This window comes from Antrostomus carolinensis, unplaced genomic scaffold (genome assembly GCF_000700745.2).
Source record: "Antrostomus carolinensis isolate BGI_N321 unplaced genomic scaffold, ASM70074v2 scaffold21293, whole genome shotgun sequence".
NCBI lineage: Eukaryota > Metazoa > Chordata > Aves > Caprimulgiformes > Caprimulgidae > Antrostomus > Antrostomus carolinensis.
In genome coordinates, this window is record NW_010304741.1 from 1 (window position 1) to 54,062 (window position 54,062).

Here is a 54,062-nt window from a genome sequence, read left to right on the forward strand (position 1 = left end):
GCTTTCCTCTCCCCTCTGCTTCTCCCGGGGTGGGTGCTCAGCACATGGCAGCACCGCTCCGCGCTCTGCCTGCGGGGCCGCCACCACCTCCCTTCTCCCTGATTCCCTAAAGAAGTGTCTGTCGGAGATGCTTCTGTGCCGTATTCATTGATGGTGCGGTAAGGTGCTCAGGGGAAGCCAAACCGCTTCTATCCAGCTATACAGAGAGCCTGTATACAGCCAAAGACAAAAATGTGCCAAGGGTGGAACAGCAACAACAAAAAGATGTGTAGCTGCAGAGATGTTCATTGCTTAAAGCCAAGGCAAATGCTTCTGTAGGTCTGGTCTTCAACAGCTAAAGTAGATGAAAGTTAAAATTTCATGTTGTGTGAACGACCCACCGCGCCTCTCCTGCCAGCCTGGCAGGAGAGCAGGGCTGGCCTTCACTGTCAGGCTGGTGTCCTGCTGCCATTCAGCTCGCTCAAAGGTGGATCATGTGGAAGAAGGTGCATGAAGGGCTGATGTGAACATAGGAGTAACTTTCCCCAGAACTTTAGTCTTAACCTCTTTGTGGAGGAGTGGGTCTTTGCCTTGAAGTGGTGTCATTAAAGAAAACGTTCAGTGTCTGACAAGAAGATATTCAGCATCCCGTGTACTGAGACAATTATTTCTTCTCTCTTATCTCTGCCATTTTTAGCTATAAATACGGCCCTAGCTTTTCAAGTTTGATGCTGTCCTGATTTTCGTTTGGTCCAGCCTCATTTTGAAGAGGAATATCTATTTTAATATCTGGTTCAGGTCCTAAGTACTATCTGTACGTTATAGAAGCTATACAGTGAAAATATTCACAGGAGTGTTGGGCCAAATAATGCAATCCTTAAACTGTCAAGACTTGTGTAAGACTGCATGCTTGGCCCCAGATAATCTCTTGAAGAACTTAACAGCATGGCATGTAAAACTTGCTGTGAATAGGCTTTTGAATATTTCAAACGAACAAGTCTCTATTCTGATCTCAAGTATGTGGATGTGCTTTGCCAAGTACCTTAAATTCATCTTCTGCATTTACAATAGGATGTGACAGTGCTTTTTTGTTCTTTTGACACACTAAGCAGCATGTACTCAGATATTTGAAATGAGGACAGCAATTAAAGTCTACATTTATACTGATGAGAAAGATGCCAGACTTACTAGCTTAGCTGTGTTACTCACTTAACATAAGATTTAACTTCAGTTAAAATTGCTTGGTAATCTGGATCAGGTAATGTGATAGCTGGGTAAAAGCTTTACAGAAGAAGTCTTTAGTAAGAAATCTGGAAGTATTTCATGTCCAGATATAATGGGAATGTTTAAAATGTTTCAATGGATTGATTGTATCTGAGATACTATATATACCACATAAACAGCATGCTACCACTTTTTATTACTTAAAAATAATTCCATAATTACTAAATATTTCCTTCCAGTATTTTTTATTTGTGCATATGTAGAGAATAATTTAAGATGCCCAGGCCTTAAAACAGGGTTATCAAAACAATAAGACTCTGGTGTTTGTAGTACTGAATAATATATAAGGTAATGATCAATAGTCCCTTACAGGGAATACATTTCATCTTTACATTAGCTTGGCTGTAAATTTTCCCTATTGGCTTCGACTTGTGCTGTGTTAGATTGATGTGATTCATGCCTGTTATTGATTAGTGCTCAGCTATTTTGCGGGAGATGCCAAATTAATTGTTCAAAAAATCCATGAAAGTGCTTTTTTATTGGCCACGTGAGGCTCAACACATACTATACTGTTACTTTATTATTTCATGTAAATGTAAGTTTCCAATAATATTTAAAAATAGTTATGTGGAGTGCTTAGACATGAAAATTCACAAAATATATTGAAAATGCTACTCTGTGCTTTATTTTGTGGCTCAGAAAGTAGCGTAATACAGCAGTGTGCTCCTGAATGTTGCTGGATGACTCCTGTGAGATCATTACCATCTTACACGAGCGCTCCCAAATAGGAAGCAATTTCAGTTTTTTTCCACAAGGCTTGTAGGTTTATGCAAGGTTTGACTGGTAGCATCCTCATTGAAGGAGGTAAGCAATTTGCAGGGAAGGCTGCCAAGAAACCCCCAAACCCTCAGAACCAGATGAGCTGATATTTGATGCAGACACTTGCTGTACCACACGCGTTGATGCTGAACCTAGGAGCTTTGCAGAAGCACTGCTTCTCTGCAAAATGTTCTCATCTCTAGTGCACAAGTGTCTGTGTGAGGTTGCTGTTACATGCACGGGAAGATTTAATAATTTATACACTATTACTTAGGGTCAGAATATTTCAATTTTTAAATTTGAGATGAGTAAAAAATAACACACGAGAGAGATGGTTAATACCTAGACAGAAACATGTGACACTCTGCACTATACTAAGGATTTTAATTTCTCAAGCCTCTGGAAGATCATACTGTGAGTAAATCTTTCCACATGTTCCTGTTTCATTGATGCCTGGAAGTAGATCTTTTGGCTCCATGTGTAACATTGTTTTCAACTCATGATTCTGATTCAAATGTATTTCTTTCAGAATTTATTTTGCGAGACAAATTTCATAGGTTCTTTAATACTGCTAATTTTCGCAATCTAAAAACTTGGTGTTTTTTTCTTTGTATTATTTGTTGTGCAAATCAGAATATGACTGAAATTTGTGTTTAGAACGATTTGTGTTTAGAAATTATGACAAAGTTTGAGAGTAATCTTTTAATCTGGTCTGCACTGCATCATTCTGGCAGAGACTCAAAGGACTTCACTGTTCAAGTGTCGTACTTTAAGATATATTCATTTGTTCCTCATTTTCCTCCAAACAACTCTGAAAATGGGAAAACACCTTTGAAAATAACTGCTTGTTGCTTGGGGATAAGTCACATCTGGAAAAAAATGTTCAATGGAAACAACGTGTACATTGTTTGTTTTTTTCCTGCATTTTACAGGTATACTGGAATTTATCAGTATAGCAGTGGGCTTGGTCAGCATCCGAGGAGTCGACAGTGGACTCTACCTTGGAATGAATGAGAAAGGGGAACTGTACGGCTCGGTAAGTTCCCAGTTGTCTTGGCCAGTCACGATCCTTACATTCTGTGGGAACAATACTTGATAGGTCCTACAAGCCCCCGTTGCACTAGGTGCTGTACAAGCACTGATTCTGCTTTAAGTATCCTGCAGTCTAATTAGAAACAAGACCCTGTGGGTGGTATAATGAATATAGGAGAGAGAAAGGTGACAAAATCAGGAATGAGTAATAATGCAGATGGATGACAATTGAGATACAAGCAGTGGAGACCGATGGCCAGGGCTGGTGTCTCAAGACTAAAGGATGTACTTGTAAGATTTGTAAACCTGTCCTTTCTGTAGAGATCTAAAATGAGACAAAGTCAATGCCTTTTGTGCGTGGGCAGAGAGCTTTCTAGGAACTGACAAAAGAAAGTGTGGGGGGTTAAAGAGTGGCATATGTGGATGAGAAAATGAGAAATAGGAATGGATAAAAGTTATAAAAGGTATAGGAATGGGGGCAAGAGGCTTGGTGGTCTTGTCCTGAAACTTCAGCTGGTGCTCCTTGGGGGATGGCAGTAGGAGTGAGTAATGGGTGTGAGGGAAGCATAAAACTTACTATTTCAGATGTGGGTTAGACTGGCAAACCAGTTTACCTGCATGTATGTGTGTGTGCACGCAGTGTGACCCTTACCTGGGAATACTTGAGACATCTGATGTACACACCTGCATAGATTGTGGGGAGGGGGAATCTGAAATCAAGCTAGTAACTCCCCAAATACTAGAAGGCAACCTCTTTTAGCAGTAAAGTGTCAACCTCCAAAGTTGACAAGGACTAGAGAAGCAGTTGTATTTGAGGAAGAAGATGGCAGATTTGAAGGATAAGCAAATGTCCCCAGCGAAGGGAGGTTGTATATTCACTGGGATTCATTAGAAGCACGGAGGAGAAGGTGACAGTGGTCGACGGATGGTGTAAATGTTGCAAAGAGAGACAATCAAAAAGGAGTTAAAGTGATAGAGGCTGGCTTTGTGTGTAGCTGAAGATACCTGCGTCAGAGGGGAATAACGGTAACTGGGAAAAGGGTGGAGAAGGAACTGAGTGGGACAGCAGTGAGAGTGGGAGGAAACATGAGAAGACAGTGATGAGTGGACAAGTGAAAACAGGAGGAATAAGAGGGAAGTCCAGCTTCCATATACATGATCCTTGGAGGAGTGTGAGGAAGTGAGACCAGGAAGGTCCAGCAGAAGTGTTTTTTATAGGGGTGTCCAGATTTACTGATCCCTTTCTAGTAACATTTTGTGTGAGAGAGGGAAGGTAGAGAGGGGAATGGGACTGTCTTCTGAGCAAAGAGCAGGCTAGGGGAGGAAGCCAGAAGGTACAGAACATGACATTGTATGTGGGAGGAAGAAAAAAACCTGGTAGAATGAGGGGCAAGGCTGTGATGGAGACTGTGTGGACATGGGGGAAGGGGAGATGCTGAGATGTTGAAGACCAGTAAGTGGGAAAGACCAGTAATTGGGAAAGACCAAAGAAAAGGGATTTAGCGTAAATGGCAATATAGAAGAGGAAAAGGTTGGAAGGATGGAGAGGAAGAGAGAAAGGGAATGGATGCAATAACAGATGTAAACAAGTTGCCTGTGAGGAGTAAGTTGTCGTAGGTCACAATCCTTGTGCAGCTGATGAATGGGATAAAGAACTGGCAGAGTCATGAGTATTTTTATGGTTCGGTTAGGCTGCAAAAAGGCAGAACAGCAACAGTAATATGAATCAGTAATGTTGATAATCATCAGTAAGAGTAATCGTTTAAACAGATAAACATAGTGAATCAGTTACTCTACACTTCAGATATTCAGAAAAAGAAACTGGTTATTGATAGAGCTTAAGTGCATAGACTTGGGAAAGCAAATATTACGTCACTTTTCTGTGCAGTTTGTATTTTGTGTTTGCAATATGTTTGACTGTCAGAGTGAATTACTCTAAACATTCTTTGCTGAAGAAATATGCACAAGAAATTCTTTGTAAATTACTAAGCTCACTATGTTAATAAAATAGTTGTTCCTTGAAATGCAGTTCTAAAGAAGACTGCTTTCCTAGGGGTTTGTGTCTCACAGTCCAAGACATGGGTCTCCCTGACCTTCTGTCCCTGCAGTAACACAATTTCCCCAGCCTTTTGTGTTTCTTGCAGGGAGAAAGAGACAGAGTTCGCTGTCCACGCTCACCGGCTTGTCAGTTTGCAGGGATTACGTAGCTCAGTGCTCCCAACTGGGACGGGCAAATGATTTCTCTTCTTTGCCTCTGATTAGTCGCAAAACTGATGGGAACTTAATTTTCTTGAAGGCCTTTGTCTCCTGACTGAAACTGGTTGAAAAGCTAAGGAAGGACAGAGAGGCAGGCAGATGGATGTGCAGTGTAATTGGATAGCCTCTTTTTTCCTAAGAAATGACGCTAAAAATATGAAGCCATTCATAATGGAGAACTGGCAATCTGTAGGGCCAGAATGCAAAGTTCAGGTTAAAATCTGATGGATGATATGGCTTATTGTCAGCCTCCAGAGATGGGACATACTAAAGAGTGATGGCAATTGAATTACATTACTTCCAATGAAATATAACCTTTAATGGCTACTCAGTGTGATGATGCTTTAAAGCCTTGTCAACACTAGCAATCCTAGTGCCTATATTTCAGCAACTGTCAGCTCTCGTAGAAACACTGAGATAAGCAGGCCTCAGAGCAGATTATTGTGTAGAATTGTCTGGACATTTTTAAGTGACAGTGTTTTGGTTTTGGTTTTGGTTAAAAATGCAATTAATTTAAAATGAAGTTCTCTGATGGGAATAAATGTTGCAGTTTGAACCAGACACAAGGCCTCGAGCATGGTATTATCGTTCTGGTGAGCAAGAAGATCAGTTTAACTGAAATTAGTTTTGAGGCTGATATGTGATAGACTGAGGTTCAAGTTTTTCACCTGAATTAAGCAGAGCAGTCATTTGAGTTGAACTGTTCTGTAGCTCCAGCAAGTTGTCCTTGTGCTGCCTGTACAGGGAGGTGGGTTCCTCTGTCTTGGTTTCTTCACTAAGGGCTGTGAATAGCACCAGCTTTGTCATGGAGCAGGCACATTTACAAGGCTGTGAACGTGTTTTCTAAGATGGGAAAACTGTTTCCCATGCACAGGTGAACAGCAATCTAAGAAATACCTGCTCCCGCTCTACATGAGCATTGTGGATCTAAGCAGGTGTGTTGCTGCAGCATTCAGTACTGCAGCACCTGACACTGCTGGAATAGGTGCCCTGTGTCTGTGACACTGTCATATTTATATTCAGATTACTGCATGAAAAATATATTAAGTGTGAATTAAATCAGTGACCTAAAAGACTTCTATCCTTCTATATTTGTGTTTGAAACATTTGGCACAGGAAGATTCTTCCCAGCATATTTGTGGTGCCACTGGAGATGGGACATATGGCGAAGCAGAGCAGCCAGGATGGGTGATTGTTGCCAATTTTCATGAAAGGCAACAGTAAAGGCAGTTTCAGCATATCTTGATCCAGGCATGTTCCTCTTGATCTTCTCAAAGTGCCTCTTTCCTCCAAGATTAGCTGCCTGACAAACTCTTTCCAATTTGCCACCATTACAGGGGGCAGCTCCTACTGTATCTTCTGGTTAAAAGAGCACAGTGACCCTCATGCTGTACTCAGGCAGCAGTGTATAACATCATAGCGTGGCTGTTCTCAAGTTCCTCCTCATCCCATGGATTTAGCCAGGGAAAGCTGTAGATGTGGTACTGCAGAGAAGCCAGTGGTAGCTGCGTAGCGATGACTGGGAGGCTGGTTAGTGACAGCAGCTTTCCATCCGGTCTCGCTCTGCTCCTGCTCTCCCTTTACCTTGCCTTCCCCTTGCAGCCTGCAGCTATGACTCATCATGTTTCACAACAGCTACTGTGCTTGTCACTGGAGAGGAGGAAAAATCACAACTACAGATAGGATCCAAAGGGTGTTAAGATGAGACACAAAGACCTTCTTCCTTCCTGAGTGCCAAACGGCTCTTGCCAACACCTCTGGCAAGAGTGTGAGCAGATGTGTCTTAGCTGTGCTCCACGGTGCCATTCTGTGGAGTGAGGGAGGTCTTTCTGATCAATCTCATGACCTTCATGACTTCATGGGCTGTCCCCACCCTCACACTGCCCTTGGGAATATCAACAGTTGGCACCCACATCATGGGGTTCCCATTGCTCGCACTGCAGGTTGCCCTCTGAGGCTGTCCTGTGCTACCTTGAGCACAGCAGGACCACAGGACACCCTTGCCTCACCCCTGCCCTTGGTGTCCCAGGCTCTCCTACGGTAGAGAGCTGTGCTACATCCCACTGCTGGCATCCCTGCCTTGCTGATACCCGTGGACATGGACCTGCCCCACTCCTCAGACTAGATATAAGGAAGAACTTTTTTATAATGAGGGTGGTGAAACACTGGAATATGTTGCTTAGAGAGGTTGTAGGTGCCCCATCCCTGGAAACATTCAAGCTCAGGCTGGACGGGGCTCTGAGCAACCTGATCTAGTTGAAGTTGTCTCTGCAGTAAGCAGGGACATTGGACTAGGAGACCTTTAAAGGTCCCTTCCAACCCAAACTATTCTATGATTAGATGAAATGCTGGTGTCTCCACTGCTCCTTGTGTCCTTGGCAGGTGGCAAAGTGCATCTCAGGCTGGATGCTCAGGCGGAAAATTGGAAGCTGGAAGATCTGGAGCAGCTACAAGGGGAGCTGTGCAGAGGGGAGGAGGAAGGCAGGAGGGGAGATTGATAGAGTTGTGGGGAAGGGGAAGAGGGCTAAGGAATGCTTGGAAGGAGAGGGGAGGGTAGAGAGAGGCAGACTTCATGTGCCCACAGAGCTGCTGCGATAGAGTCATAGAGCCCAGATCTGGAGCCAGGGAGGGAGTCTCCTCATCTGTGAGTTTCAGACTTCCAGGATGTGTGCAGCAAAGTGAAATTTAGGACAGCTTACAACAGGGTAATAAATTGCTGTCCTTCAAAAAAATTAAATGAAAACTTGTTTGTCACAGTGTTTTTGTGACACTAAACCTGCCTTTTGCTCCTAAAAGTGCTGGGGAGAGGGTGGTGGAGGAGGAGGTAGAGAGAATTCTGTCCTTGAAGAAACATGTTTTCCCAGTAAGTGTGTGGGGAGGTGACGATATGCCTCTGTATTGTCCCAGCAGGGCTGCACCTGCAGTGTTTTGTGCTTTTGTTTGAGTCCCCACAGTCCTGAAAGAACTATGCAGCTACAAAGATGGGTGAACAGAATTTTTTTTGACAAAACCACGACAATTTTTCATAGTTTACTGAAAATTGCTTGGTGTAGGTAAGGATTTGTTTTGCTTCATTCTAAAAATATCTTTTTATGTTCCTGTGCAAATAAGGGAAGGGAATTGTTCAGCCCTTCAAATGGTAGGTCAAGGTGCACGGAAACAACATGAAGAGAAAAAACAGGTTGAAGGTGCATGTTGAGAACAGTGTTTGGACCAAGCATACGGTCACTACAGATACCTAAGAATAGGATAGATAAATAAATTACCCTGCAGTATCATTCACACTTTCTTGTTAGTGCTAAACACCTCCAATCTAAAACGATGCCACATGCTTCAGATTGCTTGATTTTTTTTAAAAAATAATCTGGTTTATCTCTCCATCAGGGTACACACAGGTGTGAAGTGATCCTGGAAACAGGACAGTTGCAGCGCACAACAATCTTTGGAGGGAGAATTAAATGCAGTTTCTCTGAGTGAAGGCACAGACTTCTAGGCTGAGAGTGGTCAAATCCCAGGAGAGACAATGGCTATGGTAGCAGGTTTAAAACCCTTCTGCTTGTGTGTAAAATAATAAAGTGACTTTTGGTAAATGGTACAAATGGTGGAGAGGCAGAGGACAGTTCCTGGGGCAGCTGAGTTGCGAGGAGTGGTCAGGCTTTCTGCACGAGCAGCATTGCTCAGGAAAACCTGTCACTCCTGTGGTCATAATCCCAATGGTGTCTTTTAGCAGTAACAGCAACTCGTGTCTTCCCGAGTAAATCCGCTCTGAGCAGAAGAGTCACAAGAAGCAGGCCTGTAGCTAATTCGAAAGGGCAAACTTTGAGATCTGAAGAGGACCAGTTCAAAAAGGTGCTTATGGCTCTGAATGTGAAGGAAACTTGAAACTTCATCAGAGATGCAGAAATCCTGTGGAAGTGGTATCTCAGCAAGGGTGAAAAAGCCGGGAAGGATTTGGAGACTAATAGACTGTAGGTGCTCGGAGAAGGGCAGGCTGCAGAAAAACACGTGTCTTAGAGGTGTAGAAGCACAGGGATAAAATGGAAATTGCTGCAATAAAGCTGTCTGGAGCCTTGAAATGTATACTAAAGTGTAAGGCAAAAACTTTTTAAGCTATATAAATGAAAAGGAAACAGGAGTCTTTACAAACAGGATGTATTCAGGCAGGAGTGTAAATGCAGTAGACTCCTTGGGGCGATAACATGGGGCTGGGGGATTCCCTCTTGCATGATGAACAAAGGGAGTGGGGGCAGCTGACATCTCTGCTAAAAGAAGCGGCTATTTTCCCTCCAACCATCCATCCCCTCCCTTTTGCTGGCACAAGCATTTCTGTTGCTGCCCGGTGAACTGAAGCGGGGAACTGGAAAACAATCTGGCCAAGCAGAAGGGCTGTCTTCAGCCACAGTGGTTCCCTCCCAGGTCACTGCAAGATGTGGTGCCAAGGTGGGAGCAAGCCCGGGTGAGGGAGGGTTTGCTTTTCTCTGAGGCAATGCAGGTGTTTGTCAGCCTCAAGTGTTTGTGGACCTCTGTCCACCTGGTTTGTGTTTGGCCAGGGGTACAACCTAGGACGCTGGAGGGCAATCAGTCTGGCTCAGGTTGGGCTTGGAGTGTAGGAACACGCTTTTATAAATGAAAGAGTAGAGGAGGACCTGGACGTACGTGCAAGATGAGTTTACTGAAGCTGGATAAATAGTTTCAGGCAAGCCCAGTATTTTGTTTTTGTTAGGAATTTCTTTGTCTAGAAATAGGAAATACAGTTGTGCTAATCTGCAGGGCTATGTTAGGTATGACCTGCAGGAGAGAGCATTTACTACAGTGAGTAAAATGGGTGTTAGTAGAAGACTTGTATGATAGACAGTGAAAAAACAAGAGAAGATGGCAATGGGGAGTGTTGAAAAGTATTAGACCAGAGTGAAGCTATTAATGGTGTTTTTATGGATTGGTCCTTGGGCTGGTTTTATTCCCTGTTTTTATTAGGGACATTAAACATTGTGTCATAAAAAAGGAATAGTGTGCTATTGAAATTGTTGCAAAGTTGGAAAGTATTTTCAGCACAGAAGGCAGCCTCACAGAAGGGACTTGGTGACCTACAGTACTCAAAATGTTTACATGTGGGGCTCAGGAAGAGCTCTATTGATGACACTACATACAGCACTGGTAGGATCCAGTCTAAATGCAAAGTGCAGTTGGTCACTTGTGTTAAAGAAGATGAATTGAAACCAAAACAGGTGCAGGAAGGTCTTACTGGGATGATCAGAGACATGAAAAGACTATCAAATGATAAAGTCTAAAGATCTTGGCTGATTTAGCCTGCAGAATGAAATCTGAGAGGGTGCACTCTTGGTCTCTGTAAATACAATGAGGTTTAACACCAAGGCGAGAGAAAAAAAGTCCTTGAAATAGAGGACAAGAATGAATTGGTTTGAATGGGTCACAAGAAAGCTTAGACTGGGTAATGAGGAAGTTTCAGGTCATGAGGAAGTAAGATTTTGAGCTGTTTGAGGAATTCTTGCAGGGAGGTGGGAGATGAAGCATAAATGTTCTCTCTCAGCACTGTATGGTAGGAAACAGCTTTGTAATTGTGGACATTTTCTTTGTGGAAGGCGTAGGTCTGAGAAAAGCCCTGAAACTTTAATTACTTGAGAAGATTTGTATACAACTTCACTTACTTCACCTTTGCAGATAGCCACTCTCTGAATGTGGATGGGCAGCCTTGCTGAAAGCTGGGTACTGTTAAATGGTGTTCTTCACAGGTACCAGTGTTGGGGATGAGGGCAGAAACTGCAGCCCACTCAGCAAGGTATGAAGAACTCTGTAGAAAAGAAAGGTCTTTAGAGATACGAGAAAGAAGAAACTGCAGCTGTTGTGGTTCTTTTAAAACCTAATCTTCAGTCTGTTTTTTAAATCAGAATTTCCCAGATTATAACACCTGTCACCAGAGAGGGACACCTGCTGATAGTGTTCTGTGGGATAGATACTCCACTTTTCCTCAGGTCTTTGACTTTCCTCAGAGGACTTCATTCCAGATGCTTACTAGGTCTAAGGATAATTTTATACAAGAGAAAACCATCAGTGATCTCCTAACCGTGGTCTGCAGTTCTGTGCTGAACTTGGATTCTCACTACATGCATAGGACAGGAAAGTATTAGAATATCTCCTACATAAATGAGATACATGTATATATTTTTATATATATATATGTGTGTATAGAGCTAAGCTTTAGTAAAGCTACTCAAACCCTAATTTATTGATTTGCTTTTCCCTAATAAAGATGTCTGGAATTTTGTGTTCTTACAAAAACAGGAGAATAGAGGTGCTGCTTGAGGAGGCAGCCAAGGTGATCTAACACCTTGCAGAAACCCCCTTTCAGAAAGGTTCCTTGCCTCCACTGCGTGCTTCTGCTTCCTTCCTTTCTGCGACACCAACCCAGCGAGCAAGCGCAGGGCATGTTCAGTCTGAATGTCTTCAGACTCACTTCTTTGCAGTTGTGTAGCTCTCCAGTCGCTGCAGCCCTGAATGTTTCTGGAGCTAGCCATGTTAACAATACGGAGGTGTGAAAAGGTTCAGTGTCTCCAGTTGATCTGAGAATACTGTGTTGAAGTGACATGCTAAAAGAGCATCATCAGCAGTGACATACTGAGATCTGCTTGGGGATTATTCGCTGCATCAGTTAAAGATCTGATGTGCTCTGTTTCTGACTCAGGAGCCAGTGGGATATGAATGTGGCACTCTTTCTTCCCACTTTAGCATTCATCATTTTCAAAGACAGAATAGAAAAAGTCGGCCCTGCGGGGACTTCATTAGGGATTTTGTCTAGGTTGAGATTTGCTTTGCAAGTTGAATGTGCTCAGGCTGATTTGATGATGTGCGGTAATGCAGTTCACTTGTGTCGCATTCAAAAAGCTTAAGAAATAAAGCTTGTTACAGAGCAAATCCACCCCCCCCCCCCCCTCCCCACCCCACCTTATAAAGCCCTTTGGTTTCTTTAATTTCTTTTATAAAGGCAGAACTCTGCCGTTACTTTTCATTCGATGATCATATTTTCTATTCGTGTTCCGTGACTGCTACTGAGGGAAAACTTGGCTTGGTGTGGATGCTGCATGCTTTTGGGGTCTGGCCCAAGGCTGTGCATCTTTAATCTGCTCAGCTTTACTCTTCAACTTTAACACAATTATGGAGGCAACTGTGACTTGGGAGAAATTTTGTCTTGATTCTACTACAGTTGAAATGCCATTGGCTTCAATGGAATCAGGATTGGACCTGCTCCTGTAAAACCACCAATTAATTTTATGGTTGTGGCAGCAGACGCTAATCAAGATAAGGGCTCTACTTATTTATCATTTTAAAAACCTAAAAACGTAGACAGAGTTACTGCCCATGAGAGTCTGCAATCTAAAGACAGTCTTTTGTCATGTAAATGTTTATTGCTTTTGCATAGCAAGGAGGATTTTGGCCTGCTGATGCCTTTAGGCTGTTAGGACAGCATCTAGTGTATAATCTGGACTCAGAACAGGAAACTTACTGGGGAAGACTTCAGGGAAATCTTTTGAGTCAGTTTGGAATATCCAGATGTTTTAAATTTTAAACAAAATCATCAAGTTTGGGTTTTTTTTTTTCCTTTATATTTAAAAAATCTGAATTCTTCGGAAGGTCCATGTGCTGCTGGTAGACCAACTGCCTGGTCTTTGAGCTCTTCAGTCACCAGTTCTGTTGAAGTTGTTATTACATATAGAGAGAGAGATTTTTTTTTTTTTTTAAGACAGATTGACAACTTCTTTCATCAAAGCTGAAATTAACTGCATGGCTAAAGTTTGACCCATTGAAAGACAGGTCCACTGGTGTGCGAGTTTGTGTGAGGAGTAGGGGGCTTGCAGAGGAGCAGACCCACCTGACTTCCTCCAGTGTTTCCTGAAGGCTGGGTCAGCTGTAGCACTGAGAGCCTAAGTCTGGGCATAGCAACACCATAGATCCATGACTTTATGGTGGGATTGCCTCTTGGAAAAGGAATGGGGGAAGCATCCAAAGAGGCCGCTTATGAAAAATGTTTGCCAATGAAGGAGCACTGCTGTCTTAAAGGGCAAATGTGACATCTTTTCTTCAGCAGCAACTCTTTGAAATGCTAGCATTCCTTTGTGGCCAAAAAGGGTAGGAAATTAAAAGGCCTCATTTTTAAACAATTTGAATATGCAATCGAGTCCTGCTGCGTAAAGATCTTAGAGTACCGACCCTTTGCTGTACTGCCCACCAAAGCACTGTAGATTTTAAAATCTCTATGGCAAGTTTATTGGTTTCCAAGACTCCAGTGGATGTTTGGCATTTCAGCGAGGGGGACTGGATCTTTCCAAAATCACAGAATCACAGAATGTTGGGGATTGGAAGGGACCTCGAAAGATCATCTAGTCCAATCCCCCTGCTGGAGCAGGAAACTAAACGAAATTACACAGGAAGGCATCCAGGCGGGTCTTGAATGTCTCCAGAGAAGGAGACTCCACAACCTCCCTGGGTAGCCTGTTCCAGGGCTCTGTCGCCCTCACTGTAAAGTAGTTTTTTCTCAAGTTTAAGCGGAACCTCCTGTGTTCCAGCTGACACCCATTGCTCCTTGTCCTATCGTTGGGCATCACTGAGAAGAGCCTGGCTCCATTCGCATGACACTCACCCTTTACACATTTATAAACATTAATGAGGTCTCCCCTCAGCCTCCTCTTCTCCAAGCTAAAGAGACCCATGCAATAGCCTATGATGCTTTGTTTGTTTGATGACTCCCTTTTAGAATGACAGTGTGGTCAGCAATGTCCCTGTCCTCTGAGCTAGTACCTAGCAGGCAGCTTTACATAAAATCAATAACAAAATATAGAGACAGGCTTTTGTTCATCAGTCCTTGACCAAGTAATCTTACTGAAAGAATAAAACATTAAGTACTTTTACAGCATACATTTTTTATTACTATATTTATATGCATTATAATTATTTCATCCCCATGGCAAAGTGTTTTGTGGAGGGCCATGAGCATTCTACTCTTTTTATGATGGCACCTTGTAGCTGAGGGATAAGGTGCTTCTCCGATGATGGGTAAATCCATTTGAGGGGGGAATACTCATAAAGTGTAGGGACTCATGCAGATTAACTAATTTTTATCACCCACTTATCACACTTACAGTGTCTCTCAATGTGTGAATTTAGATGCTCCTGCAAAAGGCAGCACTTTCTGCTGAAGGAGTGCTGTCTTTTCTTTAACTGGGCATTCTGTGCTTAAAGAACCACAAAACAAAGTAAAAAATACTGAAAAAAACACTTTGATGCTATGCTCCATTTTAGTTTTATTTAAGGAAAACATGTTTTATTAAAAAATCTCTATTTGGTTAAAAGCTTAACTAGTATTTCAGGCTAAAATGTGTGTGTGTAACTGTAGGATAACAGCCCTGGTTTGACATACATAGTGTCTTTTGATAGAAGAGAATTTGTGGAGTGAGGAGCTGGGGTAGGTCAAGTTACAGCTTTCAGTAAATCTGAGCGTGCCTGAAATGGTTCTTTTAGAGTCTTAAAATATTTGTTGCCTTTTTATCATTGCAAGCCTGATCCAAGTTCCATTTAAGCTGATGGGAACTTTTCTCCTGTCTTCTTTGAAAGCTGGCTCTGGCCCCCATATCAGATTGCGTACCACCTTGCTTTCTGATTCTTGGAAGGGTTCAGCCAAGCGTTATGAATTAGATGCTTAGATAACATTGATGACTGCAGTTCTTGATTGTGCCAGGGAAACCAAAAATAAAATAGAGGTCAGAAGTGTGACTAGTAAATGGCACAGTGTGGGCCCGGTCCTGCTGGCATGGAAGGGAGGGGAACACACCTGCTTGTTGGTTTGTTTTTTGAGAGTTGACTTCCTCCTGGTCTTGCTCTGTTGTGACACAGAGAAGGAAGCTCTTCAGCTTCCAGAGAAATAGTGCTGTGACAGCTTACATGGCCTGAGGGCTGTCCCTGGAGCTTTGTCATGACTTCCACCAGCAGCACAAGCAGACCCTGGATGTTGTGGTGGAAATGAGTTTTCATCTAATGCACTTGGCTGGGCAGATCTAAACCAAACCTTGATGGACATCAGCATGGCTGCTGGTAGGCAGCCTGTGCTGGCAGATGCGAGCTCAGGCACAGTGGGGTTGCTCTTCCCATAATGATTTCATGTTCAGGGAGTGCATGCTTAAAGCTTGACAGGTGCTGCAAACTTGTAATCCCAAAGGCGTGGATATCAGTAAAATCAAGAGCTGTGGATTTGGCAGTGGCAAAAATGGATGGAGGCCTGATTGGCATCTCATCCTCCTGCAGCTCTTGTCAGAAGAGCTCTGTAAACAACCCTGGGATAGTGTAGTGCTGGATCCCAGTCTGGTCCCTCGAGAGGAGATTCATGATGGTGTGGTGAGCAAGGGAGCAGAAAAAGAGGGGCAGTGGGGCAAAGGGGAGAAGCAATGAAATGCCTGCTGCATTGACAGTCTGTTGGGATTTTATTGTTGATGCTGGTGTCTGCTTGCTTTGTTCAGGAAGCTCTGCTGCTCTGTTACCTTTGTCAGGACGTGGAAGCACCACAGTGTCTGTATCTGTGTAGCTATTGTGGCTTTTGATGAGAACACTCCCAAGCGGACCAGGTTCTGCCGAGTCTTGGGAACTTCACAAGCTTTTTCTATGAAAGATAATAATCTTTAAGCATTCTCCTAACTACTCCAAGGCAGCAGTACAGAACTGCACTGCATTTTTTTTTTTTTTTGTAAGTGGGGATTTATGTATAATAAAAACTTAATACAAATTAACTAGAAGTTTAGGAGGAGAAACTAAGATGAATACTCTCTATCTCTGTGAAAGTACAAGGTGACCTCAGGTAGGGAGAATGCAATTGCCCAACTGTGGTTTTGCCAGGACACCTTGCCTAGTTTCCCTCATCTTATAAAAAGTGCCACAGAATATGAAATGCATGTGATAGGCAGCGTGGGTGCCTGGTTATTTGCTTGGTCTCTCTTCTGGCCCTTCAAGGTTTCCTGCTGTCTTTATGAAGTCCTCGTGGAGAAGTACTGACACAAACACAAAAAAACGATCAGCTAGTCCTTTTGGCAGACTTTTTTTCCCCTCTTTTTTTTCCATGTTCTGTCAAATTATTAAACAAAGCATTCTGAAAAAGTACTGCTTGGAGAAACTCTTCAAAGAAAACTCTGTGACGTTCACCAAGTCAGACACTCAATGTGCAGGGCTTGCCTCACCCTGCTGTATAGCTTGGACAGTGGTGCTGCTCGGACACCAGAATTTGGCTTCTCAATGTGGCTGAATGTTGTCCACCCAGCCAGAGACTAACAGGCTTAGAATGGCAGATCAGACAACACCACAGCAAATGCTAAACTACACCTTTATTTATGACAACTCTAGATGAGTGTTAATTATTAGCTGAACATAATATGTTCTAGAGGCTGTTTGTATTACAGCATGGGAAGGGCAAACTGCATGTAAAATGTGTGTGTTTGTAGGCAGAACAGCAAAGAAAACCACTTTTGAATAAAATAGGGTTTTTTTGGTTTTTCTCTTCATTACATACACATTTTTTATTAACATCATCCCCCCAGAGTGAGGGATTTGTATTAACTTATTTATCAGACTATGTATTTAAACGTGATTTTATTAAGGTGGATTAACACAGTAATAGTGTGCAGCAGGTATGTAGGAAGTGCTGACTACATCAGATATACTTCTTGTTAATAGGTGTTTGGACTTCTGGGTTAGGTGTTTTCTCGTGAAATGTCTCTATTGAATTAGTGTAGCAGTTTGCAAAAAGGAGAACTATACACAGCATAGAACAAAATAGTTTGCTAGACATGAAGTATATTTGTTGTGATTTTAGGAATGATGGTCTGAGAGGTTTCCTTCTGTCAGGTTACAAAATAAGTTTGAGTTTTAACTCTGTAAGGTTATTTAAAAGAAAAAAAAGAATATTGATGTGTTTTATACAGGACCCTGTATTGTGCTTTGAGCTACTAAGCAGCACAGATGTCTTATCGTTCTTTAGAGTCATGAAACCATTCTCTGAGTAGTGTACATGTGTTTTTGCCTATTTCCACTTATTTCCAATTAGCTGCTTCACAGGGACATATATTTTTAAACAAGCTGGTAAATCTTTTGTTGTGATGGCTGTAACTACCTACTTTATTAATTTACAATCTCACTTTTAATTGATCTACCTGGAAATATGGATAACGTATTTTTTTCTCCCTGCTTAGACGATGGAGGAGAATGTAGGAAGGGAAAGGGATTCTGGGCTTGCTAACACTGAACTGGCATTAGCAGACATCTGAACTAAATCTGCGTTGGGTTTCCACCCTGGTGATATGTACTTCTTTGTACAGTTTTTGGACATTCTATGTTCAATATTTGAACATTATTGTTCAATATTTGTTCAATATTGTTCAATTTGTTCAATTTGTTCAATATTGTTCAATTGTTCAATATTTGAACATTATTGAACATTATATATTCTATGTTCAATATTTGAACAATTATTTGAACATTCTATGTTCAATAACAGGTTAAAAAAAATAAAAGTAAATCATGGGAATGTAGTAAAATGAGAATCAGTCACTTTGTAGTGGAATACTCTATGAACAGTCCTTATAGAAAACATGTGATATGTGGAGCAACATTTGATTTATATAATTTTGAGGTCACCTCCTTATTTGGCCCCTGAATTAAATGATTTGATCAAGGCAGGCAGCCTCCCCTTTCACAGGAATGCAGGTTACTTTCCATAGCTGTTCTACTTGGGTATGTTTGGAATTTGTGTCAGCCTTCGACAGAGTTGTCTAATGACATTAAGTATGGTGCAAGGAAATACTGGCACTGGAAAAATGATAGAGGAGTCAGTTGTGAGAATAAAAGTATACAAAATTTGCTGTATTCTAGGGCTAAATCTTGGTTTTTTTACTGTGCATACTTTTTTCTAAAAGTCATAGCTGGGAGGGAATATACAAACCACCTGTGATCAGGAAACACCATCTCCTTCCCACACTGCAGAGTTGGCTTTCAGCAAGACTTTCCCATCCTAAGCTGGTGAGGCAAGAAGGTGCTTGTTGGCAGGGTGGACGAGCCTCACCCCTATATTACACTCATTTCTGGCTTGAATAAAGGCATGTGCGCTCAAAACATGGGTGTAAGCTAGTGTTGTGGTAGTACATAGCTTAGTGGTGGACTTGGCAGTGTTAGATTATCGGTTGGACTCAATGATCCTAAAGGTCTTTTCCAACCTAAATGGTTCTATGAGTCTACATAGATGAGTATCCCAGTGGATATTGGTTTCTCTCTGTTGTGGTGCAAGATGAGCCATTATTGTAAGGAGCTCCCAAGGTATGGAAAGAAGGATATGCTGGGATTTTGGTCCCCATATTCTTTACAGGGCCTGATCCAAAGTCACTGATAATGCTTTACTCCAGTGGTCTCTGACTACAACCAGAATTTCTAGGTGTCCTAGAAGGAAACAATCTGATGAATTTATAAAGAAATTATTTCACTATTCTGAAAGTGTGATTGTTAGTGTCCCTACATATCTGAACCTGCATCCCGATTGCTCTGTCAGTTCACATTGAAGTATTTGCCTACTGTCTATACATGAATTTCTGAGAATTTTTATGAAGGACAAAAGAGATGTAGCTGTATTGTAAGAAGCTGAAAAGTAAAAACAGGATAAGCTTGTAAAATAAAGATTGAATTTGTCAGCTTGAAATCCATTGAACTCATCCAGAGTGCAGTACAATGCAAACCTCCTTATTCAAGGTCTGCTAGTTAAGTGTACCACAGCACTGTCATGATCCATCAAACCTGCCAGATAAAGAGAGGCTATTTTAAAATTTCTCCTTCAGGGCATGGGGAAGTACTGTTCTTGCAAAGATAGAAATTTATGATGATACTAAAAAAAAAAAAAAAAAAAGGCACATGAAGTGAATAATTAATGAATTCAAGACAGGACTGAAATATCTTCCTAAAATGTTGCTATTTTTAGCAGGGAGTGCTTCTGCAGTGCTTGTCATGTGATCCAATTGCCTTTTGAGAGCAGGAAAACAATTTGAATTAGTTTCTCTTTCCCCGTGGACCTATAGTCCTAACATATAACACCCCTTAGCATCTGCTTCTGCCTTAAAGCCAACAAAATGATTTTAAACCTCATGCAAAATAAAACTCTCATGAAAACTGTACTTAAAGACAATCTTTATAGCAGCTGAACAGTGTTTATACTAATTTGTATACTGAGGCTGTACAGGGGGGCTACTGCAACATGTAACGTTCAACTCCTGCTGAGGTCCAGTAATATTCATTGCTGCTGCAATTTAGAGCTGTCAAAGGACAGAGGCACGTACCAATAGGAGGTTGCACGATCTGGCCCAGAGATAAGGATTTAATATAAACAGATTTGTGCTTCTTTTCCCTATAACCACCATGGAGTCTTGCTGTGTTTGAGCTGCTTCACACACTAAATGTTACAGTCAGAAATGCCTCTGAAATAAATTGTTCTGTACAGCTGGCCGGCACACATGCTCATGCTTCCGCACACGCTGCTCAGCTGGACCCGCAGGGAGGGAAGTCTCCTGGTCAAACTGCGGAAGAGGGTGTGAGGGATGGGACTGCTGCCTTCTTCTCCACCACAGGCTGCTCCTCATCCTGTGCCACTGGCCACAGCTACCTGGGTCCACATGGGAACATGGCCGCTGCCATGTTGAATACTCAAGTGTTTAACATCCGAAAACTGGTCCTGTTGGGGATTTCTCCTTCCTGAGGGGTGATGAGGTTCCCAATGCCCATCAAAGGGGAAGTCAGGGACTGCTTAATTGCTTCCTTTCTTGCCTGCCGGAGTTGCCACAGGTCGAATTTAGAGGAAACCTCCAAATCCCAAACCTTTAGGTACTGAGGAGGACCCTGGCTTTGCAGCCCAGTACCCAGTTTGTAGGTAGTTTGTAGAGGGCTGCTGGCTTGCTCTCCCCACATGGGATGGTTCCTGGGTGACTCCTGTAAGGTGCATAGGGCTCCTTGGACCTGGCTGAGACCCCAGGCCCCAACCCTAGTGGGCTGTAGAGCTCTATCCTGGGAGCAACCAAGCAAAACAGTAGCAAAACGTCTGAGTTGAAGCATGTTGCTTTGGGAAAGGGTTGTGAGCTGAGTCTTGAGCAGCAGAGGTGGCCCCAAAGGTCCCTGCAGCCCCAGGGCAAGCTGCAAGCTTTGGTGATTGTGGGTTTTGGGAAGCTCCTGGGTTAAGCCATGGATGGTGGCTTCTTGGGGGCACTGGAGCTTGCGCTGTGGCTCCTTAGTTGTGTTCAGGCACACATTTACAGCTTAGGTGCCATAAATGCTTTGCTGCATCTGGGCCTTGGTCTCCAATTTCCCTTCTCTGTGTATCTATCTAAAAGAACAATTTTAAGATTTAAAGTCTGTAGAACACATGCACAGAAATCTGTGTTGTGTGGAGCTTTGTAATAAATAGAAATTGATCCTCAGCTGGAAGCTGAGTTTGGTCAATGTGAGTGCTATTCAAGTGAGAACTTTTGTTATGAAAAAATGTATTAAATTATCATTATTATATTTTTTGTGCCAGCTGCAAGGACTATTTCCAGGCTTATATTTCCCAGCTTTCCATCAGCTCTCCCATGCTAGATCTCTCTGCCTTTTTACCAGTCTTCTTGCTCACTTGTGTGAGTCCTTCCTAAAATGAATCTGGTTATCAGGTGACTGCTTTTTAGGCAAACCCCATCTATTTAGACCAAAAGGATGTAGAGGGGTATACACAGACTGAATAAGTGGGCGAACTGGAAGGACTGGGAATCTGTGGCAGAGGGTCTGATGAATGGTTGATGTCTTCAGTGGGTCCTGTCAGTAGGACAGGACATGAGGACAACCCTAGTAAAGCAAGCCTGGAGGAGTTTCCTCACCTAACTTCATCTCAGCATGTGGGGTTTGTGCTGCTGTTTGAAGCTCTGTTGGGTTGTGGTTCTGTGGTACAAATAATAAACCAAACGAAGGGTAGCAAAAGGTAGTAACAGGAAATAGTATCTTTTAAAATTAATAAAATGCATATTGTTCTCCATGCAGTGAAAGGACATAGAGATTTTTAAGGCCCTAAATTCTATTAACAGCCTTGCAAACCAGTTCTAGTTTTCTTTACATCTGTTTGTTCAAATGCTTGCACTCACAATTGAAGTGATTAGTTATACAAGTCCAGTAAAGTCTTGTGAGCTGCTTGGGAATGATCAGAAATTAAAATATCTTGTTTTAGTTTTGTTATTGCTGTTTTGATTTGGGCAATGAGGCTTTTGGAGAACCATTTTTGCTTTATCTACCCTTTTGACTACTTAATGGAATACTCAGCGATACAGCTTTCTTACTTAGCTAAAATTGGGAATATTGAAATGGTTCATTTTGCAAATTGAGCAAGGTGGTACTGATTTCAAGCTGTGAAAATAGTAATTCTTTTAAAAATAGCTTATTTTTGTGGCTATCTCCTTACTACTTTTTCTTTTCTTTCTGTAGGAAAAATTAACCCAGGAGTGTGTATTCAGAGAGCAGTTTGAAGAAAACTGGTATAACACATATTCATCAAATCTATATAAACACGTGGACACTGGAAGACGATACTACGTTGCGTTAAATAAAGATGGGACTCCGAGAGAAGGGACTAGGACTAAACGGCATCAAAAATTTACACATTTTTTACCTAGACCAGTGGACCCTGAGAAAGTACCAGAACTATATAAGGATATTTTAAGCCAAAGTTGACAAAGACAATTCCTTCACTTGAGCCCTTAAAAAGTAACCACTATAAAGGTTTCATGCGGTGGGTTCTTATTGATTAGCTGTGTCATCACATCAGCTCCACTGTTGCCAAACTTTGTCGCATGCATAATGTATGATGGAGGCTTGGATGGAACATGCTGATTTTGTTCTGCACTTAAAGGTTTGTCCTCCTGGAGGAGAGCCTATGCCCACTCGCTTGATTTAGTACGAGAGGGAGCGCGAGAGAGTGAGTGCGAGAGAGAGAAAGAGAGAAAGCGAGAGGATGAATGGGAGTGAGAGCGCGAGAGAGAGGAGCCAAGGGGAGGAGGAGGAGGAGGAGGAGGAAGGCCTGATGCATGCTGGGGAATAGACACGCTTTTAAATTTTTGATCAGTTGTACTTCGTCATATATCAGCATCCCTGCCATACTTTGATTCATCAGGATTTTTGGCTGGTGGCCTGCTCAAGTGTACGCTGCATTTACAAAGGCATGGAGGGTGCAGTCTTAAACAAGAGACTTTTCAGTTAATCGCTCTCTGGGTCTCACCCCACTGAGTTTAAAGCAAAGACCTCTTAGTAAAAAAATAAAAAGTTAAATTTATTTATAGAAATTCCAAAGGCAACATTTTATTTATTTTATATATTTATTTATTATATAGAGTTTATTTTTAATGAAATATGTACAGGCCAGATAGGCATTTTGGAAGCTTTAGGCTCTGTAAGCATTAAAATGGCAAAGGCCACTATGAACCTGTGGTAAATTCATGCAAGTAAATATAAAGGTGCATGGATAAAAAAAATAAAAACCAACAAACAATAAAAAGGTAATAATAATAATAAATTCTAGTGACCCTCATGTACTAAAGGCGACAATCTCTTTTGTGCCCGTATTATTGTACAAGTATGCACACCACTCATGACACTGAGTCCTCACTCTTCTGACTGCTTGTTTCATAGCTTACCCCCAGAGGATTAAAGAGAAAAATGGGTCTTCAACTTTTTTAATGTGTCTGTAGTATTTCCTCTCGGATAAAGTGACTTCTTACATCACTGTAAACTTCACAGCTGTGGAAAATGTAGGGGTTGGAATATATTCTACTTGTTAAAACCTATTGCAGATTATACCAAAGCTAAATGATAACTATGGTGTTTTTTTTTTTTTTTCCCTAAAGCAGAATGCCAGAAGCAAGTAATATCAACAATTGTACTAATTTTAAGATTCCACAAATAGCACATAATGGTTTCAGAGGGCAAGAACCAGGTTAACAGGATCACTCTTGTAAACATGTTTATTTGTGCACTTGACTATCTAGTATGAAATTATACAAGTTCCATAGGGGTCATTGTAACATCTTTTATGGAAAATTGCTTTCAGTGTGAACTGTCATAATACCTGATATTAGCACCCTTCCTAAAGTAAAACTTGCAAAATGAAACTAATAAATCTCTATCAATAATGACAATGAGGGGGACAGTATTAGACTTTTTTTTTTTCCCAAAGTATGTTCAAATAGTCATGAACTGTAAGTGAGCTGACAGTATGTAAAATTTAAGGGATTGCAGCATCTTAAGTTAAGCACATAAAACATGTTGATTAGCATTTACCATTTGGGAATTAACCCTTAGGAAGAAGCATTTTTTCCCTAGTACCCTGAAGGGAAAAAAAAAAAAAAAGAGAGAAAAATCATGAAAGGTCCATATGGCAGATGAATTTTGTAGTTGTATCCGTTAGGATTTGAATCCGGTGCCATGAAGTTGAGTGTAACCTTTGCCATTGGATCTGCTGGGAGCGTGGCTGGTCCTGACACCCCTGGCTGTCCGCAGAGGCACGACGGAGGCTGAGCGCAGATGTACTTTGAGGAGCTATACATAAGTTTGTAGCTTAACCATAATTAAGTCATTTTTGCTCTAAGGCGCTCTTGTCCATGTGATACATATTATTTGAAATGTAATTCTGTCTGGAATAACCTCTGGCTTGGTGTCCTGAATGAATGTGACCTTTCTGTACTCGAGTAGGTAGCAGAGGCCACATCTCAACTGGTAGTATCAGTAATCTTAAATAAAATGTGGCATTATAATTGTTTATGAACGATAAAAATACGTAAATTATGTTAGTTGATTTGTAGAATACAGTTAGAACATACTTGTCTAGGGACTGTTATTGCCTGGGAACTTGCAGCCTTTGACTGCAGCCCACGAGTTTGTTTTTAACCCTTTGGAGCTGCTGAGACCTGCAGGCAGTTTGGCTGCTGCGGGTCAACCAGGTGCTGAATCGTTTGTCCGGGTGGTGCAAAGCCATGCTGGACCATAGGAGAATAAAGTGAGCTTCTGGGGAGGACTAGGGTTCATCACTCAGTGTTAAACAGATCAATCTTACCGCAAAGAAGGGAGGTTACTACTCTCTGCTTCTTCAGTAAATCTGACATACACCAGGAAATTAATCGCAAAGGTTAAAAATACTGTTTGGGTTGAGGCCATGATACTAGGCCATCATGGTTTGAGTCTTAATGTTAAATTGACTTGGATTTTTAGTTATAGGCAAATCATTACTACTAGTTAACATGTTTTATTTAATTTATTTTTTTTGTATTTTTCTAAAGAAAGAATTAAACCCAACAAAAATGTTATGAGTTTATGGCAGTCCATATAAATAAACTGTAACCAATTTACTCGAATAACCCATAATGGTGTGTAAATATTGACTTTATGTAAATATAGAAACATGTAATTTAACATAGGCATTATTGCGAGACTGGATGGTCCAGGAGCTGGCAATTTGCCACTCCCTGCAGGTTCACTGGGTCAAATTTGGCCTGTTTCGGGTAACGAACAACTGATTCTGTTCAGTCACTTGTGTAAAATGAGTTATTTCTGTTTGTTTTCTGGTGAGGGATGGGCAAAACCATCGTCACCTGGGTGCTGCTTGGCTCCTTTGCCAAAGCGTGAAGGGATACAGATGCCTTCCCGCTCCTTACATGATCCTGCTAAAACAGGGCTGGAGAGAGCTGACATGGCAGAGCGGGGAGGCTTGCAGTGCCGCTCCTCTGCGCTGTGGACAAACAGGAATCTTCATTTTCTAGTGCTGTCCACCTGGCACCTTTCTTGAGCAGTAAAATTCACTTGAAAATCTGAGGGAAAAACAACAGTGGTGTTATTTACTTGATATTCTGTAATGGTGTGTAAATACATACAGAATTCTGTAATTTGTATAAATACATTGCTATAGAATTTTGAAAATTGGTATTATTTGCTTGATGTCCCTTCAGAGCATTTTCTTATAACCATGCACATATGTAATAATGGGATTGCAAAAAGATGTCCTTTCTTATTCCTAGAAAGGGTGTGAGAAAATTCCAGGAAGACCAAAATGATCAATATTATTTGCTATGTCTTTTTGCTAAATTGGAAAAAACCAAGGGGATATCTTTTTGGCAAAAAATGCATTAGTATTTCATCTGAAACAGATCTGTCTGGGCAAGCAGCATGGGCAAAAAGGTGATGGAGATCCATAGCCATGTTATTGTATGGGCTGGTTTTGAGCTGTATCTAGTAATGTGTCAGGCAGCACTCCCAAACTTAAGTGAGGTGGGTGAAACCTAGTAGAGCTGGGCAGTGCAGAGAGTGGAAAGAGAAAAATCAGAGGAAAATTGTCTTAAATTGTTACCAGTCATTGCAGAACATAAACTGTCTGGCAACTGGAAGGAAAAAAAGACACCTTTCTTAAATGACTGGGTGTAACGTGGCGTCTGGACATGGGACTCTGGATAAAAAGTCAAGCGTTGCTATTGTCCTCTCGGAAAAAGATAAATGTGTGTTTAATAAACATACAAATAGGAGGGAGGTGAAGAGATTGTTTCCAAGGCAGTCTCTTAAGTTTCTTCAGAGACAGAATATGGCAGGAGGTAAAAGAAGATGCATCTGCAGCATGTCTTTCAGAGTCCCTTGCATCATCTTCTTAGCTCATGCTAAGCTCTCTATACATTTGTATCAAGTAAAGAAGTGACTGTAAGATCCAGCTCTGTTACCCATGATTATAAGAGTAGAAAATGATGGGCTGTGAGCCATGCTGAATACCTTTTTGTGTGAACTTCCGTCCCAGCTAGTGAATTCTCACAAGGTCCCTGTGAAATATATTAGCAAACATGGAGGCGGGGATATGGCCAGGCTCCTTACAACTGCATTATGTTTTGCAGAAATGTGAGAAATTCCAAAAATGTGGAATTTTGGATGAAATTTTGGAAATCCCTCAGCCCCTGCTCATGTAGCTGTGTATGTGTAGGCAGCCGTTTTTGTAGGCAGAGAATCTGAGGCAAGAAGTAACCAACAACATTGTCCTCATTTTTTTTTTTCCGCATGGCATGTCATTTACTGATCTGAGAATAGAAACCAGAAGACTTCTGTTTTCCAGACTTTTATCTCTGTTCTTAAACTGTTAGAGCTCTCTATGGGTTGCTTACAGATCAGTTCTACCCTTCCTTGGTGTTATCTTTCACCTTACCATAACACTACAAGGTGGTTTTGCCATCTGGCCCCCACATAAGTACCAATAGCAGAACCTCATCTGCTCTTGACAAGAAGCTGGAACAGCCTGTCCTAGAGTTTGTTGCTGAAGAGTTTGTTGTTGTGAAGTAAGCAGGGCATAGCTAATTAGCATCTAAAATTTAGGATTTATAAAATTTATCCATCAAGAAAGACAATTAGTGATTATAAACAAAGAAATGATATTGGGCGAGGTGTCTTGTCAGCTAAGTTTTGTGAAGTTTGAAAGTAAAAAATGTTTCTTGATGTTCAGGAAATTTAAAATGACAATAATAACCAAGTTCTATCTGCAAAGGAGTTTGTAAAATCCAGTCTTGTTGCCTTTTCCCCCGATGGTTATATATCTTTAATAGCTTGCGTGCATTTTCTTCTGCCTGATGATGCTGGAAAAGACTCTCTAATTTTTTCATTCATTATTTCTGAGTTTTCAGAGTTATTCTGATCTGGACCCTGAGGGACAAAAGTTGCCATATGATCCTGGGTTAGGACAGAGGATCACATATGTTACAGAGATGCTGCCATTGTGCTTAGAGTAGCTGGTATAGTCCATAGGATGACCTTGTTGTATTGTAGCTATCACACGGCAGGCTACATTATTTGTGCATTAATAATTGTACTTCGTTGTTATCGTAGGAGAGAGCTTTTCAAATGATCCTCAAGTCATACTGGCTTTATTAAACCCACATCTGTCTCTTGAACACATGTTCACAAATATCCTGTCATGGAGAGCAGTATATAAAGTAAATTTTAGCTCCATGTCGCTTGGTGATGCAGAGGGGTTTCATCTCACAGAAAAAAAAAAAAAAAGTTTTTCTGTAGGTCGAGGGAAGTTATTTTTATGTGCAGTGCTCACAAGGAGCAACTACAACATAGTCAAAAGAATTCTGGAATTAGACTGAACTGTCAACATGTTTCTCACATTTCTGTTTTCTTGAGAAATCACAGACCGTCAAATTAGGGTGATATGTAAAATATGCCCTGTAGATTTTTTTTTTTTTCCATGTCCAGAGGGTCTGGATTTGTGTATATCTTACTGTTGGAGGCAGTAAGTCTAGGTGAAAAGAGCATTTCTGTAGTGTTGCAACTCATTCATTTTATTGACAACCTCCTCCCTCCCCCAGTAAACTGTAGCTTTAGTTAAAGTTATTATTATTTCTACCCTTGTTGAGAGAGTAGATGTAAACATTGAAACAATGTCTTGAAATATTCCCTCACAGCTGTGCTCTTGAATGCATGCTTCTTTCTTTTATGTTTCTTATGTGATATAATTTCTGTTGCTTTTTAGAAAACTTTGTGCTTGCTATGAATGTCCTACACACACTGACTTAGTTAGAGTCAAATTATGTACCTCTGTCTTCTTTGGTTAAGCCAGTTTTCTCCTTCTGGACCTCTTATGTTTTGGCAGGCAAGGCAGTAACTTCTCAGCTAGGACCCTTATTCTTTTCTTTTCTCTTCTTCCTGCCACAATCAGTCTTTTTTATTCATTGATTGTAGTTAGTTTCACAACCCTCAAAAGGAACCTGCACGATAAAACTGTGCATCCCATCTTATCTTCATTCCAGGCAAGCAGAAGACTTGGTGGTAACAATCCTCTGTGCATTTTCATCCTTGAGACATTGTTTGGTTTGACTCCAAATGAAATTGGTGCTTGTATCTTCTTCTTCAGGATGATTTGGGTTTTTATCTCCCCTGTGTTCTTAATAGGATCATTGGAAGGTTGTTCCATATATAACGTCCGTTTATTTAGATGTGGCATATCCATTTCCATTTCTCCTTCCACAGAGTGTTCTGTGTCAGTCCTTGTTTATTACCTATTAAGATCAGTTAATATCTGAAGTCCATCATAGACATCACCTTATTAACTTGAAACCTCTTCATCAGCTGCTTTGTATTACTTCACGTGTGCAACTCATTTAATCATAATGATCTGACCTGTGTTAAAGATGCAAAGTTTGGTTGTCAGTCACTTTTGTTATAAGACCTGAACTGTTCTCTGAAGAATGAAAGTCACGTACACGTCCCCAGTTCCAGTAAGGGTATTTTCCTCACTGACACCAGTCCACCTGGCTATCCTGCAGGGGAAAGCAGTTATTTTGACCTCCTCAATGTGCATGGAAATCATTCCCAAATGGCCTGCTGTATCACCTGTATTAGCTCTTTTCCTTTTAATAAAAATCCCCTCCTCCAACCAATTTTTTTTAGATGCTTCTTCCTATCACCTTAATCTTCCTAATATAATTCTGTGGTATTTGGGTGTTGAGGCAGAGACTGTCAATGAAACCTGTATTTTTTAATTGTTGTGATTGGGTCCAATGTACTCTAATTTCTAATAAAGCCAGTCTTAATCCAGAAAAAAAAGAAAAAAAAAGAAAAAAGGAAGAAACAGTGAAGGAAAAGAAAACTACATGTTGTTACCCCTTATCTCAAGTTGGTTTGAAGGAGAGCCAATGCGAACTTGCTCATGCTAAGATCCCGCTTAAGGGATTTCCGTATCCTTAACTGTCTTTCTGGGGTTCTGTAATGTCCCATTATTTTCGAAGAAGTGATGTTATCTGCTGTCCTAGCAAAGGCTTTTTTCAGGAGTTCATGCATGAACAGTGAAGTTCATGTATGATGAACTCCTTGAATGCTCTGCTGAGAGAATGTTCTTCTACACCACTATGGCGGCTGACAATTTCTGTTTCTTGAAATTAGGCTGCTCTTTTCCAAACCAAATATCTCCTGCTTGTTTCAACCTCCCTAACAGTGTGCCTGCCAGGCTGCTGCTTGTTAGGCAAAGAAAGATGCTGGCTCTTGGTTTATTGTACTGCAGAAGGAGTTTCCTCAGGAAGAGATCACTTTCCTTGTAACAGGACCAAGGAAGGAATTCATACTTTGCTTCAGCAGAATTTGCACCTCTTATCTTTCCCACCTTGGCCTATATTCCACGGACTTAATTAATGTTTCTATTTTTATGGCCTTATTATCTATCTGAAGACTGCACTGCTGTTGTATGCCAGAAGGCTGTTCTGAGCAGACTGGTGTTTTCCTCCTGGACTGTCTTCATATTGAATGTACATACACACACACAGGTACACTTCATCTTCTCCCAAGGATGGCTAGTAGCATCTCGTAGCATTCCTTCTCTTTGTGACAAACAGGCCTGCTTGGTTAAATTAAGGTGGGATACTCCATCTCAGGAGTATCCACACTGTCCTGCAGCAGCATCATGGAAAACAGGCAAAATTCTTGCCTCAGTTGTCAGTAACTCTCTTTGCTGGATAAACTTGGTGGCTGTGACACATTAAAAGAAAAAAAAAAAAGTTTAGATGAACAACAGGCTTGAGAGTACACGTGAACCAGTTTACTTCCAGTTCCTCTTTTGCATTTCTTAAATAACCAATTAAAAATCAGCCAAGATAGTCTTGGCTGAAATTTTGAATTCAAAGACTTGCAGTCATAGTTGCAGTTGTGATGACAGATAGACTGCTCAACAGCTTATGAAGCAACGTGTGGCTAAACACACATTTCTTTCTTGATGGAAAATGTGATTTGTTCACAGAAATGTAGTCCTAGAGACCATATTCAGCTGTTACATGAGTATGCGAAGCCTCTAATGCACAGTAAAAGTGCTTACTGCCCACTGGCTGCAGATGCCTATTAAGTGTTCCCCTCAGCCCTCTGCCACCCAGCTGCAGAGTTGAACTTCCACCGGGGCAAAGTGCTTGCTCAGACAGGCTGAGGCCCTTGGCCACACCACAGGGAAAGTCTCTCTGAAACAGGGGAAGGCATGTCCCTGTGGAGAGGAAAGAGAGGCAGCAAAGAGAGAAGTGGAGAAAACCGGGTTCATCTAATAAGACACACAAGGAATATCCTGGGTTTACCAGGGGAAAATAAGCACAGGGTGGAAGCAGGGACAGAGACATACATAAGACAGAAATACAAATGTTTCTGTTTCTTTCTGCTTTGCCCGTGTGCTGCCCCTTTTCCCTCAAGCACACCCACTCTTTTTCACTTTCCAGTTATCATGAGTTGTAGTTGAAGCAACTTCTGCTTTTCAGCAACTTCAGAAGATCATGCATTGCACACTTTTAATGAGTGATCCATCTCAAGGGTTGTTCATAATTCAAGTGTCACTAAAGAAATTCAGACCATAGAAGAGGGTTTGGTTTACAAGCAGACCTGCCTTGAGGGGATTAGAGGGCCCTTTCTCCAGATACTGAGGTCTATAACAGCCTCGCAGTTGACATGAGCGGGTGCTGCAGAGCCTGGTCAGCTGAGATGTGTGCTGGGTTGTGGTGGTGACAACAGAGGTGTCTGCTGAGGAGGGGCCATGCCTGGCATCAGGAGACCTCTGTGCTCCTTCTTTGCAAAATCCCCAGATGGCCACAGGCAGCTACTGAAGGTGCGGGCAATTTGTTCTTAATTTATCTTCACATAAATGAGTTTAGAGCTAAGCCCTGGCTTGGAGGAAACGAAACCCTGTACGATCAGTATAACTGGTGCACCTAAGGAATCAGGCTTAATAGTGAGAGAAAGTAGGGTAGCCTTGAAGTTTTCCTTTCTTCTGTAGTGCTGCTCGTCACAAACATGAATCAATGTTTTTTGTAGAAGTGTTCCTCTTGCTAGGATCATGCTCTTTCACTGCTTGGTCTCCAACAGACTATTATTACTGGCACATATTATTGGAGCTATAGCCTGCTGTAGAAATAAATAGGATGAAAACAACATTATGAACATCACATAGGGTGAAAATAACATGAAAATAAGGTACGGTTAGTTCTAGGTTTGGCCTGAACAAAAAATCGCATAGCTGAAGCAGAATATCTTGGTAACCTGAGGCTTCTTCCAACACTGCTGTCCCTGGGACCTGCTACTTGTTTCTGTGGGCAATAGCAGGCAGCAGTCAGGGTGCACAGTGACCCATGGGGCACTCTCCTTGCCCTTGACTCACCCCTGCTGGTGTGCTGGTACAGGTGAGAAGCAGTGGCCCTCTGCTCCAGAGGAACCAAGGACCAGCTCTCACAACCTCCATGTACTCAAGCAGTGGCACTGGTAGACAGGGCCAAAGCCATTTCAATACTGCCATCAATCCCTGGGCTCTCTCTCAGCAAAAGCTCCCTGGATTTCAGTTAATATCCACTTTAAAAATGAGGATTTCTCCTAGACTTAAGATTTAGTTAAGATAAATGGTAAATTTTATGTCCCAATGTTATTTTTTCGAGCTATCAGCCATGTCCCCAGATCAATGAGTTTTTTCCTCTTTTCTTTGTATTTTACTCTTCCCAGTAAAAACCAGCCGAACAGCAGCTTTCTGTGAACTGTCTCTGTCTCTTCTCCTTCCCACTCTCAAACGAAAAATTTGTGTCTGCAGGTAATTAGGGTTGACAGGGCTTTTATCATATCCATAAGGCTAATGCCTAAATTAGAGCCTTTAAAGACTAACCAATCCATTGCGGTGTGGTTCTTCTAGGAACAAGGCAAGAGATGTGGGGTTAAGGAAAAAGCTGGCACTTTGACTTGCTTCTGCCTCCCAAAAGGGCAGAAAGAGTCCCTTTATAATCTCTCCAAACACTGACCATCAAGTATACCAGTGTCTTATAACATGAGGTTGTAACTGACTATTGAGCTGGAAGCAAAATGCTTCTTCTTTCACCTGCTCCTTCTCAGAGGTGTTTGTTATGATGCTGGGAAATATCAGAATCACAGAGCTTCTCACCTGTTATATTTTATAGAAGATCCAGACAATTAATTCACCTTTCTTAAATTGATCCTCCTACCCAAAGCAGACAAAGAAACTACTGTTAGACCTTAGCTGAGAATTTGCATTTTCTGATATTGTTTCCACATCACATCAGGGGCTTCAGCTTACACTGATCTTGCAGTATTTGCCATCCCTCTGTTCCCCTCCCGTAAGAGCAGGCAATTCTTCATCTATTGAACCTTATGTTGCTGCTCATGCTCTGACTATGAAGCTTCACACTGTTGTTCCTGTCCTGGCTAAAAGATGTATGTTGCTCATCCAAACAGAACAGCTCCTGTTGAGATGCACAAGAACCTTCTTCTTCCCTTTCCCCAGCATCCAAAGAAAGCCTGGGCCAAGAGTCTGACATTTAAACTGGTGGAAATACAAACTCACTCTGCTGAGGTAACAGCAGGATAAATGAAACTCAAAGACTGAGATTGGCTCTGTCTTCTACACAGCTCGGTTAAACTGGCAGTATTTTAACAGCTCACCTGCAGCCTTTCTTGGGAAACAAAGTCACAGTGCAGACACCAAACTGCTCCACCTGAATGCACTTGAAAATAGATTGTCACCCTGCCTACATATAGGATATGTCTCTTTGTGTAGCAACAGAGCTGAAGGTCCCCTGATCTCTAATTGGGAACATTTGTTTTGATAGCAATCTTTAATACATCAGACTATGAGATTTTGTGCGGAACTTGTTCCTGAATTGCTTTGAAAAATCACAGGGAACCACATTCACTATTATCTGCTCCATTTTACTTCTAGGAGGAAGGACAGCACTAGTCATTGATTCTGGGAAGGTGTGAATGGGAGCATCTCCAAAAAATGTGAAAACAAACAGGTAGTTCCCACTTTGTTATAGAGGAGTTTTGGAAGTAATCTGTACAAACCAAATCATTGCAAGGGGACTGGAACCGTAGTTGATGAGCCAATACCTGAATGCATGTTATAATTTTGGGAGGTAGCTGTTTAAAATTGCAACCACACAGCCCATACTTGACTATATGCCTAATGAAAGCATGAAAAAAACATTGTATGCTTAATGAAAACATAGCAGAAAATTTGATTTCTGAAGCTAAACAAAATAAATCTAAATAGTTCACTCTAAATTGGGATATTAAAATAAAGATGCACTGGAAAGTTCAAGGTTCTGGCTTTAAAGTTTTTCCTAATCTTTTTGGGGATGAGCATTCATCTAAATCTTGTTAAGATCTATAAAAAACAGCTCACATGCTCCTGAAGTCTCTAAGTCATTGGAAAATTGACTTAAACAGCAACTAGTAAAATCAATAGCTACTTAGTAAGTTGAAGTGTAAGGGTCCGAGAAGCAGAGCCACTAAATAGCTATTTTGTTTACACAGTCTTGGAACCTTCTTGGCTTCTCCTTGATTTATTTTCTCCTCCCTTCTTGGCTCAGGTCTCATTGTCCCTGTCCTTCAGATAGCTGTAGAATGCTCATCTGCCCTTGCAGGTCATTTGTTGTAACTATCTCGGTAACTCTCCAGTTTAGACCTTCTCTGGTTTCTTGCTATCCCTCTTGAACTGTATGTGTGTGGTACAAAACTGGGCACAGCATTTCCCACTGCAGACATGCCCAGTCTCCTTTATAAAAATAAAAGGTCTTCAGTGAGACAAGTCCCTTTCATACCATGAGATGCAATTATTGAACCCTCATCCTCTTCCTTGTCATTGCTTTAAGGTATTAGATTAGAGCATGATGTCCAGTTATTTAAGCATATCAAAGGGTGGAGATCTGCTATAAGTGCTTGTTGACAGGACTGAATCACTGCACTCGCTGCAGTGTGGTGCAGCAGAATGTGTTCTTCCCGGCTCCTTCAGAGCAAAGTGACCTTCAGTAGCAAAATCCTTTCTCTGAAAACAAAAAAACCCCCATTCATTTGGAATATTAATTAATCTGCAGCTAGCAGGCTTGGTTTTAATTTGTGTTCATGACAACACATATTTGAGAACAAACAGTTAAAAAAGAGTCCATGCTTACTGAAATTTTAGGGGAATTTTTCCCATTTTGTTTCACATGCCTTGGTTTTACTGGAGTTTTTGAACTGCCAGGTTTTGTACTGACGTGTCTGAATTGCATTAAAAGGTAGCTGAAAAGTAAAGTACAGAGAAATAGATCAAAATATAATTTCCCTTCATGTGACATTTATTACTTTAGTGCTACAGAAACTTCCTTGCTCCACATTGCAGCTCGTGGGGAGGCAGTAGCTGTGAACCCAGGCACATGGCACCGAGGTGGGCAATGCTGCAGCCCACCAAGGTGGGTAACACTGCTGGTCTCAGAGCGTGCCTGTGTGAAATGAGCTTGTCGGTATGCAGGTATGCAGGGAAGCCTGAGGCTGGAGGCCAGCAGACAAAGTGGTCCTCAACACCCAGCCCCTCTGGACCAGCAGTGCCTGAAGGGCCAGAGGAGCACAGAGCAGAGCTGGCAGCTTCTGTGGTGGGGATTCAGCTGAGGCATCTCTGGAGAACTGGGAAGGGTCCCACAGGCTTGGAGATGGGCTTCAGCTCAGCTCCTGCTTAAGGCACCCTTTGCTTGCCCTTCTTTTTGCCACCAAAAGGTACCTACCAAAGCTGAAGATTTGTCCCTGAAAGTCAAATGTTATGACAGCTGCCAGGCATAACACTGGGTCTTGTCTTATGTGCCAGGTTTGATATTCTTTGACTGCTGCTGCAGTGAGCAGCAAAAGCAGAGCTCCTGACCCCAAGAAAGACCAGCAGCGTGAGTCAGGATTCGGCTAAGCAAGTTCCCTGCTGTTAGGTAGTTGCTGTTGTGTAAACTCAGCTTCCTCTCCTGCTGGCACAGGAAAAGAGGCAAATTAAGGAAACTATACACTTCTGCTGCTGTAGATCCTGAGTGTTTCCAGCATTTCTCATCCTTCCCAAAGAGATTTTTCTCTCTAATTCCTGTTGTTCTAACTGAGACAGATAGAGAAGGATACTCAATGGGCAGCACTGCTCCCAACCAGGTATGGCTTATCAAGTAATCTGAGCAAGCTTGGCCGTTGTTTAGTTTTGTTGGTTAGGCCAGGGACTGTCATAATTTCCTGTCTCAGACAGCAGTGACCACCCGACCAGGCTTTAGCAAATAAAATACCACAAATACATTCTGAAAAATGTGAACATAATACTCATGAAGGACTATTAATGTGTGCAGAAACTATGCAGGCTGCAAATACACCTTCGTCCTGACCTACAACATTCCACTTACTTTAGCCCTAATGGTGATGGCCAATTACGGTTTTATGATATAGATTACGGGTAAGCGCCTGTTGCTGTTTGCAAAGAGTTTTGCTGTTGGTTTCAGCAGGGTCTGAGTTGCTCTTTTTTGGATCCAAGAAGAGGGAAGCTATACAAGTTACTCTACCAAATAATTAAATTATAAATATACACAAAGTTCACACTGTTATTTCAAACTGCCACATATTTTTTTTTCAACTTGAGACACTATATTCAAAAACATGTGCCATAGATGTGAAAAAAAAAACCAACTTCTTAGGACATTGTGCAACAACTATGATTATTTCCTACTGGATTTTTTTAAGATTTTAAACCCTCTAAAGTGAAAAAACTCTATCTCAGAGGCAGAGAAGATCTTGTTTGCTAGCAGTGGAAGGACAATAGTAACCAAAATCTTCATCTCAGCTAGGCAGTTCAAGAGAAGAGTCCTGTTTGGAAAATATATTTTGGGTATGTAACATGTAGACAGTATTTAAGATACACATTTTCAGTAAGACTGGACTCTGAGCTCATGGAAGGCCACACATGCTACTCTCATTTTACAGAGCTTTTTCTTCCATGGGGGACAAAACAAGATGGAGAAATTAAAAGGGTGATTTTTGAACTTTCTGCAACCCACAAGGAGGTCTAAAGGACTGAGTTGCAAAATGTTGAATTGTTTTGTCATTCTTATTGTGTCAGACTATTGTGAGTTACTGTGCAAACCTGTTAGTGTCTGATAACTCTTTTGCTGATGAGCAATGTTATTTTAAAACTGAAGGAAACAGGAGGTGCCATTTCCCCCTCACAGGCCGAACAGCTAAGGTGGGAATCATCTGAACGTGGCAGCAGTGTATCATGTGATATGTCCTACTTTGATGTCATTTCAGTTGCAAAAAAAGGAAATGTAGGGAGGTGATACCTGCACGTCTAGAGTCTGAGTTACACAAAGGGCTCAGTGCTACAAACAGTTCATCCCTTCCAGCTCCATATGGAGTTTAGTTTCTTTAATTTTTACATTTGATAGTAACTTTCTGCCTTTAGATTATTGTTAGCACAGGTACGGTATTTACTGTGTGAGACCATCAAGTTTTACCTCTGTTCACTTACAACCTCCAGCTAGATGGACAGAAAAACGGACATCTGGGATGAGAGTTCCTCACCCTGCCTCATCCTGATAGGAATCAAGAAAGCTTTCCTTCATCACGGGCTTCCAACACAGTGAGATATCCCCCAAGGGAAGAGTAGCACTATGACTTTCCTTGAAGCTGTTCACCCCTTACTTGTTTGCCCTTTCCAGTGCAAATGCTCCTCCTAGAGTGTCTGTCCCCAACCACCAGTAAACACTTGTGCTTTCAGGAGAAGTGGCTGCAGGTCGCTGTTTCTAAGAACACCACACTTGCAAATTCCTAGAACACTTTTGCTCTGTGTAAGTAAGCTGGGAACATTGTTTTGCTAGACAGAGTATGTGAATGACAACCCAGTGCCCATCTACTCAAGTCCTCTGGAATGCGAATAGTTTTCCAGCATGGGGCTGAATACTTCTGTTTGTTAACTTAGTGGAAACCACTTGGCATAGGAACATGTTTGAATCATGATGCAGGTGTTTGAAATTAATACAAAGCACTTTTGCTGGCTGGGGATCTAGCTGCTGAAAGAACCTGTGAAACAAAACACAAGGTTTTTTTCAGGTTTGTTCACTAGAAAAGGTTCTAGAAAGTCAGTGCTTCAGATTTTTCATTTCTGCTCTGTCAAAAATGATCCTGAAAGTTTTCTGTCCTGATATACCAAAGTATTTCTAGCCCAGACAGGTTATGCAATGCTGAGCCTCAAAATGCAGGAGATATATAATTAATCAAAATAATTTATTGACATTTTTGCCATATTAAATGGTGTTAAGTATCAACAATTTCCTGGAATTTAGAGAGATGAATATTCAGAAAGCTGCTGTGTTTCCTCTCTCTCCAAGCCTAAGTGGCTTCACTGAGACCCTGTCACAGGCAGAACCTGTGTGCAAATGGTCGCTGAAGTGCAGGCATGGCAAGAGCTTTCATCTTCAGCTTTCTTCACGTTCTCAGTAACCTGTGTTTTTGTGCTTGGCTGGCATAGACATACAAAAAAGGAAAAATAGGAAACTTCCTAATTCAGGTCTTGTGAACTGTTAATTTTTAGAATGCTAAAATTCAGCACCATGTAAAATCGATTTTAATGTTATTACCTTCCTTTGTTAAGAGTGTAAGCTTTAAAGTAGGACTACTCTTGGCTCCCTTAATGCTCTGAGCTCCTGTTCTCAGGTTAACCCAGTTTCAGCTGCTACCTGAGCTGATGACTGACCATGGCACTTCTAGTTCTCAGAGTTTCAGGGTGCAGCCTTGACAATGTATTGAGAGCTAGAGCTTAGGGGAGAAAATATGATCATGATGGAGCAGCATGAGGGTAAAATCTAGTCGTTCGTGAACTTCTGGCCAAAGTGAATCCATTTTCTCCCCTAAGGAAAAGGATTTCCTTTTGCATAGACATACTTACAGCTGATCAGAGATCTTCAGGCCCAGTGTTGGAATGGCATTCTGGTGGGGCTGACCAGATGAGAAATTAAGGTTACAGAACTAAGAGTAAGAAAATTGTCAGCTCCTTTCTTCCTCTCACTGTCTTACTCTTTGGCAGCATGAGACTAGGGAATTGGAATAAAATGAGAAACCTGTCAATCTACAGGGTGTCCTATACTTGACATTGGTAAGGACTGAGGAAGGTTATCTGCAGTGCTGAATGAGCCAAGTGGGATAATGAGGGATATGAACATCTGAGCATTTTATATCCCACTTTTCTCTACAAATGGGTTTCAAAAGAACTTTGGAGAGAGCCCAATGTTGTCTTTGTGGCCAAGCATGTCAAAAGGTACTGCAGTGGTTTATAAGCATTTTTTTCTAAGTGTTTCTAAGCAGCTACAGAAAGGAACAAGGAAAGAAATCATCTTATGGGGCAAGGGGAATGGGGTAGAAGTCCCTCTGTCACTCATGTTAGCTGTGGGTTTGGATAACTCCTGTGAGTAAAAGAGGCTCAGCTGAGCAATGTTTTTGCTGCTGCTCCTCTTCTTTGGACACCTTTTCCCCTATCTCCTCAGCACTCTTTCATAAATAATTACAGAAAGGAAACTAAGAAGAGTATGTACTTCTGCAGTCTCAGCTCAGTCTGGTGTTGTACATCATTCCCTTCTTGCTTATGTGCTGAACTGTCAGTGTAAGCAGTAGGTTGTTTTTATATTTAGAAAGTAATGTGTTAGCCGAGTGGCAGTTCATCTGGCACATGGTTTGCTATCTTTCTTTGTCCAGCTTTGTGTAATTTAATTTTAGGAGGCAGCAATTTCCACCTTCAAAAGAACATCTTGGCAACGTCTCCTCCAATTCCCATTTGTTAGAGGTTTTTATCAAAGAAAAGACTCCTGCCTATTGTGCACAGCTTGCCCAGTACAAGCTTCCTTCATTGCCTCTAAAAATGTCAGATTGACTCCAGGGGAGCTGACACAGCATCCAGCATGTTGGGCTGTACCCAGCCATGGTAACGCTGTCCCCTTTGCCATAAATACTGAAGTATTGAGAACTTCACTAGGGCTCCAGTAGAAGCAGTCAAGAGCCATCAGGAAAACAGAGGCAAACATTACAATACAGGTAATATTTTTTTAATTGATAACTTGGGAGAAACCTCATTGCTCCTCTTGGGTGTAACAAGGTACAATTCAAGCTTAATATGAGAATGAAGTGGCTTTTGCCTTACAGATTGCTAAAGCATTGGGAGTTGCCAAAGAGGCTTAACAACACTGTTGGGCTGGTGGGAAGGGGGTGCTCAGGAAGCTGATGTTGGGCAAACCTGTATGATGGCAGCTGCCTGTATGGAACAAGGAATGGAAACCAGAGGGGAGTGGGGAGGGAAGGGAGCAAGGGCTGTGGGTGAGTGGGGAAGCCTTTGAGAGACGGTGGCAGGACACACTTTGGGGTGCCTTGGGGGGTGGGACCATAACTGGGTCCCACCAAAGAACCAAAGAAACGATCTCCTGAGGTTTGAGTCCTGATTGGTTCAGGGCAGCAAGGCTTTATGTACAGTCTTTAAATAAACAGGATTACAGTAGAAAATACAGTAAATCCTTGTTTACGTCGTTCTATTCCCATTGGAAACAACGTGTAGGACACTGAAGTTTGACTACTTACTCAAGCTGCAAAAAGGCTGGGTACTAAAGAACAGCGGAGGGAAAGGGGATATTGGCAAATTCTTTAGAAATGGAGTGTGAAGCAGAAATACTTGTGAAACTACAGGAGAGAAGGGGAGAGAAGTTTTTTTCCAGTAACTCTTAATCATAAAGTAAAATCGAAAATTATCTCTGTGTCTTTTGTATACAGAGGAGGGCTGGAACCAAGCTAGTGGCAGAGGATATTCCAGTTAGGTAATTTTCAAATCAGAGATACAATTATTGTGGAGACACTTATAAGTCTGTAATAACAAATGGTGTTCATAAGATAATCAGTTCAGCTTTCAATCAGAGCATATTAATTTCTAAAATTAAGTATGTGGCCTGTCACAGTGAGAGTCGAGCTGGCACCGTCATCGCAGAGAATGATGGGGCTTTTGGAAATAACTTTCTCACATGTGGGTGGGTGTAGGTCCTGAGGATGCACGGCTTGAGACAGCTCTGTCCGCTGCACTGGCTGCTGCAGAGATGACAGGAGCAGGATCTGCGCTCTGCCAGACCTGGATGGGTTTCCCCATGCAGCAGCAAAGCAGAGCAGAGAGCTGCAGTGCAGCATGGAGAAGGCTGCACCACCCAGGGAGAGAGCAAGCACAGGGAATAATGCAACCGCAAGTAACCCGGCTGACTTACACTCAACATAGCTGGCACCCATCTCATTTTTGCCCTCCGAGGGCCCTTTTTTGCCCATACTGTGGTGTGTTAAAATGGTGCCATCCTTATGTGCTGGATATGCTGAGCCTGCCATGGGGGGTGAGATGCTGAGAGCCAGGCTGGACTGATAGTGCTTCCCAGAAAGGTGGTAGCTGACAGCTGGCAGCAGCGCCAAGTGTTTTTTCTCAGCCTTTAATAAAACTGTGAGATTCCTTTTACAGCTGTGCAGTCCTGGAGAAGCTGGAGGCTTGCATGGATTTACATGATGGCAGAGTTTGTCCCTGGGTGTATAGGAGGGGGAACTGTTAGCATTCTTGTACAAAGAATAAGACCAGAGACAGCTGGCAACCTATTTCTGGTACTCACCACTCCAGTTTCTCAGATGACATTTGAGAGCACCTACCAGCATTTAATTCTCATTAGTACATTCTCAACAATTTTTGTAGTTTGCATGATGTGCAAATTTTACCCCTCTTTTCCTTCACTATGCACTAGGAAAAAAATCATAATAGAAGATACCCATCCAACTGTTTTCTCCAGCCGTGTAATTCCCATTGCTGTGTGCTTTGGTTTGCACACAGCCATCACTGCCTTTAAATAGACAGTGTAAAGATTACTCCACCCTCCCCTTCCTTTGTTTCTCTGCTCTAAACATAAAGAAGTAAGGAATGAGCCAAAAACTGACTCTAATGCCACAGTATATAAAGGATTTGTGGCAGCATTCAATAAACTAAAAAATCTTGAATGCTATGATTTAAAGTAGTATAATAAGGGATGTCTGGAGTTTACCAATGTATGATCCAGGGGAAAAAATAGGAGGGAGGTGGCTCACGCTGTCTGCTTTAGGATACGGCAGACTTCAAACTGAGGTGCACTTCAGTCTGCTTCAGTCAGCTATCTCCAGGGCATGCCTGAAATTAGTTGAAGACCCTTTTTGGAGAACAGCCCTGCTTTGGAGAACAGGATGGAGACAGCAGTCACTGCCAGCTTTCCAGGGAGGAGGAGGGGAAGTGAGACTGGACTAATGGATGATACCCCTGTGGTTTCTATTTGCAATGAGATGGAGGAAGGCCGCTTGTCCTGACAATGAAAGGTCATGTAACGGTGCTGGGAAGAAGAAATGGAAAGTACCCAAGATCGAGGGGAAGGATAATGTTCAGGTGGGCAGTGATATGGGACCGAATGTATAACCAGTGCGTGAAGGGTATCTGGCTCTCAGAAATGATCAGTTTTTCTCTCCAGCTTTCACAGTTCTTTATGAGGACTGCGCTTTCTCTGCTTCTGCTTCTTCCATCTTACACTTTCGCTTTAGGCTTTCTATAAATTCAACTTTAGTCTTGGAAAAGAGAAAGGAAGAATTCACTTCAATTGAAATGCAAGCTTGTGAGTAAAAGAGGACTTGTGCAAATCCGTTAAATCTCCAGATCTAGCTAGAATTTTCAATTTTTCAGCAGTTTCCTATATGGAGCCTGCCTTGAGGCTGAAGTCCTCTCATCTTGGGAACAAAGATGGGAACAAATAGGACAGTATCACATATTCATCCTACCTTGAAGAGGGACACCTGGTAGCATGACCCTTCATCAGGTAAAGATACGTGTTTCTGTCAAACAGTACAGTGAGTTCCTTCTTAGATTTTGGTGAATATTTTTGGTCTCTGACTAAAAAGAAGAAAGGACATGAGTTTTTCTTACAGCAGAGAAGCAGTAAGGATATAATCTTCATTCTGGTTGGTATAAAAATGCATTTAAAAACATAAAAAGTCACTCTGGTACATGGCAAGAAGAAAAGCAAGCTGACCTCATGTCTATCAAGTTTTCCTCCTACTTCTGTCCTCCAGGGTTGACCAGCACTGCAAAGGAGACCTGGCCTACACTGTAGCAGTGGAAGATGTTTTTAGACCTTTCCTGGCAAGTATGTGTCCTTTGCAGCAGCTTCAGGTAACCCAGAGCCTCTGAGCTCTGCCACAGCACCAAACAGGGCTGACAGCCAAGGACTTCAGAGCTGTGTGCAGGGACCCTTGGTCTCCCCACCAGACATGTGCATGTGGGTGGGTTCTTGTGTCTCCTCTGGCATCCATGACAGGCATCTTGGGCTGCTGTTGCAGGGTGGCCAGCTCAGCCTCCTCTCCCACAGGCGTGCTTTCCCCAACCGCTCCTGGACTCCTCCGTGTGGGAGTGTGTTTGGGGGAAATTCCCGGGCTCCAAAACAACATTGCAAAACTCTTCACACTGCAACTAAAATGGTGCTAGTTTCCTCCTTCCCTTTTTTTAGCAAATAAAGAGAGAAGTGGTGAAGCACACCTCAGCTAACAAGCAGAGGAGCAGCACCTGTCCGGGTGTGAGTGCTGATGGGGTGCAGTTTCCACAGCAGGGAGCTCTGCGGGGAGGCTGCTGCCATTGGGCTCTGCCCTGGCATGGGTATGGGGACGGGCAGTGTGAGGGCACATGGGGATGCTCAGGCAGGATGTGAAAGAGAGCAAGGGGCCCAAGGCAGCACATTGGGAACCACTGCTGGCAAGAGTCAAACCGGAGAGTGGGCACTGAGAACACCTGTGGGACCCTCATCTTCAGAGACTTGCTCTGGGCTGTCCTTGGGGCCAGGTTACACACTGTGTTGGTCTTTTGTCAGAGCTTTCTACAGTGCAGGATAACGACCTCTTTATTTCTGGTCACTATAAGACCTGTGTGTGGTTTGGAGAGCAGCTATGATGGCGGCCAGAGCAAAGGGAGTCAGAGGCATTTTAGCAGTTGCCTTAGGATCTACTGCTGTAGGGAACCTGATCCAGCCCCTTGAAAGGGCTCTGGGCACAGCTGGAGTGTCCCCAGGGGCTCACATTCCCCACCCACCCACCCCTTTGAGACTCAGCCCTTTGGCAGTGCCTTTGCTGGGAACCACTGTGTGTTACTTGGAGGAAAAAAGTAGGCTCCAGGTCCCAGGGTGAGCTCGGTGCCATGAGTGCCAAATTCCTTCTGTTAGAGAAGGAAACACGACGCAGATGTCAGTGTTGTTTGAATGACAAGGCTCTGCAATGCATTTCTGCATTGTTTACACCCACCCTGTGTTTAAGCCCCAGACTGCATATGTACTATATATGATGTATATCTTTATGCTGGTTTGGAGTACAACCACATACAGTTATTTTTGCACAAGCTCTATTGAGATGGAAACCAAGCTCCCGTTTTTGAACTGAGAATGTACAGAATGGGCCATGCCAGCTTCTGCATGGGGAGAGAAGGGCAGTGTGCTCTCCTAGCCCCTAGCACCAGGCTTGCAGAGAAGGGGGCAGAAGCTTTGATGCTTAGAGCTTTGGAGTTAATTCTGGGGGAAAAAAAGCCAGAAGACATACAGTAAGAGTAATCCCAAACCAGGAGGGAGGTGAACCGCCTGACCCCAGCAGGTGCTTTCTGTCCAGTTTTCCTGGAAGGAGGATGGTGGTGTGCTTAGACCAACAGTAATTAAGACTCTGAGGACAAGTTAGGAAAACAACCACTGGGTTTAATAAGACTGGACTGCCTGGCTACCCACAGGGCAGTGTCCCCTCCTGAAACTCCCCATGGGGCCATGGTGAGGGTGCCAGCCCTTGAGAGGCAGCTGCTTCAATGGCAGGGGCTAGTGGGCTCTGGTATTGCCTAAGACTTCCTCTACGCCCTCAGAGCAGCCTCAAGTTTTTAAACCTGTCCCCTCAGGTGTGCTCCTGAACTGGAACAACACCTTATCTTGTCCTCCCAGCCCAGCAGGTGACCGTCCTATGAACAAATTTCCTATCTTTTGCACAGCAAGTATAAATCCTGGGTTCAAACAATTCCCAGGCTTGAGTAAAGCTCAAATTCAAAAGGAAAAAGCAGAAAATTAGCCTATCATTTTCTAATGGTATGAAACAATATTGCAGAACCAAACCCATCCTACCCCTGTTTGAACTCTGTAAACCATCCCCCTCCCCGTTCTCTGTCCCAGCCTGCGTCCTGCGACCTGCTCCGTATCTAATCTCTTGATATTGCACAAGGTGTTTGCTAACATCCAAAGTATCTTTTACTGTTCTGAATACTCTTATCAAAATCTTGGAGGCAGCTTGATGTGAGCAGTAAGTCTTGTTAGGCAAACAAACACTTTTTTGCGTTAAGTTGTACTTAATAGCTGACCAAAAATTCACCACCTCCTATTAATAAAATGCTGAGCTGGAACTATCTCAGGCTTTTTGAGTACACCTTCTGAATATTTACATCTGGAGAGTACACAGTGTTTACAAGAACTCATATTTATTTATCCAAGAACACTTTCACAGAAAAGCTTCTTTATGGCTAGCTGTACATTTTCCTTTGCCAGTTTATTGACCTTTAGCAATGCATGGCTATTTGTTTGGTAAAAACGATAGTGTTAATCTTAACCTGCCACGTGTAATACATCTTGGTAACTACTTTCCTTTTTTTTAAAAAAAAAAAAAGAAAAAAGATTTTGAGTGGCAGGGACCCCCCCGGCCACTGGGAGGAGAGTTTGAATCCAGTGCAGCTCAGTAGTAATTAAATGTCACTGCTATCTGATGACACTTGCTAAGTGGCTGGAGGTAAACGAGTCCATGGTGGGAGCTCACTTGTTAGCACATCCCTGATGATCCCACTGGCAATTTCCAGCTCTCCTAATAGTTTTTATCCATGGCCTGATGGGGGCCGTGCAGCTGGGTGCCCCTCTGCTCGGGCAGCCCTGCCAGGTGCTGCTGGCACAGGGCAGGTTGGGAGGGCCGCACGGCCGCTGCCTCTTCCCTGGCTAATCGGACAACTTTCAATCCCCTCGCTGCCCACTCCGGCATTTCCTCAGAACTAAGTATATTTAGCCAAGAGCACTTCCGCAGAAGAGCTCCTTTGTGCTTTGCTATATATTTTCCTTGCCAGCATCCTGACCTTTAGGACTCACCCACAGGTTTGGCTTAGAAAAGTTCATTTCAGTAGACTCCCTCCTGCGCTGTGCAGAGGCCAGCGGGCACCACCCGGGCACGGTGCTGGCTGCTGAGGACCACCATGTGCAGAGATGGGCTTCTATGAAATACATCTGGCTGTGCCAGGTGCTGCTGGTCTTCCAGCTCTACGAGTACCTGGCTAGGCAAAGCCAAACTGCTCAGAAGCGAGAGAAGGCAGGAATGAAGGAGAAAGGCACATCAGCAGTTTGTGGGTGTTGATCGACCTCCTCTCCTCAAATTGCAAGGGCAAAGAGTCTTTAAATTCAGTCCTTGGTATGAATTGAGATTACCTCCAACTCTGAATTATTTAAAGAAGATTTCATGCAACATCCCTTTCCTTAGAGAGGAAACTATTTACCTGTGCAGGAAGAGATCTGAGATGAAGGCTTGAATTTCTGTTTCATTATTTCATAGTTTTATATGAAATAACAAAGAAGCAGAAACTGAATCTTGCTTTCCATGCTTCCAAGGGCACTAAGCCCAGGTTGCAGAGTTGTAACTACACTTTGCCAGCCCAAGGAATAACTAGACCTCACAGATTGGAGTAGCTGTATGAGGCAGGACTGCAAAGTTGTATTTCAGATGTCTGCACATCGAGCACTCACTGTGCCACTGGTAGTAACTGTAAGTTCAAGATGGGACCTGAGGGTGGGAGCACTTTGCATGAGCACCTTGAGCACGGGGTTCACAGTGAAAAAAGGGAAGGTGAAAACTGGTGAAAACTAGTTGGGATGGTGAAGGGGGAATGACTGAGGGTCAACAGAGAGGTATAAGAATGAAAATCTGGAGGGGTAAGTGAGAATTGGAAGAAGCAGTATGAGATAAATAACTACTTAATTTTCCTTTTTCAAATGGCAAGGAAGCCATGTAGAAAAATACACTAAAAAACATAATAAGGATCGCAGCATTGAGAAATGGGAAGATGAAAACTGTTAGAACAACATATACACATGATGAGCATCTTAATTGCATGGGCAACTAATCATTGGGAAGGCTCATGAAAGAGATGTAGTAGAATGTATCACTTGAAGGCTTTAAATCAAGAATCAAGACTAGAAGCCTTAAAACACTATCTGTGGTCTCCTTAGGAAGATACTGCTCTTGACTGAAGAACCAGCAGCGTAAGTTCTCTGGTGAGCTTTATGCAAGGACTTCAGCTAGACATCCAGTGCACTAGAGCCAAGGCTGCTCTAGCACAGTCTGGGAATGCCATACACTGACCTGACCACAGTAATACCTGAGCCTGACCTTGCCTCTGTCTCTGGCAGGGTCTTTGCCTAGCTGAAAGGTAAGGTTGCAAAAAGAGCAGAAGTTGCAGTGAGTGTTGGAAAGGCAGCAATGGATTAGAGGCATCTTGGGAACCTGGTTAGACTTTATGTTGAGTCTTCTCCATTGGTTTGTGCAGTCAGGACTTAAATCTGAATTGCCAAGGTCAGGAAACTCTGACCAGAGGGTCCCTGTCTCTGCAGGGGAGAAGCAGTTTTTGGGGTTCTACACATATGTGGGCAGAGGTGATGATGTCAAGACCAAGATGATGTCAATAACCCACTGAAGGAGCCAAAGTAAATACATATCCTCAAACTAGCAGTGGAGGATGATAAGGGAAATGCATTTCTCTGTAGCCTGTTTCCCCCAAAGCTTTTATCCACAGATGACAAAATAATACTTTTATTTTTGAAAGCTCTTAGGTCTGAGTTAAATTCTTCCTTTAGGAGTCCTGGAGCAAAACCAGTGAGCCATCAGGTAAGTGTGGCTAACATGTGTGTACTCTACAGCTGCTCCTAACCATTCAAAATTCAAATTTGGTGAGGGAGCAGCCCTGAACTTGAGGCCTTGGGGGTTATGCAGAGCTGGGAGGTAGATGTTCAGCCAGCTGGGACAATCACAACAGTCCAGCCTGACTTTTAAATGATGGAAAACCTCCAAAGTGCAAAGCAACCTAGAAAGTTCACTGGGAGTTGATGGTATTCAGCGCCTCCCAGGTCTGAGCTGTCAAAGAATGATTTTAATAGCACATTAAGTATGAGATTCTGGAACGTGATCAAGACCTAACACAAGGAAGTAGCTTTTAATTAACAAGTTCCACATGCTGTGTATGAAAAGTAACAGCCATTATAATTTATTAGAATTAAGTTATATATCAAAAAACCCTCCAATGTTGTGTTTAGCTGCTTTAATTTAAAATAAATATTTCTACATCAAGGTGGCACAAAAGAAAGTTTGCTTAAGTTTAATTTTTATACTACTAGAAGGATTTTACAGCTTAGAATACATTCTTTACTTCACACCATACAACTGCTGAAAATTGGATTAATTGTACTGCTTTCAGCAATTGTACTGGCATAAACCATTAATAATTCAGACTCATGGGGTTTGTTTTGTTTAATTTATTTCCAAAAAATTATTTTTACTGCAGAATGCTAAAATAACATGTAACCAAACATTTAGATTTATATGGTGAGTTTCAGCCAGTAAAAACCTTAGTTAGAATGGAATTAGCTGTGTTCAGACCCTCAAATTGTAGAGTTTTATCGAAAGCAGCTATATGAAACCAGAAGCTCAAAGAGGTAGTTTGGTACAGTTTTGCTGAAGTTTTTGAGCTAACATTCACTATAGTGTTGCTGCAATAAGTACCATGGAGGTGAAGGCATGCTGAACTGCATTCATGTGGTACTGTTGTCTCCCAACTCTCCCTAGCTTTGGCACATCATTTTACTGGGCAAGAAGATACCTTTTAATGCTCTTACAGTGTCATAGTGCTCTGCTGCTACTGCTGGGTTTAGCTGAGTTGGTTTAGTGCGTTGATTTACTGGATCAGATGATGGAATATGCATATTTTGAAGTCCACTTCACAAATTAGATCATAATCTGTGGTTTTGCAGATTTTTAATCAGCTTTTAAATGTTGTACAAAAACTTCTTAAGAATTTGTAATAAAAAATAAAATAACCTAGAAGGAAGCTATATGGAGGAAGGGAGGAGTGGACAGGGCCAGAAGGGACCTCTAAGGTCACTGAATCCAGTCTTTGCTACCGCAGGCAACCACATCACAGGGTACCCTTCAAAAGGGATTCATAAGTCTTCAGAAAACATTCTCTTCTCTGCAGGGCCTTTGATACCAAATACAGCCTAATTGTATAAGCACGTACATTCCTGATTAAAAAGAGAGGAAGAAAAAAAAGGAATACAACTAAAGTCTGCGCTGACTGAGGTTAATATTTAGTGAACAGCGGAAACTGTCATTCCACCCACTAAAACGTGGTTAATCAGAGCTTGCTCTGTTGCCCAGGACAGCCAAAGACAGGAGCTGCTTTGCAGACTTGTGTTGTGCACAGATGACCAGGCACCATCCTTGGAGTGCAGCCGTGCTGCCCACATGCTTGTGGGAGGAGGTTGTGGTTCAGCCTCTTGCCTGCTGCTGTATCGCCCATCCTAAGCACTCCCAAACCAGCACAAGCTCCATAATGTCATCAAATACAAGTAGATATTGTAATTTTTTGAATGGGATTCTGAGGCTCTTGATTAGAGTTTTCAAGCTTTTCTCCATAACCAGCAGGGCTCCAGACTGTCTTCTTTACGACAGTGAAGGCAGAAACTCTGTTGTATGAAAACTACTCCAGGTGTCAGGATGTAAATCTTATTCCCATTGGGCGGAGAAGTTCTTGCATATGATTTCACTCACAATGGTTTGTATCCCCGTGTCAGCATAGATTTAATGTATATTCTGCTGTATGTCCCTGCTGTGTGTCCCGAGCACCAGCACACAGGTGACAGGAGGATGCCTTGACTGACAGCTTGTTTTCTACAAGGCAAGCTGCCTTTCTGCAGGTCCAGCTCCCTGATCACTCATTTGAATGCTGGACACTGCATGCTTTTGTAACTCCTGCTCCTCCCCAGGCACTCTTCCACAGCCCTACAAACACCAGGCTGCTTCAGATGCTGCTGGGTCTCTCCTCACTTGCCCAAGCAGTGACCTCCCACATTGATTAGGGGGACCACTGATTTCTGAGGTTCCCACTGCCAATGCAACAAGGTTTGCAGAACTAGCATGAGCTTTAGCAGTTTCACTTTCTACTCTAAAAATCATATTGTGAAGCTTCTCGTGTCTGTACCCTGTGTGCTTGTGCAAGCCCATCCGTACTGCCCAGCGCCTCCCGCGCCGGCGTCCCTTGGCTCTCCCCTCGCTCCCTTCCACCGCTGGTGGTCAGGCCCGCCTCACTGCCGTGCCAGCTGTCTGGATTAATTGCTCCCTCTCTCTTTCCACCTCACCAACTCCCCATCTGTTTTTCAGCTATAGCATAAATCCCTTTTGATCTGATCCTGAATCGCTGACTTCAACAGGAGCCTGCGCACAGACTGTTTCTGGGAACAGGTCCCTCCCTCCCTCCCTCCCACTCCCTAGCTCCCTATGATGTTAGCCTGTGGTGTGTATGGCTGCGTGTTGAATTTCTCCTTGCCAAGGGATGGATCCTGCAATGTTGCAAGAACCATGGCCTTCATCCTTGAGAGCACATATTTAGTTGTATTTTTGAGAGGCCTATTAATTTTGTTGAAATCAAGACTGTGCTTAGGGCTTTTCTGGAGAGCATCCAAAACATGTAGGATATTGCAGGATTGAACCTTCCCATCCTAAACTGTTCTACAAACATGCTGCAATGCATAGTATAGCCAAGCATATAGGGAGCATAAATCCTCTCATTTAATTTAAAATGCATTTTATTTACCCTAGTAGTTATTTAAAGCCATTATCTATTTATTCAATTAAGTTAATGCACCACTATTTAGACAACATATTTGCATTGGAGATAGAGAACATAATGTTAATTGAAACTGCAACATGGTCCAGTTACTGTGTAGTCATGACAGTGATCAGAAACCGTTACTGCTGGTGACTCTTTTGTACATCAAATTCCAAAAATTATTCATAAGAACAATCTTCGCAGCTTAATCTGTCTTCTGGATCTGGAAAAGGAGTAATATGGAATGCCCCATACACCAAACATTTCTCAAGACTAAGGCAGCCTTTTTCACCCATGGATGAAATGATTAACCAGCATATTTATGAACAGTTTGGTTGTGCAGTTTCCAAATGTGTACTTCAAAGTGTCTCTGTTTTCTTGGTGTTATGATAGATAAAACAGGTACACACGAGATACATCTACTTCCACAAACATGAATGCAAAGAGCCAGATTACACACACTGCAATTACAGGATAAGCAGAAAGACATTAATGTAAACTGTTACTGAGGAATGTGTGTTTGGGCAATTGAGTCTCCCTTTTTACGTGCGGGAGCCAAGCAGAGAAAAGAATCAAGGCAGAGCCTGCAGGTGAGCATAGAAATCTGCAAAATAGAAAAGCAGTATCTGGACATTATCTGAGACACCTAATCCATATAAAAAATTACTGTACCCATCATTTTTAATAGGTTGATAAATGGAATGTGGTAGATTACACTAGCAAGAAAATCAGTATCTTTGGTGAAGATTTGCAAATTTATAGGAAAAGAGAACAAATGGTAATCATCACTCTGTGTAAACCAAAGGAGAAAGCTGAGCTTGAGGGACTACAATTAAGCCTGCTTTTAAGGTTTGATCTTGCAAAGCACTGAATAACTTCAGCTCCCACTGAAATCAATGGAAGTTGAATGTCTTCTGCAAAAAGTTGAGTCAGCAAGCTTAGATGATTTATTGTATTCATAATACTGGAAGTGTTTTTGAGACATTAGAGGAAAGTTCTAGAGAGATTGGGAAGGAAAATAAAAATCTTGTGAGAAAAAAAGCAAGGTGTGACATTTGAGCAATGAGAGACTCAAAGGGACTATAGAGGAGAGGGTGAGTTACCAGACACCCAGTTACATGAGGGTTTACAGGAGCCACACTGCAGGGTCTCTGGGCTTCCTCCCTGTCCTCACAAAGGTCAGGAAAGAGACAGATTTGTGGTGACGATATCCCCAGTAGGCAGGCAGACGCCTGTCCCTTCCCTACAGCAAGATCTGCTCCTTCTTTGTGCCCAGGAAGGCAGGTGAATGCCACGTGTCTTCACGTGGTGCCAAGTTTTTGCAGAAGGTCTCACCTGAAAAAAAGCAGATAAATGAATTTTAGCAAAGCTGGAAGCAGCCCCCAATATTTTGCATTATTCTCTGTGGTCCCTGATTGCATCTAGTTTCACATTTCAGTATTCTGCCAGGCATAAGCTGGCATTGATGGAAAGAAAGGCAGGAACTGGCAGTGATGTGATCATGTAGGCAAATGGGTGTGTGGGCCTGCTGGGGTGCCTGACAGCCTTTCAGACATGGTCCTTCCCTGTGCCAGCCTATCCTCTGTATTTTGTCATCATGATCAGACAACACAGGTGCATCTCACTAAGGCACCTACTCCAGCTGTGTATGGTCTCCCCAGGTTCCTACCTGACAGTCCTTAACAGGACCAAGATCTTATCCTAGGCATAAAACCTCAGGCTTGTATGTGCTCAGCTTCTTTTGTCAGCTCTGAGGACCCAAAACACTCCTGTCCTGCTCCTTGTGAAGGCTTTTCCATTGGTGGAAAGTATCCACTCTTCACCCCGCTGCTGCTACCTTGAAGTCTGGTGCAAGCCTGCTTTTGGTCCTTAAGTAACTTTCCTTTATTCCTCTTTGGCATTGGAAAGTTCTCCCTGTAAGGCATTGCTAGAAAGACAGAAGGGCGAAGAGAGACCTTTCCCCTCACAGCTGCATTGGACTGTCTGGATTCGGGCTCAGCTGCCCCAGCTGCAGGTGCTTCCTTTCTGTGTCCCCCTCCCTCCTTACAGTCCCCTCAGCCTCCTCTGCTCGCACAACTTCTCGGAGGGAAGGACAGAGAAAACAGAAGGTTTAGAAAAGAAACACTGGGCTGATACCAGGAAAAAAAGCAAGGCTTGGACTTCGGCTGCCATTGGTGGTCACTGAGCAGTCATGCCGGGAGTTCCTGGAGATTTTCTTGCTGGGTGGCAAAACACTGATGCACACATTGCTTCCACCCAACTGAGGGGTCTCAAGTCTCCTAAGGGTCAGACAGATCTGACCCAAATACACTAGTAGATACAGATGTACAGAGTCTGGGATCTGGGAAGCAATATAGCTAGTCCTTGTTAATGAGTCCTGTCCCTCTACAAGACTCATTAAGTTAGGCAAAACACTGGGCTAACCAAATGATCCTGGAGAGGTCTGTGCAGCTTGCTGATGGACCTCTGCCTGTGCTCCTCTGCCTGTCCTACCTCCCAGCAGGAAATGACCTTAAGACTTGAGGATATATTTAGAAAATACAAAGCCTAGGACCAACAAGCATTTCTGTACCCAGCTTCCAGCTCTGAGTCCTTGTTTCAAGAGCTATACAGTGCAAGACTTAAGATCTCTGCAAGAAGATGGGTAGGTAACTGCCCCTACAGCTCTTCAGCTACCCTGCCTTCCCTGTGAAAAGAATTACACCATTTAGGAGGAACCACACCATGAAATGTCTCAGAGAAAGTATCCACAGATGAACAAGCAAGGATGTGTGTATGTGTGCATATAAGATAGGCAAATATATCTTGGAAGAAAGAGGAAAATGAAGAATGCAAAGTGGAGCCATACCTGGAATTCATTGGGCTATCTGCAAAAGTACTTAAGGGGGCCTCCTTTGGGTTAAGTCTTTCATGGGTCACCAGAGAAAATTATAGTCTGGTTGAGTTATTTTGTTCACATTAATTTTTCTGCAGCCATCACCACCTTCTTCTTCATAATCTTTAAATTAAGGCATGTATTAATTATTTATACAGCTCCATCCATGTATGTGGATGTTTTACAAAGCAAATAAAATGAGGCCTTGTTTGCAGTAGAGTGTATAATTTAGCACAGGCAGAGGCAAATGGGTGAAAAATTCAGGTGTGGAAGGAGCAGTGGAGAAGAAACTGATATGGGAAGGACTTGCAGATGAGGTTGTTTTCCTAGAAGAAAAGCAATGAGGTTCAGTGGTTGGGGAGGGCTGTTTGCTGGGAAGTGGAGCTTGGAAAGGATGACCAAGACTGGGGTGTTTGGAAGTGGGTGGAGGGGTGTGAGACCAAAGGAGCAAACAAAGGCAACAGGGGTGGTAGGAGGACATGACTGGGTTGTCCAGGATCTCTGGGGTGACTGAGGCAAGAAACATGATGCCTGAGACAATGCAAAATTGCTCCAACTTTCCCAGACTAAGAAGCGAGTTTAGAGGGGTGGCTGTTAGTCCTTCACTTACCTGAAAGTAATTTCAAGCCATTTCTTTGAGGCAAGAACAAACTGCCCAGGAGGGTGGAGAGCAGGTGAAGAATTTAAGCCCAGTTGGTTTTCAATATTTTAAATCTCTAGCTCTTTTGTGGGATCTCTATCTTTTCTATTTGTCAGTTGAAGACCATGATGGTCTGACCACGAGGCTGCCTGAAATTAATTTCAGGTAGGTGAAGGTCTAACATCCACACAGACACAGGAGGAGGGATTGTCATCCTTGTGTCGTTGTTCACAGGTTGTGCTGTTGAAAGAGTCCAAGGTTCAACCTTTACTCCTGAATTGTTGCTGGATTTCCCATGAGCCGTGCATTGGAGGGCACAGCCTTTGCTTCAATGTCTCTGCCCCTTCCTGAGCTGGTGTTTCCCACTGGAACAGCTGTTC

The 54,062-nt window shown here is 42.6% G+C and overlaps 1 protein-coding gene across 1 annotated transcript; it reads left to right on the forward strand.

The window, feature by feature from the left end:
• The first annotated feature begins 2,030 nt into the window (after window positions 1-2,030).
• Window positions 2,031-22,694, forward strand: FGF9 (fibroblast growth factor 9). Its single transcript, XM_010164565.2, has 3 exons — window positions 2,031-2,067; window positions 2,955-3,058; window positions 21,841-22,694. Exons 1-3 carry the CDS (start codon window positions 2,031-2,033, stop codon window positions 22,084-22,086), a joined length of 387 nt encoding a protein of 128 aa, XP_010162867.2. The 3' UTR covers window positions 22,087-22,694.
• The last annotated feature ends 31,368 nt before the right edge of the window (window positions 22,695-54,062 follow it).

Bases quoted from the DNA above. Each gene is read 5' to 3' on its own strand.
- FGF9 (XM_010164565.2), top strand. From the start codon at position 2,031: ATGCAAGGTTTGACTGGTAGCATCCTCATTGAAGGAG. The intron at 2,068-2,954 runs GTAAGCAATTTG...TGCATTTTACAG, and splicing joins TAGCATCCTCATTGAAGGAG to GTATACTGGAATTTATCAGT. The intron at 3,059-21,840 runs GTAAGTTCCCAG...TTCTTTCTGTAG, and splicing joins AAGGGGAACTGTACGGCTCG to GAAAAATTAACCCAGGAGTG.